At 42.2% G+C, this 72,089-nt stretch overlaps 1 protein-coding gene across 4 annotated transcripts; it reads right to left on the bottom strand.

Moving 5' to 3' along the window:
- Positions 1-26,632: 26,632 nt before the first annotated feature.
- gcgra (glucagon receptor a) lies at positions 26,633-68,060 on the bottom strand. Of its 4 annotated transcripts, none has more exons than XM_083977814.1 (14): positions 67,742-68,060; positions 39,557-39,686; positions 39,049-39,145; positions 37,511-37,618; positions 37,267-37,373; positions 36,441-36,535; positions 35,824-36,013; positions 34,507-34,666; positions 34,366-34,426; positions 33,264-33,333; positions 31,654-31,742; positions 31,415-31,559; positions 29,856-29,897; positions 26,633-29,754 (listed from the first exon to the last, which is right to left on the bottom strand). In XM_083977814.1, the coding sequence occupies exons 2-14, from the start codon at positions 39,608-39,610 to the stop codon at positions 29,347-29,349; spliced, it is 1,626 nt and encodes a 541-aa protein (XP_083833940.1). In that variant the 5' UTR covers positions 39,611-39,686; positions 67,742-68,060; the 3' UTR covers positions 26,633-29,346. The 4 variants fall into 4 exon arrangements, with proteins under 4 accessions (XP_083833940.1, XP_083833943.1, XP_083833941.1 ...); XM_083977817.1 differs by having other exon boundaries at positions 37,270-37,373; XM_083977815.1 differs by lacking the exon at positions 67,742-68,060 and adding an exon at positions 40,164-40,197.
- Between the last annotated feature and the right edge of the window lie 4,029 nt (positions 68,061-72,089).

The raw sequence follows: 72,089 nt of genomic DNA, 5'->3' as shown, positions 1-72,089 counted from the left end.
GGACATTACTATTATAAATCAATATTCACTGCTCCCTCTTCAAACATAGCTTAATGCAGCATGTTCAAACTGATTTTACCAGAAAAAATTAGTTTTCAGCATCAGTGATGAGATGTCTGATCAGGGTTTCCCGCAGCGCTTTCCTGTTAAGGCGGCCGCCTTAACAACAAAGAGCTGCCGCCTAAACTAACGTCTTAAAAAAATAAAAATGTAGCGATATTCACAGCACACACACACGACGGTGACATTAACGCGCGTCGCCACGTCTGCTCATAGCGCAGCAACAATGCAGCAGCGTCAGGCCGTCACTGAAACGCTCCGTGGAACCGAGACATGACACGGCGCGCCCGGTGTAAAAGTTCTCAGAATCAGCCCCGGTGAGTCGCGAGCGTCATATGTCTTGGTAGAGCACGGCCGCTGCAGCGACCCTCCGACGGTCCCATCGCTGCGTGTCAATCCCCCTCTCACTTTCTCTCCGCGCCCCCATCTCTCTCCAGCTGCCCTTTCAAAATAAATGCATAAAAAGCCAGAGAAAAAAACAAAGTAGGGGAAACACTGCTTTGTTTTCTCTGTCTTTTTATGGTTTAGTAATTCTTTCATTGGTGTAGTAGCAGCGTTCAGTTACCACTAGCGTAGTTGTGACCTGTTGTGATCATAGATGGCATGGCATATGTTTTTTATGTAAGTCCCTTCGAAAAGTCCCATGACCAGCCAAACTCCTAAAAAAAGCGTGATTTATAGTTCATAACATGGTACTTTTGGCATATGGCACCAGGGCCGTTGCTAGGAATCCTGGGCCCCCTGAAAGTATACTAAAGTGGGCCCCTGCCCCCTGACTTTTCCACTTTTACGTATCTATTATCATTTCTTATTTAGCCTACTTTGTTTTGATGCTAATGCAGCATGAGTATCAGTCAGGGTCTTATGCAGAATAATTCAGTCATACAAAGATTAGACTACTGGGGTTTTTGTGGGCCCTACTGGGCGCTGGGCCCCTATAATGATCATCACCTTTCTCCCCTATACAACGGCCCTGTATGGCACTACAGGACCAGTTAAATATAAAACACAATTTTATACAATATACTGTATATAAGTAGGGGGTCCCCGCTCCATCTCTCCATCAGTTTGGGGGTCCTTGGCCTGGAAAACGTTGAAGACCCCTGCTCTACACACCACAGAGAAGCGCACATGCATAACAGCAGCGCGCATGGTGAAAGCGAAACTTAATACGGCGCACCCCCCCCCCCCCCCCCCCAACAGGACAGACACCACCTTAACTAACACATTTTCTGGGGGAAACACTGCTGATCATTTGATTACATGTTTTCACATATTAGTTACTTACTGTTGGCATAATGTTAGCATATAGCTTTCAAACCATTTTCCAAAGCATGCAGTTTTGGAGACTAATAAATATGTTTCTTCTCTTCACTCGATGCAAGTGTGAAAAAAAAACGTTCACAGACGAATGGAAGTAGATGCATACATTGTCAAAACGCTGGCCTCAGTATCTTTTGAGAACAGCAACCAAAAACTGCAAAAGGTGACGAAATGTACATTTTTTTTCACAACGTTCAATTCCCTAATGCTTGTGTTATGGGTTTTATTTTCTGGCAGCTCAGCTCATGGACTGGAAAGAAACAAATCCCTGCAGGAGCATAAGCTTTTCAATAGATTTGAATGCAATGCTTGAAAGACTGTGTTCAAATCAGTTCCCCTATAGTCAGCATTTCAACAATAATAGTGTAAAGTAAAAACAAAATTCAAATAAATAAATGATGGATTATCCATGAAAAGCACCGGCTTAGTGAAGACGCACTGTCATCAATCTAAAACCCAACAATGTGCTTTGGAAAATATGTCAGTAATGTTAAGTATATGCACCATTTGCAATAAATGAGCTATAACGTGGTTAAATCTTGAATGTGCAGGATTAGGAGCTATTTACCCAGCTCCTCGTCAACATAATTAATTGCGACCTCCAAACAAATATTCTGTGAAGAATCCAACTTTAAGACACAAGTTCAAAACATGATATATTTCTACAAAAAGCAGGGCACTAATGCACCACATGCAGGCTGCAGACTGTTTCTGTATTGTTTAGCCACAATACAATGCAAATAATATGCATAAGGAAAGTTTTTGCAAAGGGCAAAATGTGAAAAATGATTATATTTTACTGGTAATAAATAACATTTGCTTAACAATGAAAATATGGTGTTTAGCAAACTAAATGGTTTCCATTTGCTTAACATTGGCCTTTAGTTGTATGTTTATGTTATTAAATTGCTTTCTGAAGCTGCAACAATTTGTTGGTTCAAGTTCACTTTTTCTGTTTATTCGTTCCTCTGTGTTAATAGTCAAAACACAAAACATTTTAAGGAATCTTAGACGGATGAGATCGTTCCTGTGTTTTTCCTCTCTATTTGCAGAAACATTATGTCGGTTTTAATGGAGCATGAAACCACAGACGACCAAAACAGATTTCTGTAACATTTCAGACAGACACAATACAGAAAGCATTAAATCTGAACGGTGTTTTATGTTCATGGTAACATGTCTCTGGCTCTCTAAACAGGCTAATGCATCTTTGTGAGACAAGCAATGAGTTAAATGAAAACAAACACAGCAGTGTCCCCCTTCACTTAAACCTTATTTGTTGTAAACCTGCCTGCCATTTAGTCCAAATAGATCTCTAAAATAAAGTCACATTTGCTAGTCGCTGCTTGCCTCCTAACTCAGTTTTATGTTTTGCATGAATGTGCCTGGGGACAGTTCTTTATCCATTAACACATAGGAACAGTCAAATATTGTTTTGTGGCCACATTATAATACAATTGCTTTGATTTCCTTTCCTTGTATGTTCTTCCCCTGTGGCCAGATTGACTTGATTTAAAATAAACAGTAGATTCACCTTTTAAATGCATATTTCAGATAATTGAAATAGCACCTGACATTATAGCTAAAACGTTCTTTTGGACACAAGCTGGAGCGGAGACTTGCTCATGTCTTTAAGCTTGTCATTACAAACCTAATATGTCTCCTCTATTAAACAGCGGAAGGACAGAGTTAGTTGGATATTGTTTTGCTCACACCTTGGCCTCTGAATAAGGAACAATCCGGAGAGAGGCGGATGCTGGTCATTATCAGGGCCGGGTGCTACCAACCGGGGACTGAACATGTTCTGGTTAACGTGTGACAGGTCAATAGGTCCCAGCTTTCTGTATTTGGAATAACACACTGAGCTGCAAAAGGTCACAAAGAGGGCAAGGCTAATTTTAGTATAGCATTATTCTGCATCCATTAAAGAGTTTACTTTGTTTTCATACAGCACTGAAACACAGTGTTGGTTTATATAGACTATATTGTAGCCTACTCTTTTACTCTTGTAATCTTGTGTTTTTGGGAGGAAAGATAAGAGTACTACTTACGTTATCATACATTTATCCGGTCTGGTAACTTTTCAATTTACATTAAAAAAGTATGCTAACCTCATGGGATAGATTTTACATGTTTTTCATTCAAGATTTTACTTACCGTAAATTACAAAAGTATTTGGATTAATTCAGAATTGAATATCAAATACGAAAATATTAGTTGTGCACCAGAGTGAACCCTGACAGTCTTATATTTTATCTATCGTTTTGATTGTTATTATTGATGCCAGCCTGGGTAAGCAGGACTTAGATATTGTGTAATCCAAGAGCAGCTATGTTTATCGAATGTAATCTTAAAAGCTTACTTTAGGTCTGTTATAAAACATCTTAATCTAAAAAGGTCTATAATCGTTGTGAGGTATAAAGTAACAGATTGCACAGTACCCAATATTTCCCTTTATAAGTCAAATCAAATCACCTTATTGTCATTATGCAGTTTAGGAAACAAAAGCAGCACAATGAAATATACTTGTGTGACCTCTATAAAAAAGAGCAGCCTCCGAACATACACACACACACACCAATAAGAGCCCTACTATCATCATCATCATCTACATCAACATTTCATCTCATACACTCACGTACAATAAATAATAATAAGCTTCTATGTTTGAGGTTAAATATTTCACACAAAACATTTTGCTCTTGTTGCAGCTGCTGGACTGACTGTATCTCCACCTCAAACAGCAACAACAATAAAATGCTTCATGCTGATTACAGTTCTTACTTGTATGCTTTAATGCATAGGTCTGCGCAATATCAGTAAAATGTCCAATGCGCAATGACATTGTTCAGTATTGCAATGACGATATGACTTGCGATAAATAAGAAAATATTCAGGTGTGCATTAACCATACAGTTCCTGTGTCTTGTCTTGTCTTGTCCTAAAAACGACTCAATAAGCTGTAGTATATATGTCGAGATTAAGGCATGCAAGAACAAATATGCCCATCACTGCTGCGTGACCGTGTTTCAGGCGCAGTACCTGACGGACCCAAGGGAAGTCTGCGTTGTTTTAACGTTACATTATGTCTAGGGGCGTAGCTCAGGTTACAGGTATGAGGTGTATGAGAGTGAAGGCATGGCGCCTGTCAATAAAACGCACTCATCGCATTTCAGGCAACCTTTTGCGATGTGTTTATCGTGCATGTTGACATCGCGATGACGATTAAAATAAGATTCATTGGGCAACCCTATGCAGCATCTTTACTTATAATTGAGTATTTCTACATTGTTGTCAGTTCTTTCCTCTATTCTGGTGCACTCACTCAAGAGGTGTTCTCCTCTTTTACACTAATATAAACTGCCACCACTTATGGTAACCTTAAGTGTAATAAACTTAAGATGTGTTTTATGCATTTGAATATGTTGCAATTGGACTGATTTATCACTGTGTTTGGTTTTCAATTCAGCACCAGTGCGTCATGTTGGATGTTGATGGTTTAAGTAATGAGCTGCACTTTGTGTTGCGTTGCATCCAGATGAGGCCAAAAAAGGTGATGGAATGTGGTGTCCTCTGTGTGTGTGTGTGTGTGTGTGTGTGTGTGCATGTTTCCCACCGTGGGCTCTTGATGGCAGTCATCGAGATACAGGAGCGGGCGGCTGGAAGAGAGTACCATACATGATTGCCTTTGCTGCTGTACATCAGCTACTCTAATCACAGGGGTTATTTGCATTTATGCCCAGAGGTTCTCGGATGAAAAACTCTCGAGGGGGGGGGGGGGGATGAAACAGGTAAATGATTCCCACAAATGAATGAGCAAACAGGAATACTGCCGGTGCTTATCAGGTGCAGCCAGGAGAACATGATTAGTACTGACTCATAGACTAACACGATGCAGACATGAACACTGAAGACCCGGATGCGATCGCACCATGGTTCCCTCCGCTCGCAGCATCTACCACGGCTTCAGAGCCTCCAGTGAAATCGCGGCCTCGTCATCACATAAATGGGCCCATTAATCCCACTCGGCAGAGGACAACAAGCCTCTTAAATCTCTAATTGATTAATTATCACCACTGAGATTCACTCTCAGAAAAGACATTCATAGGGCGATGAGTGAAAATGTCAAAAACACGAACAAGAGCCTGTTTGTGTGTGTGTGTATGTAATTGTGTACGAGTGGCTTTTATGACTCAGTTGCCTGCCTGAGGTCGTTAATACTTTGCTCCCTGATCTCCCTGGCATAGCAAGAATAAATCTATCTGCAGAGGGTTTATGTGGAGGGGTGGCAGGATGTTAACAGTTGGCAACCTTTTTTTTTTTTTTTTTTTTTACAGCTGCAAGCACTGGATGCTGATCCCCAGCGGGCATCGCACAACAGTTTATGTGGTTTTAGTAAGCACAATCACAGGCATGAGCTCTCACCTTTCACTGCATCTACTGTATGTAGCACAGACATCTGCAAATGTGGCAATGGATCATGAAAACACAATCAACTGTGCTGCTTCACATTCTGGATGACCTTTTCAGGATCATTTTCGCTTCGCATCCTTTTTGTTCTCACAGTCATTTCCGTTCAGCATTGTTTTTCATCGATCACATGATGGAATGAATGTGAAAATTTCAGAATTACAATATTAAAGACAATTCGACAGAGGCTTGAAGGTACGATTTGTAATCTGTCTCTGCCACTGAATGTGGTTTATTTCCGGGCGAGGGAGTCTGTGCCAGACAGACTGGACGCCGCAATGACTCACAATCGCAAAAGCAGTATAATGAGACAAGAGAGGGCCGGGTTAACTTGTTAGCATGCTAACTTCAGTCCAAGGAAGATAGTAGAATAATTGAAGAAAAGCTTTCCACTACTCATTGTGAATAAGGGAATGAGGTCTGATGCTGAAATTACAATGTTTTTTTAGACTGATGAGGTGGCTAATGCTAACAGTAATTGTGTAGCAAAAGCAAAATCTTATAGCACCTTTAAAAACAAAAAAACATCTTGAGTAACATGCTTATTTGCATTCTTACAGAAACAACTCTTATATATGGGTGGTAATTGAAGATACTACCAACAAATGGCTTAGCTTTGCATAATGATGAAAAGGACAGCGATGCTGATTTTCCCATCAAACATTTTGGACACAATTTATAAATGTACATCAGAATATTTATTTAACCAGGGCGATCCATCACTGCATCTGCAAGTAATCGGAATATATATGTTGTTGATTTCGGATCCGCTCGCCAAAATATCTTCTATGCTTCAGTTAATCCAAGGCAAAATCTGCACAAAAGTCTGCAGGGCAAACCCAACTTTGCTTTTTTCATCCCATGCATGTAAATGCTATTAAAAGTGCACTTCTGTATGATAATCCTCAGCAAAATAATACATGCTCACGAAACACTTAAGTGAAAGCCACTTTTCAATCACGTAGCTTGGATGAACAGGAAAAGGCTATCAATCTCTATTAATCATTCCACCGCCCTCACTGCCCTGCTGCTGTTTTCATCAGCGGCTTTTGTGTGCCAATGTTGTTTCTAATGGGCACCGGACAGAGCACCTCACGCTGTCGACCACTGCCAGGCAAAAAGAGATTAATTACATCTTCGCAACACCTTTCTCCCCTCTGCATTCCTAGAAGACCAGTTAACATTCATGGTGTCGAATCAAAACACTCTGAAAACATGCATAATCAAACAAAGCCTTCAGCTGACAGAGCAATCATCTCGTCAGAGGTAATGCGTGAGCCACGGCACGACCGGCACTATAACACTGGAGCACGCAAGGGAAAGCAGCCCAGAGAAAATAGCGCTGGAGCGTCCTTTTAAGTCATAACGTAGGAAGGGGTTCTTGAGGGTCTGAAGTGAGGGTGGGATAAGGATTGCATAAAATAGATGCCAGTTGACCTTTGCATAATGAAATGCAGATGAGGACGCCTCTTTCCACTATTGGTAGAAAAAACAAAAAGGTCACTTAAAAATGGTATTCTAAAGTTTGCAACTTAACATTTCTGAGGCATGTTGTTACTGTAATAGTAATTTACAATAAATGCCTTAGTCTAATTATTTACTTTTGTACAAAATTAGAATAACTGAATGGTGAAAGTGTTGATGTGATACATTTTTAATAGAGAATCATGACAGAGACTGGAAGCAGGTCATTTTGTGCCTCTAATGAGACTGCTGCAATTAAAGAGCTCATAGGTTAAAAGCACAGCAGGTAATTACGATCCCATTTAGGTATTTTTGTCAGGTGACATCTAGTGGTTGCGGTAATCATGATAAGAGTGAAGGGAAAAGTACGCTAACGTATAAATAATTGGGGTGGATTGGTCAACAAAACACCGGGGACTGCCATGTAAAATCAGCTGTACTGTATATTGACACCAGCGCAGCATCTAATCCATTTTTAAGTGTGTGAAGAAATGTGAAGAGGCACAAACCTCCAGCTACTGCTCCAGCAAATCTACCGAAACACCTCTTTTATAATTGTTGCACACTTGTTTTGGTCCTGCTGATTGCTGTGTGGGCTCTGTGAAGAAGGGCAGCCTCGTGGCTTCGGGCGCCTCTGTCCACACTGATGATGTAACATAAATTAGGAAGAGCCCTGTTACAACTGTGCCTAATTTAACCTGACTCACAGCCGACCATGGGGGGGTCAGCGCTTTAAGGTTAATTTGTTAGACCTGAACACGAGAGACATCCGCTCTGTGGGTTTTTAACTCTGTGCTCCTGCTTCATGGTAGGACTATGAAATAATGTGCTAGTGCACGTCCAGAGACCCCATCACCTGGAAATTGTGTTTATATAAAGCTAATTACTAAAAAAAACTAAAGCTAAGGCAAACAAGTTTTGTAGGATGGTAGATAAGTGCTGTTTCCAAAGTCAATTAGTAAATTGTTTAAAATAAAATGATCTCAATACTGATCTAAATATGATTTTTGCTATAATGGAGAAGCACTTCTGCAGAGGCCTCAAATACACAGACAATATGTTGTCTGTTCAGAAGTTCAGTTCAGTTTCATTTCACAGCACAGCGATGCCACAGGATGTAAAGTACCAGAGTTTATAACAGTTCTTTTGACAGCAACCATGTAGGGAAGCAGACTGAGGAAAAAACTGCACGGCAACTGACAAAAAGTACAGATTGTAGAAATCCATGTGATGCTCTGACAAGGTTCATTGTTCAGGTGATGACTACTAATCTGGCCGAAATATTCATACAGCGAGTTTGTGAGTTAAATTAAATTTCACCAGTCAACCGAAGTGCTGAAAGGCCGAACACCTAATTACCCGACAGACATGAAATTTCAGTTCTTATTAAAAAAGTTTGATGATCCTTGAGTGTCATATTCTGAGCACCCATCACCACTGTGATAATGATTTTAATAATAAGAGGCCCACTATCATGAGTAATATTAATCTCAGAAAAAAAGAGCAATCCCTATCTGTAGCTGTGTATGGGCATGTTTTTGATGCTTAAAGTGCATGTTTGTGTTCAGGACAGATGAATGCATGTACTTAAACATGCATAAATGCACAAGGATACACAGAAACAGTTGTTATTCGTGGTCAGGAGGGCTCACAGGGCCAGTCAGCGACAGATGTTAAACCAGTGGATTGGCAGAGTCAGACCTCAACCCCTGACAGGAGCTGTTTGCACTATATCCTCTTCTCTCCTCAGTGGACATGTTTAATCAGCTGCTGGACATTATCCTGCTCTCCCTTTCCCCCTCCACACTTCTTGGACTGCTCACCTGATTCCACTCAAATGGCACTGAGGTGTACACCGTTTCCTGTGCCAGCGGTGAATTATTGCAACCTGCCTTCCAAAGATAACTCCCTGCCTTCTTTCTCTCCCTTCGCCGACTTCCCATCACCACAGTCCTCCCGCGTGCCTCACAAAACTCTGAGCCGGAGAGAGTCAAACTGTCACGCCTGTGAAGTATTTTGACGTCAGTTTCATGTTCAGCTGGATATATAGGAACCACAGAGTCTGAGGAAATGGCTGTTTTGTCAGGATGAAGGTTCTTGGGAACTGACACTGTCAAACAGATTAGGACCAGCAGTGACAGTCAGAAAAGATACAGAGACTCGGACAGAAATAGAAACTTGGACAATCTCATATAGGCTCTCTATTCATGTCATGTGACATTCTTTCTATACCACTTTGGTCTTGATGCATATATAGTTCTATCCCATAAACAAAATAAAATATACTTTTAGTTTTAGCTTGTCCTCTAGAACTCTGTCTCCTAGATAAATGAGACTCTAGAGACAATGCCCTTTGTACAATCTTTTGTTTCTCTGCTTCAGTTATTTTGCTGATCAGCACAGGCACATAGTACATTTGGGGCTTTTTGGGGGGGAAAAAAGAAATCATTGTAGTAGAACCGGAGGCTGGCACTCTAAACCCTGCTGTGAACGAAAGTGAAGTTTCACAGAGAGAACAACAGGGAGGGCTGATGGTGCAAAAGCTGAGGATTAATCTCAGTACAACACGACTGCGGAGGAGTAAAGAGAAAAAAAAGACATTTAGGGTAATACTGTGGATCTCTTCTATCTGTCCTTTGCAGAATGTGAAAGAAATGTTACTCCCTTCACTCACTGCAAGGTTCGTCTGACATTTGAACATCACAATGAGCCATTTCAGGACAGACTCTACTTAGCTGTAGAACTCTTTATTGCAATTGAAATAATTTGCCATCTGTTTGCCACGCTTGATGGATATATTTTGTAATTTTTAATAACCCAATAAAGCAGGAAGTCAGATCTCAGTGCGAGAAGGTGGACGAGGCCATATTTAGTACAGTACAAACAGCTGTCATCTCTTATAGTATAACGTTTAGCACATGCAAGATGGTTTCATCCTCGAGGGAACGAAAAAATAATGACAGAAAAATGTGCAAAGAGAGTTGCTACCATAGTGTGAATACTATATATATATATATATATATATATATATATATATATATATATATATATATATATATATATATATATATATATATATATATATATATATATATATTGGCCCCTTACTATAATATTAAGTAAATTCTGTCATCATGCTACCCACCCTGACACCACATACCCACACACCAAAGACACCAAAATCTACCCCCCTCACTGTTTCTAAGCACTCATTTGCTTATAATTCAATAATTCTCATTGCAATTAAGTCTCCTAATGCTTTAGTCTTTCCTGCAATATTAAAATGCTATAATCATTTTTTAAATAAATGAGACTTGTTAATGGTTTACATGCACGATCTCTGATGATGGTATCCACCCACTGATAAGCTATAAGTCTAATTACTCCACACTGTGTTAATGGTACATTTGGGCTCATTGAGCATATTCAACAGCAGCAAGACTCCCTGAGGCCATTTGAAGAGTAATTATGTCAAACTTTAATACAGCTGAACTCTGACTCAGATACACTGCATTTACTCTTCTCTGAATGGCCCTTATCAGTTACAGTAGGGTTTCTCAACGGGGGCGGTACCGCCCCCTGGGGGGCGTTCTGAACTTTGTGGGGGGCGCTGGGAGCGTGAGGGCTGAGATGGGGGCGCTCAGGCAAAAATGGGGGGCGCCGCAACTTGGCTCCTACAAAGTTCATTTGAGCTCTACTTTTTCAACTTTAATGGTTTCCCAACCTTTTAAGTGCAAATAACCGACATAAATAATCTACTTTTCAACTGATTTAACCCGCAAATATAACACTCACAATGCGGGAAATTCCCGCACACGTTTCAAACCAACCATAGTGCGCACTACAGGAGCGCTGTGTCAGACGGTCTGACTTAAATGACACACACACACGTCTTTGTATAGTTTACCCAGAGGCTACTGAATGAAGTTGGATGGATTTTTTATACCAAGTACAGCCAAACAGGCTGAAGAAAGAGGAATAGCAGAGCTCCTCTGACAGCTCGTCCCTGCGAGGAGCAGGTGACCCGAGCCGTCTTTTTTTTTTTTTTTTGCGGCGCCGTCTTTACAGGTGAAGCACACGCACATGTCCGCCCTACTTTACCCGACAGGGTTTTCCTGCCGATCTAAGGTGATTTTTGGCCGCCACCTTAATAGTTACAGGGCGCATGTTGGGTCTTTAGATATAGCGTCTTGCACAAACACCCCGTTTGAAGAGGGAAACCCGTAAATTACCAGCGGCGTCATGTCAATAGAAACCGAGGGGGCAGGTGCCCCCTCAGATTTGAGGGATGATTTTTTTTTTTTTTTTTTTTTTTAACTTACTTTACCTTACTTGTTATTTTACCATCTAGCTATGATCAGTGGTTACAAATAATGTCATAGCCCATCTCAAAAATACATAATTGTCTTTTTCCAAAAATCACAACCCCCCTCCTTTCTGATGGATGTGGTCTCTTCCGCCCTGACGGGCACACACACGCACCTTGCCTGCATCAGTCCGTGCTTGGGGTAAAAAAAAAAAAAAAGTCTGTGCTTGGGGAGGGGAGATACCTTCAATGGAAATGTGAGAGCAGTGTAACATTAAACTAGGGATTTCAAATGTTTAATCAAAAAGGAACTATGGAAGTCAGTTGCTTTTCCGCTGTTTTGCTAGCAGTCCCTGGCCATGTGCATCTGTTTACGATGAAGCTGAAAAATCAATACATGGCCATGTGCATTTGTTTACAATGAAGCCACAAAAAATCTATTAATGGAGTGGTGAAATAAGTTTTTTGAAATACATCCACTTTATTGTTCCACATTGTTAGCCAAGATAATGTTTCTGAAATTCAGTTTACCAACATTTCGGTCCCCAGTTAGTGCCCAAAATAAGTGATTTGAGGGCATTCTCAAAAATTTTGCGCGCACAATAGGACATCCTAGCACCAAATCAACAATCTTTTTATTTTTTTATTTTTTTTAACCGCAACATAGGGTTCACGTCATGATATTGTTTGTATTTTGAGTATTAAAACTTCCATAGTCCACAGTTTTCTTTGTTTGATATGTCAAGAGACTTTTGGTTAAGTAACCATGGACAGCTCCGTCATCATTACCATCATTACAGGCCGCTTTGTTCTAGAGAACTGTAAAAAATAAATAATTTAGGTCAAATGCTGGAAATTTGAAGTCCGCTTTTTGAAAATTTTCAAATCCCTTGTGAAAACACACCTTCGTCATGAGGACAAACTGTTTTGGTGCTTGAAATATGTTTACCAGACTCTTAGCTTCACAGTGAAATATGAATAAAGTAACAGATAAGTGTAGAAAACAAGTTTAAAGCGAAATTTTGTAACATTGTTTCTTTTTTTTGGGGGGGGGGGGGGGGGTCAGAGGATCATGGTATGGTCAGGGGGGCGTTGGTACAAAAAAGGTTGAGAAACACTGAGTTACAGTATGCTGCTGAAGATGATACAACATCTCTGCTCTAATACTGAAAGTCCTCAGCTGCTCAAACAGCTGTTGAGCTCAGGCCGCCTTAGTTCTTGTTGCTTCACCTGTCAAACTTTCTGTTATTGCACGGGACACACATGCAGTGTACAGTGACATCTGTGGCAGATGGAAGGGAAATCCATGGAAACACGGATTCCTCCCTTTAAAGACAGAAACATACGAAATCAAGCTTTTTATTGTCGGCTAGCAACCACTGATTTCAGTAGAGATCATTAATAAGAAAAATAACAAAAACAATTTAACATATTTGCCAGGCTGTAAAATATAGTTATCACTTGAAGAGACTACAGTGCTGTTAAAGTTGTTCATGGTTAAGGTCAGGTCACAGTGCTTGATTAGGATCTGTTTATATCTGTTTATACAGGGAAATAGTTCACAGAGATTTGGCACACAGGACATAAAGTTTTTCACAAACATTTCACTGAAACCAGGAAACCTTAAAGTGCTTTTGTTACCTAAATGTAACAACAGACTGCACTAACCCAAACAGAAAGCCAAACCCTGCTCTCTGGAATCAAGACATGTACTTCATATGTCCTCCATCAATCCTAGGCACCTACTTGTGAATCTAGTGTGGGACATAAATGGAGTGTTTGATTTGGCCAAGAAAAACGTTGCCTAAAGTGAGTGGGAGAAGGTTTTTTTTTATTTATTGCGAAAGTTGCAATTGATTTTTAGAAGACAGGCTTGACTGAAAACTGCATTTGTATGCATCTGATGACTACATATGATAATGTAAAAAAAAAAAACAACAACATAGAGGCAGTCTTGCTGATTCACGTGAAACATGGTTGCTGAGCAGTAACTGAGCAGCAATCACAATTTGGGGTGTAGTGAACAGACCTTTTATATGTTGCTTTGTCCTAAAGGAGACTGAGCAGAATGAGAGTGATCCAGACATTATTTGGTTAGTCTCCCCATCCAGGCACTTGACTTTGTTTTCATAAAACGGTTCATAGAGTTTTCCTCGTACGCTGGTCTTTCTGTTTACTCCCCACTTTACGTTAAGGATATTTAAGTGCAAGTTGTGTGCAAAGCAAATGGCTGTGGGTTGTTATGCAGCGTTCTTTTTAGGCTGGAGGGTTTAAGGAGCTATGCATCTGAGATGTGACGCTCCTTCTATTGTGGTTAAATTAAATCTGCAAGGCAAACTAGCTTTTGTTCTCCTGAGGCAAACTAGCTCATAGTCAAAGTGATAATGTGTGCAGCTTTGTGCACGAAAGAGAGAGAGAGAACGAGAGAGAGTAGAATCCAAGTATTATCTGCGCATCTCTTGGGATGCTCCATCACCTCTGAACAGTGCATATTGGAAACACTTAACCTCAGGGCACAGCATTAATGCCGTACATCCATACAGGGCTGGAGTTACGCTGCGATAACCAAGTGAGTGAAGTCATAAATAGTGGCCTGATTCTGTCTACAATCAAGTGGCCTGACTGCATCATATCTGAGCTTTTCCATTACGGTGGTCCTGGTTCCCATGGCCCTGAAGACTGCCGAGTGATGAAAGCCTCCGTCACAGCGGGGACCTCTTCAGCGCTAACAGAAACTGCAGTTGCTGAGCATTCAATCAAAGTCTACACAACGGAAGCAGCTATGCAACCTGCTGAGATTTATTTATCCCGTAGGCTTTTAATGTGATTTCAACCTGCACATTAGTTATTTGTTGGACAGGTAGCAGCTTTGTGATGGAGACACTAAAAACTACAACTTTTTCTTTGCTGCTGCAAGCAGTTGAAGCAACTGTTTTATTTATGGCCGCATAGCTGAACATGTTCTGATTTAATGTGACTATTAGTGAGATAATAAGTGCAATGCAGCCTCATACTTGTTCTTTGGGGATTGCGGGAAATGAAGGAAATGTTGCAGCTGCTGAAGACATAAACTAAACTAATGTTCAAGTGACTAAGCTGTATTTTCACATCATCAGTGAATGTTTTTAAGGTCTAAGACTAACTGCTCTGATTCACTCTGGCCAGCTCTGCCTTCCCAGCTAAAATCAGACAGTTACTGATTAGGGAAAACGCTCTTGTGAAACCACTGTGCATGCTCTACCTGCGCAGCACCACATGCACAAAGTTAGTGAACAGCTGGTGAAGGAGCTTTTAGGAGTCTGACAGTTCCCTCTGGAGTTATCGGGAGAAAAACACAGAATTTGAAAGAGAATGAATACTGGATTTAACTTTAGGGCTGCAACCAAAGATTTTTTTTTCATCGTCAGTTACTACTTCTCTGGTCTGTAAAATGTGCTAAAAATTCAGAAGAATTTTTCTTTTAAAAATCAATTTAATTATTAATGACTGATCAGTTAGCATATTTATTTCCCTGTTGATCAACTAGTCAGTTGAGCAATTAATTAAATAAACAATTATTTGAGACCCCGAGGAGGCTCATGGGAAATGTAGTGTGAAAACACGTCGCTTTCTGAAACTCCTCATAGTCCCTTTAATCAGTTCAGCTCTGCTTATAATCACCATAGACTCCAAGGAATTGCAAATGTTGCTCTTGGGTGAAAATATGTTTTCGTTCACAGTGTAATGCATTGAGGTCAAAGGGGCATTAGCAGGTTTGACCAGTGGGAACAATAAGAGTGACATCATATAAAAGTGTACATGATCTCTAGAGTGGCCAGAAGTAATAAACAGTCTCCAGGTGGACAGCAGCAAAGGAACATTCATCAGGAAAGTTTCACAGTAAATGGGTTATCCTTGTATTGAGTTCATTTGCTGAGTCCGGAAAGCAAGCAAAGAAAACACAACACATTGATTAAATGAAAAGACATGTTGGTTCATGAAATGTTCTTGACAAAAACTATGGTGCCGCATGTTCCAGTAAATACTGTATTTGCTGATGTATGATGGGTTAATGGTATGGTGTGAAGTAACAAATGAGAAACTGTCAGTGGAGATGTAGTGCGCTTTGCTCGGTCTTTGCCAAGGTGGCTAACTGCTGCCTGTTGAGGATTGATGAACTCCTCCTAAAGCCATCACAACAACTCCTCCAAGAGTACACCAGCGCTGTGAGGGCTGCACCAACTAAATAAATGGATGTGTGGTTAGAAAGGATGTTGTAATCAACAAGGTCCTTGCGTAAGAGAAGACTCGATGTCCATTTTACTCCTGGGTCAAAAACCACAACGTGCCTCCAACAACAGACAGTGCTCCACTTTGCTTTTTTCCATTAGACATAGTCGTTGTCTGCCATTTGCAGTCTGGCTGCGAGAATGCCGACTTTGCTTCACTCGAAGACCCAGCTTGTTTTTCTTTTCTCGCTTGGGCACATACAGAGATGGAGATCAGTGATGGGGCAAACATTACTTTAGCGTGAATGCAGGTCAGTAACAAGAGAAGCAGTGCCTGGGATATGCAGCAAAAGATGTATAAATGGAGCTTCACTAAGCTTTACACATAATGCTTACCTCTGCATACAAGTACAGTTACATCCTCAGTACAGTGCTCTTAGCATTAAAGACTCCACTGGTAATACGAGGCAAGCTTTCTGAGAACACCCTTAAAACATTATGTGTACTTTGGGATCCATTATTCTACTTAGAGTCATGAAAGCAGCATCAGTTTATTATCTACGTACATTAGTTGCTTCTGGCTTATCCAGAGTTTCACTTTTTTTAGTCATTGTTAGCGTCAAGGCTTTATGGAGGCCTATGCCTATGACGTCTGTCAGTTTAGAAACATCCCAACAGCTATGGGATGGATTGGTGTTAAATTTCAGGCTGGTATCTTGATCCCCAGAGGATACATCCTAATGACTTTGTTTATCCCCAACATTACCCCTACAGTAGCATCATGACATTGATATTTTTGGTTTTGAGTGAAGTGCCTCTACAGCTGCTTGATGGATTGACGTGACATTCTTGCCCCAAGCTATACAGTAGATGCTTACTCATTTAAAAAATGTGTTATTGTTACATAAGCAAAGTAGGATGAAGAAAGATATACTATTTACTGTACATTGTCGCTTGAATATAACGAGAAATTCTACCCAAAGCCATTCGACAGAGAGTTTACATCAAGATTTGAGGACGTGAAAAGGTACAGACTACTTGTTCCCTTTTTCTTGATCATGATGCTAGACATACAGTATTTCTCTTCTTATTGGTCAGATTATTACAGGCAGCAAACTGCAGATCAGCCACAGCCGGTCGGAGGATGTGGCTTGGTGGTGAGGGGGCAATAGCTTCTTGGTTTTGGGGTCTTATATTAGATGGATTACACAGAGAGTGGAATGGACGGCTTAAGAGATTTTTTCCCGTTTCCATAGAGTAAGATCATAACATTGAAACTTTATCATCATAGAGGACATTCTGAGGAAATAAATACAACTTGTTGAGACCAACAAACAGATTCTGTGCAAGAAGTTTTTGATTGTTGGTTGAGTTTTAAGAGTCTAGCATTAGGATGGACTTCTTTCTCACCTCATCTATGACTGTCACTCAAGAGGGCAGAAGATAAGTCCTGTTAGACCAGACACTAATGAAATGCCTGATTAAAAACACAACATCCGTGGACAAGCACTCTGTAGTGCAGCTCAGTCAGGCTATCACTGGCTGCAATACTCCCCTGCCCTAGTGGAACAACCGGCACTGGGGATTTAGCGCTGTTGTGGGCTCTGGTACACGGTGAGGATTAATGAGCAGACATGAATTCACAGCATGCAGGCGTCTGTCTTTTTCTTGAGACCACCTGCTTGGTGGTTGAGAGGGCAGTCCAGATCCAACAGGTAATATTAACTTATTAGCTTGTTTGTCTACATCTCCTGTCAGGGGGATTTGGTGTTACATTGTGCATCAGTATTAACTCACTGGGCTGCTCAAAGCCAAGGGAATAGCTTTAATCTGCTGGCAGCCTCTCTTCACTGAGCCTGTTCCCCTCACTGTGAAACTGCAGCTGGTCGCACAACATGGTGACGCGAGCGAACCCAAAGCGCAATGTTCAAGTCTGTACTGAAGGCCTGACTGAAATGACACATGATGACATGACACGCTCTTTCTAAGTCTTTAGTAAGACCATAAAGCTGGTCATAAAACCTTAAGCAGGAAGTTACATTTGGTGCTTCCACTTGGTGGATCCACGGATGTGACACTGTAATAAGGAGGTCATAGTCTGGTCACACACTCCCTTTAAGAGGGTCATACAGATGTCGCCTTCTGGTCAAGAGGTTTATTGATTTCAGTCAGCAGGAAAATCCACTCCAGACAAGGCGTTGCTTTTTTCTATTTTGGTGATTCATTATAATGATTTGCCCGTACATCCAATACAGAGCTTTTCATGATGTAACCAGGATAATTAAGAGCATGGACTGTTTAACTGTAATCATTTTTCATCTTCATCATACCTATCAATTATAATGTCATTTGTTTAGTGCAATTTTACAACAAGAATATTATTGTTACTCTAGAGGCTGAATGGAAGAGAGTCCCTAAGTACTAATTACTGTTGCCCGGTGTGACCCGGCCTCTGTCTCGACTCATTAAGTGGGCGTACAGATCACCTCCGCAAACGTCTTCTCCTTTTGCCTGCGAATCAACATTTGCAATAAAAGCATTTGTTGTCCAACATCGATCAGCTCTAACTCCAAAAAACACCTGTTCCACTTCGGTCTACATTGTTCACTGTGCCCGGAAGATAGACTTAAGTTTTGAAAATGGACCCATTGAAACCACACACCCCTATAGCGGTCTGGCAGTATGGCGGTGAATTGCACGGTTCCCACCATGCAGAACTTCAAAAGGTGCAGGACGGAGTCAAGGAACTGGTGTTGTTGCAGTGTGGTGCTGACACAGAAGCATTAACTTCGCTTAACACCGTGTCCTAACTGGATGCGACGCGAGCGAGCGACAGCTGCTAAATTAATGGTTTCCTATTGTAATGTCCTAACTGGCCGCGAGCGACGCAGCGCGATGCGGCGCGACGCGATGCGCCGTTTAGAGCCCGACGCCCCGTTTCTATTTCTGTCGCTCGCGTCGCGTTCAGCGTCGGAAATTAGCGGCGGCCACGGGCCATTTGGCCCTCAATTTGACCAAGAATGCCCCCAAAATCATGATAGTTTTTTTAGGACCAAATATATTTATATCTGTACGTTATCATACTTTTTTCACTTAATTTTCATTAATTTACCATCGCGTCTCATTATTCTCCTGATGTCGGCTTAATGTAATGTAAACGAGATTGCGCTGATACGCGAGAGTGTGTGAATGTGACAGCGGGGCAGTGTTGCAGCTGCCGTGCTGTGATGGACCTGATCAGACTGGTGGTGGTCCACAGTGAATCAGTCCCAGATCCTCCACCGTCACCAGATCCCCCAAAAGCCCCCGCAAATAATAGCCTACATCGACAAGAAGTTAAGTGGCAAATTGCATCTTCTCGTCGGCTTATTTGCGTTTTTTTTTTAAATCTTATAACGTCTCTGCAACATGCGGCTCTCAGTGCTTGTCGGTGTTGTGTAGTTAGAGCTGTGTCTCCCTCCTGTTTCCCAGGTAGGAGGGAGGGACAATAGCCCACGCAGGGCTGGGTGATAAAACTATCTATAAATTGTGAAATAACTTTTCTTCGATAGAAATATGAGACGTGGTCAATAGGTTTCATTCATCCATGTTTTGGCAGACAATACAAATAACCAATGATATTGAGATTTCCACCGCGCCGAACCAATCATGTGGCTGGAATAGAGCCAGTCAACAGTAACATGTGCATTTGTTTGGGTTGCTGCAGACGTGCACATCAGCAGACACCGCCGGTAAAAAAAAAAAAGAGAGAGATAGAGAGATGTGAAAAAAAAAAGTGAAGGAGAACTTGGACAAGTGACTGAAAAGACGCGTGGTGCGCAATGGGGACACCAGACAGTTGGAGCGGACCGCGGTCACGGTGCGGCCGCTCTGCTGCTCACCTCAGTGTGTGCGACACATAAAGGCCTCTTCATTCATCTTGGGCGGGGGGCGGTCCGTCTTATAATGTTACAGAAAACCCTGCATTATGTTTTTTGCTACTCGTGTTCCTACACTATAGAGACAACTTGCTGTTGGCTCTATATTTCAAGAAACTTGTTTTCTGTTTAAAAGGCACAATTCACCTATCTTTTAACCGGGTAGTTACGTCTCCAGTCTGTCGAGCGGACGGGCGCACAGCTGATGTGCTTCCATTCCAACAGACGCACGGATTCAGTGTGGACGCAGAGCGTCAGATGTGACGCGATTGTCGGACGCTCGCTCGCGTCGCATCCAGTTAGGACACGGTGTAACAGGGCAGGAGTAACAACTTAGATCATAGGTAATGTGATTTGCTTTCTCAGTACACTGGACAGCGTCTCCTGTAAACCAGGATAAACATTTTCACCTCAGCACCTCACTCTGTCCACGCTCTGATCATCTGACCTTCATGGGAATAACTTAGACATAGAGCATACAACCAAGCTCTCATTCACTATCATTGCTGGTGAATGAAAGAACATCACAGTGACCTGTTTGCCTGCAGCCGTATTTGGGCTCATTATGAGTACAAATGGTCAGGACAGTGAGCTGTAAATGGACACGAGCAGGTCAAAGGGAGCTTAAGAAAATCTCAGAAAAAGGTTGAGTGTCTTTGAAGGGCCAGCAGTTAATTTGGTGAGGTGGTACGTGACTCTCTAAGAAACTCAGTCCGGATTATGGCTACTGTTAGTTGCCAGAGAAACCATGAAAAACAGCAACATGAGTTTGGCTCCTCAAACATTTTGGGAGGTTTGCCATTGGCCATAATTGCTAACTTCCTTGCCGAAAGGTTTTGTAATTCAGCCTGAAACACATTATTGTAACTACCAAGAGATCTGTCCTATTGAAATGCGATGAAAGCTTGGGGGCATATTTGTTATTCTTTATAGAGTGTTTTGTCCAAATCAAATGCAGAAAATCCGCATGCAGTCAGTGGAATTAAATAAAATGTCAACTGAGTTTAAATCTCATCAGGCTTGTGGCTTGTTCCCAATTGTCCAACCAGACTTAATAGCTCAGTGGGAAAAACAAATGAGTATATTGGATAATATTTGTGTCCTTAATTGGACAAAAAGATGGGATGCCGCGGTACTCCACAGTATTTCGTCAGTGTAGAGATGTGAGCAGTTAACCCAAAAAAAAAATCTCTTTTCACATCCCGAGGTTTGGCTTTTCTCCGTCCTCACCTTACAGCCCTCCGCTGACGCATGGGCAAAACTGTCTCCTCGCTGCTGCTTGAGTTGTTGGTTTGACTCTGATGAGACGCAGCAGATGTGAAGTGGTTTGCTGACAAAGACGTTAGAGGACAAAGTTCATTTGGAGTTATGCAGAGTTAGAGAGGGAATCATGCACAGCCGGTCCTCGCAGGATCTGGAAGATTTATTGTCATATCTGTGTCGTGGACACGGTTTTCAGCGGCGCGTTAACACAACATGAAGCTCCTCCTTACTAACAATGACTATAATATGTGATCTAGTATTATCCACATAAACATCTGTGTGGGCAGTGTCTGATTAATTTTCCTCAAACTCTTATGACCGCTGTTATTAATTTGTCTTGTCCATTCAAGTGAGTAAATCAGTGACTGAAAAAAAAATTAACAGCAATTACTCATGTGTCATCCTCTCTCTGCGCTCCATTGTGTTTGACAGCCACAAAATGTTTAAACAAAGTTAGCACGTCATTTATCAAACTACGGGATAACAAACTGTTCAAACTGTGTGCGCACTTTTAACACAATGGAAGTGGATTAGTGTCTTTTAAATAATAGCAGGATGAAAGCAATTGAAGGACCCATTTATAGCATGTGTAAAATTGCCTTTCTATCATTGTTGGGGCTTTTTTTGAGGCTATTACTAGGCCACTTACATCCTAATTTGAGTAAATTATCATGAGTGCTGTCTTTCTAATCTCCTCCTGAAATTGCAAGCAAGCAGAGTGAGGAAAAAGATGTCTTTCACTGTTAAATTGACATGACAGCTTGAATTAAGTATAAAAGTTTGGAGTCTGTGCTGCTGATTGATTCCAACTTTGTAAACTCAATGCAGTAGCTTCCCAAAATGTTCAGTTCGGTTGATGCCGTAGGATATTTTAGCGATAGCCTTTTTGAGCCACACTGCTGAGCACTGACTGGTAACATGCAGCGAGAGAGAGAGCCCTTCCTTTAATCCTCCTCTGGGAGAAGCTTTTGGTTATTGGGGCAGTGAATTTACCTTGAACCATGTCAGTCACTCTGCCTCAGTGCTTCCGCTCTAACCACCGCACGGTCTGAGATACTGGATTTATTCAACTTATTCTGTGTTTGATGGCTCTAATCTGATTGCACGTTCAGTTGATCTAATTTGGCGCGCTCGTGACCGGACCGTGCAGGGGTGTTGACAGACTATTAGGTTGTGGTGAGGAAAGGGGGTTGCGGGTGGGGTCTCTCTCGGATCAGGCGGTCCTTTTGGTGTGTGTGTGTGTGTGTGTGTGTGTGAGAGAGTGAGAGTCTTCTTCATATTACACGGGGATGTAGTTGATGTAGCTTCGGTAGATTGGGTTGCCTCAACCCAGAGTGTGTGTACCCAGGGGACTCTGCTCTGCTTGAGAGAGGCGATAACGCGACTTCTCAAACACAGCTAATGAGCTCTAACAACCTGACTGATGATGACGCTCATGCATTAACCAAACCCATGAATCCTGCCTCTCTTTGCTCTCCTCTCCTGCGGAAATTGAGTAAACAATGTTAATTTAGCTGAGCGCCGTGCCACGCTTGAAACATGAAGCGAACGTCTTTGTGCTGTACCTGCAGGGCTGAGACAAAAAACGATATGACAAGCATTTGAAGTTGTGAATTGTTTTGCTTGCAGGGAGAATTTGACTTTAGTCCTCTGCTTATAAGGTTTCTGACATTCATTTTATTAATTGATGTTTACATTCCAGTTAAAAGAGGCAATTAATTTGCTACTACCAAAACCTATTTAGTTTCAGAATAATTTGTACTTGCTTCATTGATTTGTTTGTGCATTGCAGTGTGCAGGTCTGAATTTTAACCTGCATGCACCAAAATCCTCTCAGTCGTGCTCCAAGGATAAAGTAAATTCTGTGATGTATAACCGTGGATAAGGTGAACTGGTCAATACAAGAACAAATTCATTTTTTTCCAATTATTGCTTATTTTCTTTATTTGTAGGAGTTGCTCCTGCGATCTGCAGCGCCCACGCTCACTCACTCACTCACTCACTCACTCACTCACTCACTCACTCACTCACATAGTGCTGGTGGAGTGATGTGATTAATGGGAGCTGCCTGGTCTGGGGGGATTTATACGACAATAAAATAGACTGGTAATTGATGCCTCTGTAATGTTTAGAGTGATCAATAAGAAAACCAAGTTAGCAAAGAGCCGTTAAGATAAGCTTCTAACATACTTAGTGGTTTTCAGTGAGTGTTTCCAGACTGCAGAGGCGAGGAGACATTCTTTTACTTTCTTTGCCATGCGACTTGCCGTCTTTTGCTCTTGGACACAGACAGAAAAAGAATGACACGGAAACAATAGAGGACAACCGAGAGAGAGGAGGAAGACTTGAATGTGCCAGTAGCATAAAAGACTTTGTTTCCATGTTAGCGGCAGTGATGATATCTGATATTTTCTTACATCTGTGCTCTGGGCAATGTCAGATGTGCCGAAGTGAGGCTTGTTTTGAAAAGCTTGCCTATTTCAATCAGTGTATTCAGGGACTTTGCAGCTCTGGAGCAACAAGAAGCTGCAACTTAAAATTCTTGACATCAAGAACTTTATGGCAGCCTTGATGATACATTTATTAATATAGCTTTATATATTATGTTTATGATATTTGTCATTTATGTCCTTGGAGGTCTTTCTTAATGCTGATTTTATCCCTCGTGATGTTGCATATGGCCCAGAGCCCATGTCCCAGTTCACTCGCAGTGTTTTAAGACATGTAGAAATTCAGTAGCTTGGCGTCTTGGTGGAATAAGGGGGATGTTAAATATTTATTCACAAATGCATGTTGTCTTAGCACAGAGGTTCACCAGTTGTGCCATGCCGAGGATCTTGGGAGGTAACGATAGCATGAGAGCCACCTAGGCGCCTTAAAATCCCCCGTCAACGAGCCGAGGGTGGAGAGTAACTCATCGGCTTTAAGGCCCAGTCGCACACGATCTCTGTGTTCACATCAGGATGCAAAACCCCAGTTCACAGGCCTGAGGCTGAAAACATAAACACCACATCTATTGACCTTTCCCCTCCTGTATATTTACTCCTCGTGCATTATGGAGCACAGAGATGCTGTTTTCACCACTTCCCATCTTCCTATACCCGAAGGACATTAAATGGTTCCATGTTTAAATAGGCCCTTATGACGCAGTTAAACAACATGGCTGTGCATGATTAGCAAACAATATGTTACTAATTGAACATGAATAGAAACTCTTCCTCTCTGGTAGCATACAGTAAATGGATGTTTCTATCTTTGCTCCATACAGTGCTTTTATTTTGGTGTTGATGTGCAGAGAAATGTCACATTTCATCTCATGCCTTTGTTACATTAATCACACTCAGCTTAAGAGTCAGTCTGACTAAGCTGTTAACACAAGTGAATGGCAAGTAAACAGCCTTTTGAAAATTATTATCTTTAACAGGCTGTGGTGTCTCACCGGGGTCACAGTGTGGTCATCTTAACATAACAGGTTTTAAATCTTTGTCAACCTGTGATGAAAATGCAAATATTTCGAAAAGCCAAATTTCAAAGTGGTGCGAACGATGCAGCCCTGAGTTCTAGTATAATAAATACCGAGTAAGGCTGGAGCCAGCAGCTGCTCGTAGGGCTCCACAGCTCGGGAAAAGCCAGACCTTTAATGGCTCTGCGGTTGGACTGGGAAAGAAATTCTGCAGTTGGATTTATCCGTCGGGACCAGGTCTCATGATTTACACTAATGGAGCTGGTAAGTGACGGAGCTGCTAAAATCTTTACGAACTTTATGAGTCCACCTGCCGTGTCAGGATTTGAACCGGTTGTTTCCCCATGGCCCGTCTGCCTGTGTTGTGGGCTGTGGTACATTTATGTGGTTATGCAGTGGTGAAACTCTTAAAATGTCAATGCAGCAAAGAATTGTGGGACAGCGTTATCTCCTGTCCTTACATAAAGAAAGACCAAGTGTTTAAAATGATAAGATAGGAGGTATTGAACTTCCTTTCCTTATCATTTAGAGAATTTGAACTCGTGCCAAGATTGTCACTTAGATGTTTCAAGGTTATGAAGTAGGAAACCTTCCTAAGGAAATCAGACTTTTCAGCTGCTGCTCTGGTTTTATCTCTTTTTTATTTGACACCTTGACACCATCGTTTCTTCTGCCTGGCAGGTTGCTGTCACCTGAGCACTGTGTTGTGTTAAAGTCTGTTCACCATCCTTTTGTGATCGCCTTAACTTTAACCTAAACCTAACCACAGGTGCTGATACAACAAACAGGATAGTTCTCTGCACTACCTAGAGCATGAGCTGTTGCTGTGAGTTTATAAATGTGGGACTCACATGGATTAACATGCACCCTGGATACTAAAACCACCAAAAAACTCTTAAATCAATTTTGCAGGACTTTTAAAGCTAAACTAATGGCATTTAACAGTCTCCATGCATTAATCTTTAACAGGTCAGACTAGTTTAACATTCATGGCAGCACTTGTACAGTCTCTTACATATATTTGGTTGTATGTATCACGTCACATCCTGAACCCAGGTTTCATTTTCTGTTGTATTTGTTCTTCACTTCCTGTTTTATGTTGACATATCTAACCTTTCTTCTTCTTCCAAATGTACACTTCCTGCCATCAGAGCTTTCCCACCCCTGTCATTGTCCACCCCGCCCCTATTGTCCTGCACCTGTGTCTCATTGACTTTCCCTTCCAGAGTATTTAGTCTGCTGTTCTCTGTCCTCTGAGACCGTTCATCTGCTGTTTTGTTGCCTGTATCAGAGGCTCCAGTATATCTCTGTGTTCAGCCTCAGGGTGTGTACGACCATTTTCTCATGTCTACATCTTTATGTTTACATTTTGTCTTTCAGTTTAAACCCCTAACATACCGCAGAGGGCAAATTTGTCCAGTTGTGTGATTTGGGAGCAGTGAAAAAATACCTTAAATGTAATGACTTTTCTTAAAGTTATCCAAAATACACAAAATGTCTTTTTTGTTATTCTCCCAATTTTCTCCTCAGTGAAATATACTGTATTTAAATCATTGTGGCTGTTATGTTTTCATGTCTTAGGTAAAACAGGAAATTATATTAGTAGATATTGATGGGGTGGTGTAAAAACAAAAACACTCATCCTGCTCTCTGAAACATTGGTTAAGGATTAATTACAGAATGGCTATTCATATAGATTTGTATATATATTGGCTATATAAATCTAGTTATTTTATAGATTTGTAGGGTCTTGGGTCATATTTGACAGTATGAAAGCCTTTCAGACAGTGAGAAATGTTCAGACGCAGAAATTTCTAATCTATCATCAGAGAGGTATGTATGGGGGAGGAGGGTCTAAAAGCTATTCAACCGACAAGCAGTCAGGTATACAGGTACTTTTAAAAGGTACAGGGAAGTTGAACCTGAGTGGCTTTCAAAAGTCAGCGCGAGCTGTTCTATCTCGTGGGTTTGGGCCACAATAGTGAGTGCAAGCAGCACCTGACCCCAGGATAGAATCAATATTCACCTCACTCATAGGCCGACTTGGCATTCAGCCGACAAACCAGCCGCTGCAGCCTACATCCTCAAGAAGCCACGAAAACAAGACTTTCAACACTATGAATGTCCACTAATACAAAAAAAACACAGAAAGTTAAAATAGTCTTTCACATACATTGTAATTTATTCTTTCACTATTTGGACAAAGTCTGATGAGCGGACACAATATATGATGAACTGTATACACCTGAACACAGTCAGTTTTTTACTGATTGGCTCCTCACAGCAAATATACTTTACATAACCACCTTTTAAGAGAAAGAAAAGGAACATACTGATATGGGCCTTTTTAAAGAATACATTCAGACAAGAACCACTTTGGTCCAGAAAGGGGGAGTGACCCAAACTGCTGGTTTCAAAAAAACATATATGGTTATGGTCACAGCTTAATATACATGTATTACTTTGAAATAAAAATCAACAATATACTTATATACTCTACTGAACTCATACTATTTTAGTCAAGGTGTACAACATTCGTCTGTTGCCGTGTCAGTATCAAACCATTTCTCCTGCTCAAGAAAAACACTGCAGGTTCAGCGCCACGGTGTGCGTCATGCCCCAGCTCAATTCCGAGTACTGGATATCTACCGACCTCCTCTATTACAATCCTCAGCAGATATTGGTGGAAAAATAGCCTCATTCCGCAATTTTGTTTCCCAGACTCAACACCACCACCTGGTTGAAGTGTAAATGCACAGAGCCATTATCTGAATGACAAACACGTCGCCGTTGTGCTTCAATTCAACTCTACAAAACGACACGAGAGACCGACTTCCATGATAATACACAGAGCCGTGTCTTCTTTATGCCTTATATAGGCACGACTTCTGGGAATACGATACTCTACATGCTAGAGTGGGACTCACTCATATCGACCTATGACCTCTGTGCTCTGTGTGAAGCCAGTTGCACTGGTTTATATCAACCAACTGCTCCAATGGCTGCAGCCAGTGATTCATCCTATAACACATCCACAAATCTTGAGTACTAAAACTATACACATTCATACATACCTGAAAATACTCTCTCTCTCTCCCTCTCTCACACACACACACATATATATACAGACAGACGTGCATGAAATATATTGGTAGCAATCAGATAAATCACCTGTTTAAACACATATGTACACACAGTATTAAGAAATTATAAATTAACATTGTGCAAATAGTCATAGGTACAAAGTCAAGTTGAGTTAGTTCTGGTAAAATGTTTAGCAACTTAAAGGTTAACAGTTAAAAAAAAAAGCTTCCCTTTAAAAAAAAAATAAAAAAATAATGCAATGTATTCAGAAGCAAATGTACCGCTGTTAATTTAGCTGTCTTTGTCACTAGTATGCATACCAGAGAGGATTTGTTCTACCTTTTTAGAGCGCAGCGTTTTGTTCAGTGTCCGCGCCCCCGCCACGGACACAGAGTAAGGCTGAGTACTGAAAACACTGTCTGTAGAGTAACTGGGCGCATGCAGTCATCCGCACAGTCCGTCTTACATTTATAGCACTTGCGCCGATGTGATGGCACCGTACACAACTTACAGCTCAAGTTCACTAAATCCGCGCAATCTTGCATGCATGTATATTTAGCATTGCAAAAAAAAAAAAAAAAATCCTTGTGCCAGAGGTGACATGCTATTTAGAGTCACAGTGCTGGATTCATACTGTATGCATGCGTGCCTTTACAGGCCATGTCTATAAGCTGTGTATTTTTATCCTTTATTTGAGTGCACAGTTCTTCGCCCCCCCTATCGCCTTTCATCACAAGGGTCGAGTAGGCTACTGTGTATAAGTTCATATGGTACACCAAGGGGTGTGAGTCAGACAATGTCTTGACGGCGGAAAAAGGGGGAAGAAAAGGGTTTTAATGGCAACTGTTCCCCTTGAAAACACATCTGGCACATTTACACAGTCGTAACTATAGCACTCAGTCAGCAGTATCCAAGGTTTGGACCTATATAAAAAAGTTTATTTTATTGTAAAACACCAAAGTATGTCAAGCAATGGTAATTTTTTAGCTTATCTATAATTCATCCTATGCCATCTCTTGACCTCCTTTAAGGTCTGTGTGTGTGTGTGCATGTGTGTGTGTGTGTAAGCCAGGAATGACCCTGGTTAGAGCAGCTGCCAGTTTCCCATGGGCCCTGGATGGGGCCGTGTGAACAACACTGTGGTCACCTTTCTGTATGAGGTACAGCCAACAGAATGTTTTATCTTTTTTTTCTCTGTACATTTACATCAAAGTCAGTATAGACAAAAAAACCACATAATCAGAGCAAAGCGAAAAAAGAAAAAAGGCGATCTCCTCTTCCCTGTTCCCTACCCTGTTCCTGCTCCATGCGTCACTTGTTTGGTCTTTTCTCTCTTGTGTATGCAGTTCAATGTCCAGTTTGTCTTTAACCTCCAGTACCACAAAACACACATTTGATACAAAGCACAAATTAAAGCAGGGGCTCAAGCAAGGACCCTGTGTTTTTTGTTGTTGATGTTGTTGTATTGTTGCCGATGTTAAGCTCTTGAGGTTTTTTCATATTAATGTACATGGCTTTTCTGCCTTGAGATGCTGTTGTCGCATTGTCCAACATGCAGCAGTTTCTTACACTGTCTGACAAAAACATCCATTCACAAAGCTCACAGCACGTTACACCCCCTCATGGATGTCTGCCATATTGGTCTCCAATCTCAGGCTGTGGAGAGGGCTGAGCGCCGCTCGGTCTCCCAGTGACACCAATCTCTGAGCAAAGAGACGACACATGACTCCATCAAGCTCCAGCTCTTCACAGCCACCCAGGCCAGGTATGTCAGAGCCAGGAGAGAGCTCAAAGCTCTCCAGCTTTCGTCACCAAGTTCTCGTTCCCTGTGTCTTTCGCCGACTCGTTCTCCCTCTGCGCCTCGTAACACTGCACCTTGTCCGTGAGGTTGATGTCCTCCACCAGGGTGCAATTGCTGACGGTTCCCTCGTGCAGCGGGGAGGCGCACTGGCCCGCCTCCTTACTGTGGACGACACCGTTATGGCAGCCGGTCACCAGCATGTGCCTCTCCTCTGGGCTGCAGACCGGGGCGGAGGTTTTAGCGATGTCCGGGAGGTGAGACAGTCGAGTGGAGACGTGGTTGAGCAGGCTGCCTGTCTTGGTGTTGGGGGTATTGCTGTAGGTGTGGCGGTATTCCTCCTCGATGTTCCTGCCTAGCTTCCAGCGCTTCCACACCTTTAGGATCTCAGACTGCACCTGAAGCAACGATGGAGACAAAAGTGGAGGTTATTAATGTGAGAAAGGAAGATACGTCAGTGTATGGATGAAAATATTTTGTACAAAATGAGGAGACTCACTTCTTTGTTGACAAAGCAGTACAAGATGGCCACCAAGAGACCCTGTGGGCACAAACACTGAGTCAATCTTCAGCATAAAAGCAACACTATTGATATAACATTTTGATGTTTCATTGACTTGTATCAGGGAGAATGGCTCCTCAGCGCCCCCTCCTGGCCTAGTATTGCATCTTTTAACTCTGGCGAGTACACATTTCGCTTTCCGCCCACACATCATACACCAAGATCAACACCTCTCACGTCGCTAAAAGAAGCTAGTTGGCTTACAATTACCAGTGTTTTCGTCAGGGCAGAGACCAAAGAAGAGTTGTAGGAGGAAGAGAAGAGAGAGTAGCCGAGTAAGGCACAAGATACTGTAATGGTCAAGCTTAGACCAGCTTTTACTCACTGGCAAGAGCTCAAAGAAAGGACAGGACCCAAGAACGACGCCAAACTCACCATCTTGTTTCTAGACTAATCTAAGTAAGTTTTTTGTCTTACTTAGGCTTTGTTGTCTTTGCTTCAGCTCATTAGCAAATGCATGTGTACCTCTGTGTGTGAGTGGGGCAATTTGCAACTTGCATTTACGACAGTAATGTGCTGTAAAATGAAACTGCATGTGCCACTGTAGGGAGACCTCCCAGAGCAAAAAAACCCCAAAACAATTCTTCCACATTAGGGCTTTAAATAATGACAAAATCCAAATGGCTGAAGCCATGAAGACATGACTAAGTGGCCTCAGGCGCTCCATGTGCTCACATCAACACATCCACATTTCCACATTTTTGTGGATGAGCAAAACTGACTGCAACAGCTCATTTAAGAGTGTCTTCTGTTTTAGACTCCCACAGCATCCCCTCTCTCTCTCTCCCTCCACAGTATCTCTCTCTCTTGCTCTCTCCCTGTTGGTTGGCTGTAATCTTGACACATGTCATCTGTGTCTACAAAAGGTCACCGTGGTTATTATCCTACAGTGGTACCCAGCCAGGTAGTTGCATAGCCAGCACAGTGTGTTCATGTAATGCATCCTGACACACAAGTAAATACAGCAGTTCTCAGTGGTCTGGGGGGGAGGGAGCGCGACATCCGAACAGATCGCTGAACAAGCTGATCTGGTTCGACACTTAGTCAGTTAGCAGCAGATGAAAGAATTTCGTGGTATGTTGTAAATTTGGCTCAACACGATTTTTGGGACTTGGATTTGATTAGGAGATAGTTACACATCTGTAATGTATGCTTCTTCCTTTTAATCTTATTAAGTTGAGATTTAAGAAGAGAGAGGAGTTTGTAGAAGATTTATCCCATTTCAGCATGTCTGTCCCATTTATCTCCTCCATCTCTCCTCCCAATAAATAGTATGCCTCTGTTTTCTAATTTGTCTCAGTACGGGGACAAGTGTTGGGATTTATTGGGCCATAAGATACCACATCTATGTCTCTGATTCACTACCAGTTGCAAAGATGCAAGATATTCTCCCCAACAAGAGCCATGATGCTGAGTGTGTTTTGATAAACGGTGTGTTTGTCAGCGAAAGCAATAGCTGATAACTTCTGCTAAAGTTCCTCTTGTAATAGTCTGACCTGGAAGGAGGAGAAGAAGAGGTCTATGAAGAGCTTGGTGAGGCGCAGGCCAATGGTGGTTTTAGTGGATTCATCTGTCACAAAGATAAAGACCACCTGATGGATGCCCAGCAGAGGAATCAGGGTTAAGGTCGATTTTGCCAACCTGAGTGAGAGAGAAAGCACAGGATGAAAGGAGAGAAAGGAATAAAACATAGCAGCACAGTAAATAGAAAACATGTTTTCATGTGGGAACTGACCTGAACTTGTAATCCGTGTATCTCATTTGATGCGCTTGAAGTTTTGACACAAGAATTTCAATAATATGGATAAAAATGAGGAAGTTGATCTGTGAAAGACAGAGGCAACAGAGTTAAAAACACATTTGGATTAGAGGTAAAACAGATGTTAAAGGATCAGTTAAGGTAAAACATACTTTCAAATTTAATTACAGATATGTGTTTTCATACAGAAAGAATCAGCTTATCGTAATAAGGTTCAGAGAGACACTCTGAGATTTGGGCTGCTTCCCTGCTACAGTGGAGACGTAGGGAAATGTTATTAGTGCCTCTCAAAGCAGAGAGAAATGACACCACAAGATATCACTTCCAGATACACACAGTCAGAAAAATGAAAGTGAAATCTGAACTAGGAAATGGCAGCAATCTCAGATATGAATATCACAGTCCCTCTGCAGATAAAACCAAAAGTATCTGGAATAGTACCACTACCTGTAAGTAAAATACATACAGTACATGTACATGTACAAATATATCTAGTGGTTTGGGTGAGCGGACTCAACATTATTGTTCACAGCAAGACTATTTTTGTTATCAGAGCAGCTGGCATTTCAAGGAGCAGTGGGTGTCCTCCTGATGAAAATCATTCATGATGTGACCTTTTTACAACTAAGTCGTTACGGGTAATTTGCAGGTGTTTGGAAGTATAGGAGGGGAAGCTGAGCTTAATTTGTACATGCAATTATTATCCAGGTTTTATTTTGAATTATGTGATTATACTGCATCTACGTACAGTGCATTGCATTGGTGCATGACTTGCTTTGTGTAATGAAGGATTTGTAGTTTGAGGACATTTTCTTCAGTCAAGTTGCTTAATAAATAGGTAATACAATAAAACATAATATTTATTATTCATTATGTACAAGGTTGACAGCAATAATAGTGACGCTTTATTAGGAGTGAGTGGAGTATGCAGTCGATTTAATGTCTTGTATACAGTATATTTATACATATATATATATATATATGTGTGTGTGTTAGTGTTACTATTTCATGTGTGTATACTTTGATCTTCAAGGGAAATTACTAATGGAATTTCTGCAAGTTGCAGTAATCATTTCAGCAATGACAGCGACACACACACACACACACACACACACACACACACAAAGAGGGAAGCAGTGAAATGGGAACCAGCCCTCCCGACCCTGCGACAACTCAAACACAGGAATTCCTGTGAGATACAGGCCACTTAGCAGAACGATTAATGCATGGAAAATGCCTGCATGTCTGTGTAACCAGCCTGACACAAGGGCCATGACAAATTGGACTTATATAAAAGCTCGGGAGTGACCTTTGCAGAGCACACCTACAATAAAATGCCCGGGTCACAGTACGGATAGAGGCCATCCAAAAACCTTTGACTCTTAGCGTGTTTCCCAGATGGTAACGTGGACAGACAACGTTTCACACTTCATGAATAAAAGGGGTGTGTTCAATATTGCATTGGTAAATGACTATTTGGATGAGAAACATCATCACATACACTGAATGATGTGAAAGGAGAAGAGTAGTGGACAGAAAAGACAGGAAACTGAGAAACAAAATGAGAGGTAGGAAGGGGAAATTACCACCACTGCCAGCAGTATCGGCGAACGGATGATCCACCAGTAATTCATGTTTGTGTTTTGCGTCCAGCACCTGTGGACGAAAAGCACTTAATGAAATACATTTCCTGCACTTTACATGAAACACTTGAAACCTCGCCTTTTGTCGCCCTGTTTTGCAAACTCTTGGTAAAATAAAAAGCTCTGTCCAGCTGATGAGCAGGATGGTGTGGGGAGAGGGCGAGGGTTGGGGTTGGGGGTTAGCGCCACTGTGGGTTTCTACGCCCAGTGTAGTCAGTCGGTTTAGAAAGCGTGGCCTCAAAATCCACATGTGTTTTCTGTTTAGATCCCCAATATGTGGTTAGTTTATCCAAATGACGGCTGTTTGGAAATTTGCTCCGCCGTCTGGGGCAGCGACCGAGACCATCACAGAGGCAGCAGCCGGGCTGCCGAGGTGGTCGGCCGGCTAACCTGTGTCGTCATCGTCGTTAATGTAGACATAGTCTAGTTTTGTTGTAGTGGGTATACTGGAATATTTCAGTATCACACAGACTACACCACTGAATGAGACCAACATTTATCTCCTAAAAGAATTTAACCAGCCGGCGGTAAACCTCTAAAAACCTGCGGGTAAATTAATGGGCTTGTTTTCTCCCCCGGGATGATGACGCAGGTTAACCGGAATACAAGTTACAAATTAGAAATTTGTATTTGTGGATAGGAAAACATGTGTGCAAACCAAGGAATATTTGTAGATCACCCTCTGTGCATTCACAGGTATTAATGAGACAAATATAAGCCCATATGAACACTGTAATGAAATATGAATATGACACGACTGCTGCTCTGACATGTTTCCCATGTGCCGTGTCCTGCAGAACATAAAACGTGTCTGTGTGTGAAAAGTTTAATTGCAGCCAACTCTTGGTGTAGTAATTACATGTTAAATTGACCGTGCGCTGCCGAGTATCAACATTCATATGTTTTGCAGAAGGACCATCTGCCAACCTTTTTTTCTTTTTGGTATGTGGTGCTGTTTTCACTGAGAAGTCAGCACGTATTAGCGAAAATATAAAATGTTTAACAGATTCTCAACAGAGAGAGGGAGAGCTCTGTGGAAACTTACTCTTGATTTTCATACAGGTGTTTGGCAGCAACCCAGGGCAGAAGGAATATTAATGGAGTACCTGTGAAGAAATGAGAGCAGTGGTCAGTTTGCACACCGCTGTTCAGCACACAATGAACACTCTCCCACACTCAAGCTCACCCCAACCAATGCACAGGTAGATCTTGAAGTAGTTCCTCTCCGTGAACACGGTGATCACCAGGAGGTTGTGGAGGTAGATGCCCTCCACCAGCAGCCAGTAGCTGTTGGCCATGATGCTGTACTGCATCATCACCGAGGCGATGCGGCAGCTGACCATCGTCTGCAAGAGAAACAGGGAGAGTTTCTTTTGCAAATGTTAAAACGCGGCATGGCGTGGATGTCAAACATCATTTAACTCTGAGTGATGTGAATGGTGAAGTCGGTGCTGTGGCAGATGGGAGCTCCTTCTGCCGCCGGGAGTCAGGCTTTGTGCCTTCAGCGACCAGATTGTACAACTGTAGCAATTTTAACCCCAGCTTCAGCCAGCTGTGCCCCCCCACCCCTCTCCTACCCAACACAAACATACAAACAAAAACACATCAATCTACACAGTAGATCCTCCTCGCTTTAAAGGGATAGTTCACCCAAAATTCAAATTTCACTCATTATCTACTCACCCTCATGTCGACTAAGGGCTGGGAGAATTTTCAGAGTCCTCCGTGCCTTCTTGGAGTTACGGGGGGCTCCGCGCAGCAGTATTTGTCCATATAATGGTTGTGAATGGGGCTCACTTTTCTTCGTCCAGAAAGACACACCAAAAAACATCCAAATACCTCCATAGTGCTCGTCTGTAATGTCCCTCTTGTATTGAAGCCCCGACATGAGAAATTGTTCCGAAAAAAATTAAATAAGTCTATATTTTAAGCTTGTTTGTAGCGGAAGCTCCCAGTGTCTCAGTTCACTGCTCTTCCTGTGTCAGTGCAAATCTCGCGTGAACAATTTCTCATGTTGGGGCTTCAATACAAGAGGGACATTACAGACGAGCAGTATGGATGTTTTTTGGTGTGTCTTATTGGACGAAGAAAAGTGAGCCCCATTCACAACCATCATATGGACAAATACTGCTGTGCGGACGCCCCCGTAACTCCGAGAAGGCACGGAGGACTCTGAAACTTCCCAGCCCTTAGTCGACATGAGGGTGAGTAGATAATGAGTGAAATTTGAATTTTAGGTGAACTATCCCCTTTAATGGATGATTAGCCCCTACTGTACATTTATCTTTAGAGTTGTAGTGAGCTGTTATGAAACTCATAATTATGGCAGCGCAAACTTCAGCATTGAAAAACAAGTCACACTACCTTCCCCTTGGCAAAAATACAGTTGCATAACCTTCCATCATTTTTGACAACACCTCCGCCACAAATAAGTAATGTACCACCCCCATAACGATCACAGTGGCTGCTACAGCTTGTTAAGATGCAGATCCCTCACACTGACCCCATTGCTGACCAGCATCTCCACTGGAGGCATTGATGCCTGAGGGAATCCTTGCTCCTGGTCTCCACTGAGGTCCTGTGATGTGATGTTGGACACCAGCAGGGCGTCCTTGATGAGGATCGACAGCGCTCGCAGGATGAAGGAGGCAAAGAGATTCATGTGGATGTTGTTCCTCATGCAGTGGAGTTTCCTAACGAACAAGAAACAACAGTGTCTCTAGAGGATTTTTTTTTTTTATTTTAGTTTGAGTTTAAAATATAGCAATTTTTAGGCAACCATCCAGAGAAACTAAATCCTGGAAGGTTTGGTGGGGGCTTCTGTCGCCCCAAAGTTACATAAGTCCTAATGGCTTGTTTTTAGGCTCAGTTTCTCTGTGTGCATGCATTCTGTGGACTGAGCTTCTTTCTAAGTATTAATATAGAGCTTCAACCTGCGTTATGGAAAATTGCTTCATGGAAATTTTACTTTATAATGGATGGGACCTTCAAACACGACTGTATTACCACTTCTGCTCAGACATTATTTCCACTTCATGCTGTGTTTGATGCAGAATCTACTGTAGCAGGCGGCTGGAATATTATTTCCCTGAAATGAATGTAAATGAAAATCACTGTTACCTGAAGAATATGAGGATGCCAAGCGCCAACACCAAAGCCACCAGTGATAAGGAGTAGCCCACTGTGTACATGATCCGAATATGGCCGTAGTACTGCTGCAAATGAAAACACATGTGAACACGCTGACATTTTTTTCAGTTTATTTTTATATTCGAGTAGTGAAGTGTGTTTCTGTTTCATTTCTAATAGAGGCATCAAGTCAATTATTTATATTTAAACAAGAAAATATTAATTAACCCTCCTGTTGTCCTCCTGGGTCAAGAAAGAAGGAAGGAAGAAGGGAAGGAAGGAAGAAAAGAAAGAAGGAAGGAAGACAAAGGGAAAGAAGGAAGGAAGGAAGGAAGGATGAAGGGAAAGATGGTAGGAAAGAGGAAGGGAGGATGAAGGGAAGGAAGGAAGGAAGGAAAGAAAGAAGGAAAAAAGGACGAAGGGAAAGAAGGAAGGATGAAGGTAAAGGTACTTTATTTGTCACATATACAGCTAGTACAGTGAAATTCTTTCTCTGCATTTAACCCATCCCTGAGGAGCAGTGGGCAGCCGCGGTGCAGCGCCCGGGGACCAACTCCAGATTATGAGCCAGTGCTCATAGCCAAGGGAGGGAAGGGGAAAATGATGGAAAGAAAGATGGAAGGAGGGAACAGATCAGGTCAATTGGATCAAAAGGAAGGAAGAAGAAATTAGGACAAAGGGAAGGAAGGAAAGAAGGAAAGGAAAAAGGATTGTGGAAAGAAGGAAGGATGGAGGAAGGAAACAGATGACAACAGGAGGGTTAATTCTGTTTGTTTCAGTGTCTGTTGCCTGTAGAAAGAACCTGAGAGATCACTACTACCTGAGTTGGATCATTAGAGTCGCACTCGCTGGTGTTCTTTGTGTTCTTTGTGGTCACCCACTGGCCGTTGGCATCACATTCCTGATAAACCAAGCCGTGTTGAACTACACACACACACAAACACATACACAGTCTGTGATTTACTGCGCAGTCCGGTCATCACGGACAGCTGTCTTCATCTGCAGGATATTGTCAGTTGCTATGCATCAACATGACTGATGTGAAGTCTGTATTGATTTACCCTTATGATGCCACGGCAGATACCATGGACATGACACACTGACAGTGGTGTTGGGGAGTCCATCAGGCCAACAGGCGTAATTGTCAAAAGTCCTGTTGCACACGATGCCTGGAGATAAAAAACAAAAAAAAACAAAAAGATGGAATAAGGCAGGGATTATCTTGTCATAGCCCTTACACACTTTTCCTTGCTGTCTATGTCCTGTAGTGGTCTAAGTCATTGACCACAACATCGTGTCTTTGAAGTGATGGCTTCTGGTGGCTATTACAGCATCTACACACATCATCACAGTCTTTCATCTTGTCTTCACCACAACACACCTTTCATCTTCGCCACAGAGGATGTGAACAACGCTGCTTTGTGGTGTATAGACGGCTGGATGTTCAGGTATATAATGTGCACTGTCCCGTCGCCCCCTGCACCTGCTAATTCGCTGTCACACTCGTGCGTGCGGTGACACGAAGGGCAAGAGAGTGCTGCAGAGTGGGAGAGTGGAGTGGTGTGATTTTGTGCGCAAATTTGGGAAGCGGCTTTTTGGAACGACATACGTACATTCTCCCGATCTATCCCGTGAGCGCTAACAGCGAGTAATGCAGCTGAAGGGCAGCGTTCGACATGTAGTTAAACGCCGTGGATTGGAGTTGGTGTGAGCCGAGAGCAGAGAGCACATGTGGTGCAGCAAATCAGAAACTTGGAGCAGCTGCAGGCCGAGTGATTATGTCACAAAGTAACCGGGAGACGTTGGTTTATGTGGTTGCGCTAAGTTGTTTTAGTTTGTTTGCAGTGTAGTGTGCTGTTGTTTATTTGGTCATTCAGTAGTGTTTTTCTCCTGAATCTCTGGAGGACCTCCCCTGTATGAACGCTGGAGGACAATCACCTCATGCAGTGATTGCTTGGACTGAGTAGAAGTGAGTTGGCCCAGGAGGAAAAAAGCACAGGAAGGAACAGATGTGTAACGATGCTGCTGATCAAGGCGAAACCCGTTGGCTGAGTGAGTAAAACAATTGATGACAGTGTTTTACCTTTTCCCTCTCTCTGAGGTAAAACCAGTGCCAGCATGTTGTTGGAGTAAAGCAGCTTGTTGCAGTGCGTGAAGTAGGCAGCAGCGTTTTGGAGCTGGGTGAGAGAGCAAAAAAATCTACATCCCAGACCCCCTCCTACCCCGTCCTCTCTTAGACATCATCCATGGAAATGGAGGTGAGAAGCGATGGCCCAGAGACTGTTTAAATGGGATGTATAGAGTCTATACTTGGGCATCCGAGATAAGAGAGCACCTGTGACAATTATACAATGGTTTGAGCAGGGAGCGGAAATGGCTTCGCTTCAATAGTCTGGTGATAGTGCGACCTATCCATTCCCTATTGTACTGTATATAAGAGCTGCAACCACACTATAAAATGGAAGGTAAAGAAGTTTCCTTTGTGAATGTATATCTGTTAAAAAAAATCTTTTATATTTATTTCCTGCTTCTCTGGATAAAAAATACACTGTAATTTGTTACTATAGATGCCAGTGTAGCTCCACTGTGTTTGGCTCACCGGTGCTTGGCGGGTCTCGGCTGTTGTTGCGCTCGCACTCCTCCATGTACAGCATCCAACTCTCCTTCAGCTTGTCCAGGGTAGCACCGGAGGACACCTGAGGAAACAAACGGAGCATGTATGAGGTCAGTTAGAACAGGAAGGTCCATTATTTGTGGAGTTATTGACACACCACAGAGACTAAAACTGGGGCGCAGCGACTGAACTGGCATTCATCTGTTTCACTTCACTTCTTATATACAGTAGCTGTAAACAAGTCTTCCTCACACTGGGAATATCATCTGTCAAGATGACACTGTGTCTTGCTCTAATGTGTTGTCAGTATGGGAGGTCCTGTGCCACTTTATACACAGTCTGACGCATTGTAAACTAAAAGGTACAGACAGTTTGTTTAGGCGTCCACAGAACAACACTGTGAGACTTGAGAGGACACAGCCTCCACCACAATACCATAAGGGCCAGTGTGTGTGTATGTGTGTGTGTGGGTGTGTGTGTCCTCTGGACCCACCTGGATGCTGCAGGAGACAAAAAGTATGGCCAAAAGAAGGAACGGCCGTGACATCCCTTATTCCTGGTGTTGTTGCTGGGAGGGGATACTGCAGGACGGGGGAAGAGTTTATCTACGCTTGCCACACTGCCTGGATGACACAGAGACACACAATCCGTCAAAGCTCAATGCAAACATACGACTTATTGCCTCAGCTTGGTTGGGCAACGTGAGAGGCCGGGTCGCATCTGTCACGCGACAGTTACGCCGAGAGCTGAAGAGGCATGCAGAGGTAAAATAAAAAAAGAAATGTCAATGACACCAAGGCTCATTTAAAGTAACAGCCCGGTTCAATTTACATCACAGGCCACTCCATCACACCAGGCATGACCACGGTTAACAAGACGTACAGCTGAGCGATGCAAGCGGGGCCAAGAACCACACCGTCCGGAACATCAAGCGTGAGGCCCAAAAAACCTCCAGGAAACTGTTTATCCCATCAGTGAGAGACAGCTGCGACTCGGCCTCTCTCTCTGACTCACAGTTGGCCGCCGTCCACCTCCATCTTTAAGCCCGTCACCGTTCGGCTGAGAGCCGGGGTCCAGTGTGTGTGCCAGAGGTCACTCACCTGTGCATCGATCAACGCAGCAAGCTCCAGCGAGAGATTCGGTCGAAGCCGGAGAACGGAACGAAATCTGAAACGTTTCTGCAAAAAACACCTTGACCATGGAAACATTTTTGGCTAAAACGTTTCAAATTCCATTCTGTTCTAGTCTCGTGGCGGGGAAGGACGGGCTCGTGTCGATGTGTTTGGGATTTCTTTTGTTTACTGGGTGTCGGGGGGGGGGGGGGGGGGGGGGGGGGGCGTGGAGGCACGGTGTTTGCTCAAGCGATAAGGGCACAGTGTGTCATGACAGATGTGTGGAGTTGAGAACGCCCCATTTCAAATCAAAGACGCTTCTTGTTTTTGCCTGCACTTTTGACCGAACATGTCAACACGCTTAAAAAAAAAGCTTGGGGTGAAATTGCCACCAGGAGGTTCCAGTCATAACCTTAATGTCCATCCTATATATTACAAAGTCTCTCTACTGGAAGTCAGACTTCAGATAATATCTACACCAAAGAGCCCTAGCTTCTAAATGGCCTGCTCAGCGTAATGACCACAGGATGCAGTTAGCATTAGCTGTAGTACAGACTGACTGATTGCCCCAGGCGCCTGAGGGATCACAGATACCGTTGTCTGGCCTGACATCGGGTCAGGTCTGGTCCCGCTGAGATCACAGCTCTGACTTCTCTGGCCTTAACAGCATCAGACATGTTGAATGTTGGAGAGCCCAACTCTTTCTGCACGGTCTCATGGCAACACAGGAGGCTTAAAACAAACAAATAATGTCAGCTTTGATTTGAGAAGTCCAACATCCATCACGGCTCATTAGGGAAGGTGAATGCATGCCAATTTATATCGTCAATGTCAATCTGACTTTGCCGTTACTGGCAGAAAACTGCAGCTCAACTATGTCAACACTGCGTTCTTCTACACCAAACAAGTTCTTACCGGAGAGCGTGATCAGGCACCATCCTGCGAGGGCATGGCGTTTAAACCTGTGTCCGGGCTCAGTACAGAGGCTGACATACATGTGGGTGAGCACATGCTCTGGCTTACGGCGTGAAAGTGTTACACCAGTGTGTGACGGTTTTCCAAGGGTTTCCCTCCCTCCCTCTCTCTTTCTCTCCCTCGTTTCCTAACACACTTTCTGCAACTTAGCACCAAGTAGGAGCAATGATTAACCAGACCCAGAGCTTGGTGGAGTCCTGCTGGGGGACAGCCAGAGAGCAGCAGGGAAAGGTCAAGGCACTGTGAGAGAGAGAAACAGACCAAGGAGGGAAGAAAAGGTTTATCCACCCTTTCTGGCCCCTGACCCCATTTATTTTTATTTTTTATCCCTAGCCACTAGTAACACCAGTCGTCTTATTTCTGAAGTTGTCATACAGATCTACTGTACCAATGACACTCAACTCAGATTGAATTTGAAGTATTTCAATTTCATCATCATTACTTAATACCAATAATTTGTTGTGGGTTAAAGTGAAGCCTGTCGACCAGACTCTTTCCCTCTCCTACTCAAATTTTTTGGTTATCTCCAGCAGTCTGACATCACATCTGTGGCAGCTCTCTGCGGTAATTCATGTCGCATCTGCATATTTTTGGCTGTAACATCACTAACTGCCCCGAAGCTGACTACAAAATGAAGCTCTTCCCTAAAATGAACATTCACTCCTCAAAAAGGAATGCAAGGTCAGAACAAGGGTGGAAAATTAAAGATACACCCTGAGGATTTATGTTCGTACATGTTTCCATCCTACTTTGTTTGTCACGTACAATATGTCTGCTTGGATGCGCTTTTTGATGCCGGACGATGGGAATCACAACGGCCATTTGGTGGGAGCTAGAGTGGAACTAATGGGCTCGGAGGTGTGAGGCTAATTAGCCTCGTATAGTCCGCCGTTGTGATACCCTGCCAGAGCTACACCTCTGGGCTCCCACTTAGCCGTGGATCCAGACCAATCAAGGTCCTTGGAAACACATGTTGCTTAACCCTGTGAGCGCTGTTCCTGGAAATAACCCAGAGCTTTTATCGCTATTGTTGCACATCTGATTTAAGAGGTGGAACGACAGCTGGGAGTCGCTCAGGCAGAGCCGGCGGGACTTCGTTGGTTGTTTGAGTCTGTTCCCCTTTAGCATTTTTTCATCCTGAAACAAGTTAGTTTGCCAAAATGTTTCACTCCTGCCTGGGGTTTTGTCCAATGTGTGAAAGATAACGTAATGCTTTTTTTTCTCTTTTTTTTTTCAAGGTAGCACAATAATGTTTTAGCTTTTCTTTAGACCTATTTATTCATGGATGATTGGCCAAATATTAAACTAAATAGGTGTAATTTTAATGGAAATAAAAAATAGCCATGGCCCTGTTTGATTGAAAGGACAGACAACTATTTGTTTAAATAATGTCCGGTCATTTTATCTGTATTTCTGACGGGGGGAATAAATGAAAATCACAAATGAATGACGCAAATTCCCTGAATATCCAATATGAGAAAAACAACAAAAAGAAAAAAACAAAACAAAGGCGCTCTGTGTTCAAGTGCATGCTGGATGGCTCAATACAATGGCAACTAACAATTACTGTTTGTTGGAGAGTACTTACCTTTCATTGGATTATATTGTCTAACAAATAAAATTACAAAAGGAGCGTATGCGTGCATGAATGTGGGGCAGAGGGGAGCAACAAGGATTAAAAACAAACCTCTTGGAAAGCACAATAACTGTCCAGTTCAGAAAGTGCCCCCGAGCAACAATTTATCATACAACTTTCCGAATGAGAGCTAGAAAAAAGTAAAGGCAAGGAGAAAAAAACATCTCCACCATCGTCCATCTTCTTTGTCATTTATGAGGCTGAAGTGCATCTACGAAATACCAAAGTGACATTCACTGATCTGGCTCCATTTCTGAACAGACACATCAGTCGGAGGGATGATCATTAAAGCAAAAGAGACGCAGCGCAAACGTCTTGTCAGGCTTCCACTCTGTGTAACCTTCTTATTCTTCCCATGCTCTGGTCAAAGCCAAGGCCCAGCACGCCATGCTCATACCTTAGGGCTGCACATGTAACGCTGAGCCCAGCATTGCTTTATGAGAGCGTCACTATCTGATAATGGGGTGAAGCAGAGTTCAGAGGAGACGGAGCATCGTGTCTTAACGTGCCCTGTGACTCGTCTGCTGGAAGACATCGGGCACATCGCTTCAATCTGTGCATCGCGCTCTCTGCATCTTCTCTTATAGACTCCAACAAGACTGTGTGAATGCTCGATCGACTTCTCGACTTTGACTCGGAAACTGCTGGGTTGAGTGTTTTCCATGCAGTTAGCTGAGTGAGGGATAATATTCTGTTTAGCAAACTCGCCCAGGTCTTTACTCAGTCTGCTGGCTCAGTGTGATACTCCTGCAACCATTAACATACTATAGATTATATCTTAATGGATTAATTCTCCGCTGGAGATTCACTCAATGGCGTTTCAGCCATTACCTTCTGACGTAGTGTTTTATCTGATCGCCATTACCTGTCTACTTTTGTTTCAGTGAGTGATTTTCCCCCAGAGGATGAGCCTCTAATTGTACTGTAGACTCCCTTAGAGCTGTTTCTGTGCTATCTTCACAACAGAGAAATTCTAACCACACAATCAACAGACAGTCAGTTTGATCAATGTGATCGTTTCACATCACTGTGACTCAACAGGAAATGAAATGTAGCAAAAACTTCCTGTTGATGCCCCACTCTACTTAAAGGTTTATCGGTTTGTAGTAAATAAAAACAGGCAGAGGAATAAAATGTTACCAAAAAACAAGAATATGGAGTAGCGTCTGTGTTCTCTCCGTGAGCTCTTTGTAGCTGCACGTCCTTCAGCTGTAAAGGTAGCACTCACACAAATCAAAGAGGAAGCTTTCCATCAGCTGCTCAGAGAGCGTTATTGTGAATGTGTGTTTGCACTGAGAGCAGCTGCCCTCTGTAAGATGAGAACACAGAGTGCAGTGTGGTGATAATCAATAACAATAGCTTTAATTAATGGTAAGACTTAAAGGGATAGTTCACCCTAGAATGATATTTCGCTCATTATCTACTCACCCTCATGTTGACTAAGGGCTGGAAGAATTATCAGAGTCCACCGTCCCTTCTCTGAGTTACAGGGGGTCTCGGCGTAGCAGTGCATTTCAATGCAACGGTTGCAAAGGGACACCGGAGCTCTTCGTAAAAAAACACACACAAAAAAACATCCAAATACCTCCATGATGCTCGTATGTAATGTCCGTCTTGTGCTGAAGCCCCAAATTGCATAATTGTCCCGAAAAAAATTAAATAAGTCTATATTTTAAGCTTGTTTGTAGCTTGAAGCTTCTCGAAGCTCCTCTTCCTGGTCCGTCCAAATATCGCGTGATTCGCAGTAACCGCACTGACGCCGGCGCAAATCACGCGAGATTTGGACGGACCAGGAAGAGGAGCTTCGAGAAGCTTCCGCTACAAACAAGCTTAAAATATAGACTTATTTAATTTTTTTCGGGACAATTACGCAATTTGGGGCTTCAGCACAAGACGGACATTACATACGAGCATCATGGAGGTATTTGGATGTTTTTTTGTGTGTGTTTTTTTACGAAGAGCTCCGGTGTCCCTTTGCAACCGTTGCATTGAAATGCACTGCTACGCCGAGACCCCCTGTAACTCAGAGAAGGGACGGTGGACTCTGATAATTCTTCCAGCCCTTAGTCAACATGAGGGTGAGTAGATAATGAGCGAAATATCATTCTAGGGTGAACTATCCCTTTAAGCAATAGGTCTCTGCTCCTATTGAGCGATAATGACTGGGTCCATCCATGCTAACTTCAGCCAATCTGCAAGACACCAAAACTATGTTTGTAGCTTTGCCCTGTGGGAAATGTTTGATTTTCTTTGTCATTATTCATCTTCATTCTCCTTAATTTGCGACCGCTATTTACTTTTCTTTCTGCAGTTTTTCCAAGTGTGACAAATTGAGGAGAAAGAAAAGAATAAGCTGTGATTTAGAGTAACTGCTGCCAAGACCTGAAGTTTCCTATTGATGTTTTTGATTACTGAAAAGTACTTTGCTCTCCAAGTGCATTAGCTGCTCTGTAGCAAAAAGAAATACATCACTGCACAACACAAATAAACAATAAAACAGGCTCATAGATAACTGACGAAGCTCAAACCTTTTAAGGTTTGATTTCCCTTAACTGACTGATAAATCCAGTGACGGGGAAGACAGAGAAATCGTCGAGCCCCAGTCTCAAACAGTCTTGCTTACTTCTTACACCACCACATGAACAACAAAATCCTCTACTAATCTAGGTAATCCAGAAGCTGCCTCTAAAAGCTAGTATTCCCCTGTTAAATATACATTCTTCACTAATTACCAGCCAATCAATCATCCCCATCTGTTGCCTCATTTGGTCATTCTCAGTGGGATCCGGTTGCCAGGTGGTCATGGTCACGGTGCTACACTGGTAATTACGGTCATCGATTAAGTTTATGCACATAAACGACTTGGTCAGCTTTAGTAAAAAAAAAAAAAAGATTGTGATTAATTAAGCGCTTCCTCAACATTTGACAATCGTTTTGATGTGTTGAGGGCATCAATTCACCGGCCAGTTTCACTGAAAACACTACAACATGTGAGCCATCATTATTACTGTGGCCACTAGATGTCACCTAAAAAACAAACGTAACTATCAGTCAAACCTGATGTGCGAACAACCTATACGTTTGTTTGTTATAGGAGGACGGTCTCGGTCTGTTGCGTTTGTTCAGGGATATGACTTGCACAGGTAAGCTAATTGTCCCTTTGCCGAATAGTGTTTGTAAAATGAATCAAGTCTGAGTTTTTACTTTTCCGTCTCCTCTTACATTTCAGCCTTTCTATGTTGTGGTGAATATGTTAATTTAATGAACAAGTGCCCTTTTTCTTTTACTAGCGGGCTAAAATATTCCACAACTGGGCTTAAGCTGCTCTCACATGCATGCATTTTCGAGATGTGTGCCAAAAGTCAACAGGACATGTGTGCTTCACTGAATATGCAAGTCAAATAAGTCAGGAGGAACCACTGTACAACATTTTGTTGAAGGATCAACGCAACACTTCATGCTATATTATGCAAATGTTTAATGAATGCGCTTTGTTTGCATAGAAATTAGTGGTTGTAGAAGAATAGTCACACCTCCTTCAGTTATTTCACTGGCCAGGATATAATTAAATGTCTCCACCGTCTAAAAACAGTGAATCACTAAGTGTTAACACACAGTAGATGTGTTTGATTATTCACCACCTGTCTCCTCTCCAGTTTCCTGAGATGTTTTCTCTGCAGGGAGGAAAAACATTAAGTATTTACAACCTCCAGTCATTATGTTGAAGGATTTTGCGCTGGCTATAACGTTGTTTTACATGAATACAGACATGATGGAGTGTGCAGAGTAAGAAGCTCAGACACATGTGAAAAACCGAGGTTCAGATTTCAGCAGCTGTGCGATGCAGCAGGTAACCTTTGAGCTGTTCAAAATGTTTGTGGGAAGAGCAGCTCAGATTGTAAAGATGCACACGCGCAGAGTAGCTGAATGCTTTGTGTATCTGTGTATCACGCGTTTTGGTAAACATCCTATTCAGAGGTCACATCTGATGAATGTGGGAGGGAAACAATGAAAAAGAGTTGTATAACATTTGTGATGTACCTGTGTTGTATGGGGCTTACACACGAGCATGTGTGTGGGAAGAGTCGAGCACCAGCTGGATGCTATTTCATGGACTCTTTCATGAGGTGTGTTGGACCTGCTGTGAGACAACAACAGGCTTCAGGGAGCTTTTAATTACAAGTTACCATGTTCACCTTCCCACATTGTTTCTGCTGCATGTCTAGTTTAGTTAAAACTGTTTTTTTTTTGTTGTCCAATGTAAAGATTTACATTTAGGGATCATTACTGCAGGGATGAGTCCTAACTGGATTATTTTAATTACAGACAACAAACCCTGCCAGGCCAATAAGATATTCACTTACTGTAAATATGTCATTGTTGGTGTATTCAGTGTTTCAGCTGAAATGCCAGACTTGGTTTGCGGTAGTTTCGATGCAGTGAAGCATCACAAATACACCACAGAGCACTGAAACCTCAGTATGTATTTACAGATTATTTGTGTCATGTCATTTCTTTATAATGCTACCAGGTTGTTATTGTCTGTTCTTTAATTCCCAATCACTAGAGCAAAAGTCGCAAAAATCTACTAAAATCTACTGAATAATGTTGCAAAGTCATAAAAATATTCAATACAAACAATTAATTCAACTTCTTCTTTCTGTTGAGCCACCTATCAGGACAGATGGCTGGGCTTTATGCTCTACAACAAGCATTTCTCTGTTTGCTGTACAATTGTATTTTCACCCCCTCTTTTTCATAGCCGACTGTGTATTTTGACAACTGAACCTGAGTGCACCTTTGAGAACATGTTGTTAACAATAATGCGTCTTGTGGTGCAATTTTGGTGTCAAGGATTACTGTTATTTTCTTTGTACAGAAAAATGCATGTGGGCTTTCAATTGTATCATGTTGTTTTGTTTCACGAGTTTAACACCCAATTTGAGCCAATTGGAAAATGCTTTAGAAAACCTACCATTGATGACACACTTTGCACCTTATAGAATACATGCAATAATTCCCTATCAGGTCATTTATCCCTCCCCTCTATTTTGGTATTCACACAAGAATCCTGCTAATCCAACACCTAGGATGAAAAGAACACGCTTTGTGGTTCAACCAGCACTGTGCTCTTCATCACAAAACTGTTAAAGTTTCCATTTCCTCAAAGCACACTGCTGCTAAACAAGAGGATTATATTGGATCATGAGCCAATCACACGTCGGGATAACAGGAGGGCGCCTACTGTGCCGCACCTTTTCTTTCTTTTTTTTTTTACAACAAAATAAACACGGATTAGTTGCACTGAGATTGCGAACCCGACATTGAGACAGCAGTTTCATGACAACAGTGATGCCAGATGCAGCAAAGAGCAGAAGCACCATCCTGTAGATACTGTCCCTGGTCTCAGCCTGGCTGTATGCACTTCAGTCAAGAACACACTTATACTGTATCTCTGCTCATGTACTTGTGATATTCACTGATCACTGGAACAGAGACGCAGGAACAAAGTCCTTGAGAAAATATCAGCATCGCTTGTACAGTTTGTAGCGCTGTGTCACACTCGTTGCCTCTGTGGTAACAAAACAGCTCCAAGTACAGATCCCACTAATTTGCATCTCAGCAGCCATGAAACTGGCCTGAGCAAGGGCTGCAACCGCTGGCAACACTGGTTACACATGTGGAAACACTGTGAGTATAAGCCAGAATAATAAGCCAAGAATCTGAACCTGGTTTTTATACTAGTATTTTTACTTTATGTGCATTTATTTGTAAGTTTTGCTATTGCTATATTGCTAGAGTTAGTTTGATCAGCTGTTTACTAAACAGTAGAAATGCAATATTTACCCCCTAGTCTAGAAGAAATGTTGTGAGTTCAGTGCTAAGCTTCGAGAGCAGCATCCAGAGGTGGAAAATAACACTAATGTTAACTTTTGTTTTGCTTCAGAGCCTGTCATTTCTTTTCTTTTGTTTAAGGTAGCATGCTAACCAGCTAGCGCCATCTCAGCTTTCCAAACACCAATTCACAGTCATGGAAAATGTTTAACATTTGGCTATCTGGCATTGGTTGGCAAAACATAAAAACAGCTTCAATATTTGCTCAAAGTGATTTCCAACATTCACATAAGTGATATAAAGCATGTCAATACTTTTTCCGCCTTTGCCATCCAACAAGTAAGCAACTGTATCATTTCAATAATGCTGCAACCACTTGAATAAAAAAAAAGAGGACAAATATAAGCTGAACCAATTCAGCTCCCAACAACTCCATTCAAGTGATGCTAAAGCAATTCAGCAGGGGCGAAAATGCAAACCAGTGAGCTGTGACTGTATTTCTACAAAAAGCATTTCAAGCATTTCAAGAGTTATCTCTTTGGAGGCAAAAGTACTGCTGTGTCACGGTAATAAATCTCCGTGTGACGTTTGTACCAATTTGCCCGAGATCTGGTATAAACAGAGTGAGCGGAGAATGAAGCGAACGCAGCGATTTCACCCGTCCACACTTGCAAGTTAGCATGTCGAGTCAAACACACTGATTCAGCTGTCTGCGAATAGAAAACAGCTCTGACTGTGACATTTACTAAAAGCAATAAACGGTGCCAAAACACAGTATGGGAAGGCTGCACGGCCTGTGGTGTCAACAGCCTTTCATGTGGCTCGATGGAAGCCAAAAACTGGTGACTGTGCTCCAGCAGTGGTGATTCATTACGGTAAAAGTTGGGAATTGGAATAAAAGGAGGAGGAACATCTCATTCCCGTTAAATGTGACTATCAGGGGTTTTTTCTTGTGATGCTGTGACACTGCACAACTTCACTTGTCCCCGATAAGGCCTGGAGTTCAGGGACATGAGTCGCTGTTTGACAAACAAACACTGTTATCAGACCACATGATAACTTCAAAGAGCCACAGTCAACACTTTTAAGAGACATGAGGAAACTGGACGGCGAGATTGGCGACCACTCATTCTTGTACTAATGAGATCTCTGCTGATAAACCAAGTGTCTGTGTACTGTGCGATCTGCTGCAGAGATTGCGAGAAGTACAATAAACAGATATAAGGAAATGAGCAATGAAGCTCCATGGCAAAACAAACGATAGAAGGAACACAGATAAAGAGATAAGGCGAGAGGAGAGGGACATGTCAAAGGGACAGGCTGCGTCTTGCCTTCAGTGTTTCGATAAAACTTAGTGAGAGGTGTTTGTAACGTGTTTAACATACACACATAGGTGCAGCCGAGCAGTTCATCCAGACCTCTCCTGCAAAGCCCTCTGCGATGTTTAATGTTTATGAGGTGACTCCAAATAGACCTGCTGAATTATGAAAGCGACGAGGTGATTCCTCTCACCACGTCTCCTCTGTGTTGTATCCACATGGCTCCATTGTGCGTTCAGCTCTTATGGATGCTGGCAGGCGATGTTTATGCCTAGTAATCCCCTCCCTGATCTCCTCTACACTGTTCTGTCACTCCGCCATCAGCCTGGAATTTATCAAACACTTGGAGCTTTGTCATACACATTGGCAAAAAAAAAAAAAGCCGCACTGCACAGTAGACCCCATACATAGTTAAGCACAATCTTTTAAAACCTTATTTAGGCAGGCAGTTGAACCCTGCAAAGAGGAAGAAAAAATACATCATTTACAAGGTGAGGAGGTCACGCTGTATAAGCTCATTTGCTGCTAGAGATAGATACACAGACTTGAATTAACCCTGGACTTGGATGTGTATGACATTTGGACCTGCAATGCTGCTCAGCATTCATGACTGACAGCAGCATCAGATCAGGTGGAGATCAGGGTCAACACAGCTGAAACAGTCTTCTGCATTTTCATTTTCAAACTCAAACTAGTTGCTGCTCTCGCCTCCACCAACCCTCGAGTCATCACCACCACATCTCCTCCTGTGCAGCAGAGAAGCAACATCATACTGTACTTAAGATGATGATCCCTACAGGGGCGATGGTCAGTACATAAAAGCACTTATGAGCTTGATATTGGTTGAATCTGCTGCTGTAACGGCGACTACAAGCCTGGTATTGTCTTCATGTTTTTTATCATTATCTATCTGATATCCCGAAGAGACTGAGACCGCACAGTTCATTTATCCCACACACGAGTGCTGCCTGTGTAACCTCAGTGTGATGTTTACTTGATTTCTTTCTCTATAGAGTAGCTCTATGTCAGGCGGATGTCACGGAGCACGCAGGTCACTTTAAGATCTATTATTTAGCCTTTGTGTGCAGGCTATTAACATTTAATGGGTGGCTTGTTATATACTCAAGTAGTTGTCGGCAATTTTTATGTATTTCTCCAGCTGGAGGTTATTGTAGTAAATGTGGCTGTGATGATAAAAATAGTTGGAATGGAAGAATTTATAATTTTTTAACAAATAATTCTTACATTATAGTGTGTTAAAATCATTAAGTGTTTTTATATTGAGTGTGACTCAGAATTAACACATGCTGAGAGCTATTAACATTACCATAAGTGGTGAAATGTAGATGTTAACCAGAAGCAATTACGTTTTATTGTGGCTTTGTTGTGTGACATTTTTTTGGTTTTGTATTAACAGAATGAATCCTTTGTTAGCTCAGGTGTTTTCTGTGGGATTTGTTCTTCTTAAGAATAAAAAGATAAAATAAAATAACAGCAGTGTTATCTTTTAATTCCCAGGAAAAGGTTGTGAAATCTTTTCATTTTGCTGGCTGGTTGCTTCCTAACCTCCAGGCTGCAGCAAAGATTTTTGAGATATTAGTGTAGTGTGTGTGTGTGTGCGTGTGTTATCCCAGGCGAAAAAAGCGGAATATCATGAGCTGAAAGTATTTGTACTGTATTAACGTTGGATAAGAAACTGAGCCAGTACTTGACACTGTGCAACATAAAGTAAATAGAAGTGATTTGTCTGCTCCCACTGCTCCTGCCCCTGTGTTATTTCATCTCACTCCATTACCCCTCCTTAGCATCTGTATCATCCTTAATCTAAATGAACTCAATTCCTTACAACCACTTGGCACCGAAAGCAAAGGGACTTATCTGCCACTCCATCTTCTCAGTTATATACACATTATGCCCTGCCACTCTCTCTCTTGCTCACCTCTCAACCACCACACAAACACATACTGTACTTGCGGCTGAATGGTAGTGGATGCTCTGAGTCTAAGCCATCATTGTGTAAACTTTGCCTTGAGTGCTGCTGTCTGAAGCTCCAAAAATAATTCCACCAATCGGTGTCTCGTTTGTTTTTTCACACGTAGCCAAGATGCTCCAGTTGCTTGTTAGCAAAACAAGAGAGCAAAAGGGTGTACAGTATCAATGTCTAATCTTAAAAGAGCACAGAGCACAGTGTGATATAGGCAGCTGTTCTATGTTAATGCTTTTATTCTGCTATAAGCTGCAGAGAAATGGCCAAACAGGCCTTGAGTGTCGTTTATTCTCCCATGAAGAGCTATGGGTTCACTTGTTGCAACTGACCCCACTTATAGGGGAATTAACCACGCAAACAGCCCGGGTCGCAGGAACAGATGTAATCTGTGAGCATGAATCAGTGTGAGATACAGTAACAAAGCAGGAGCAGAGAGCCGATCCATGAACGTGGACTGTGCGTCGTCAGAACGCTCCTGGCCTGGTTTGTTTTCAGTTATTTAATTAGGCAGGCGAGACGCATTGGCTTATTGTTTCCCATGTCTGTGAGATGCGAGATGCGATTTACAGACTGTAAAATAACACATCCTGCCTCTCGTCACCGAGGCGGACTGACATGCACTGTGCAGCATCATCATCTTCAGGCATTCATGAGAACAAAAGAAGGGATATTAACATGTCACACAACAGTGAGCAGCAGAGTGAGCAAGGGAGGAAGAGCAAGAGATGTAAAATAGGTCATGACAGTTGAGAGTAGATGCAGAGCCCACAGTCTATACGTTTTATCTGGGAGCTCCTGTGCTGCCACTGTACTGTATGTTAAAGTAATGTCACTGTATAGTATGGACCAGTGCTGCACCTAACAATTATTACATCAATTAATCCCAAACCAAGTGCATTACAGAATCTGTAGTGATGTCCTCGAGGCTTGTTTTAACAAACCATGGCTTCAGGGGAGATTACATTGACCTACATTCATTTCCTGGGGACTTTCTCTAATCTTAACCACAACACACCTAAACCTATGGAATTACTTTTGTATCAAATCAATCCAAACAAAACCTCTTAAATGTTAAACTAAAAATGTTCACAAAATGTATAACAAATTACAAATATATTGTAATTGTATATACAGTTCGATTTGCTTCATTTTGCTCTTGCTGTTGCGCTGCCACCTCTCTCTCCTTTGCGCTCCCTGAGCTTTTGTTTGCAGTTCTGACACAAACCTCTCAGCTGGGCAGGCCTTTTCAGGGGTGTGTTGTTCCCATTGGCTTATGGGTTTTTGATTGACAGCTCAGTGCTCAGGAACTTGGTCAAAATAATTAATTAAGTTATACACTTTGCTTTTGAGATTACAGTTTTTTGGTTCAGTGAGTTTTTTTCTCTCTTAAATTAAGTTTTATTCTTTCTCAAGCTCTTACTTCTGTTTGACATTGAAGAGGTTTTGGTTTGGATTGATTTGATACAAAAGTAATTCCATATAAACCCAAGTCTAACCTTAATCTAACCTCAGCCTTACTTTAACCTCATTGTAAGAGTTATAAAAACTGCTTTTTCACAATTGTCCCTAAATGATAATAGGTCCCCATAATGTGAGTGTGTAAACAGATTAAAGTCTGCACAGAAACTATGTGTACGTTGGCTCTGATGTCATTTGAATCTGCACATGTGCATGATTAATCGGTGCACCACCCATCTTAACCACTATTTAGAAACCTTCCCAGTTTATTTCATGGTGAGACACGGTGATATCCTAACACGTTACATTGAATCAAGCTGATTTTAAATGAGCAAATATTTGCTCAAAGTGAAAGGTGTCCAGTTTTGGTGGAATGAAAACAGCAGCAGGTTTTTCCAGCCTGGAGACAGTTTGTCATTTTAAATCCATTCAAGCTGAAACTGTGAATGGCTCTGCTACTTCACTTGAAGACAAACAATTTAAAATCTCATAGAAACTTTGGCTGCAGCTCAAAATAAATCATTACTAGTCCAGCAGTCCCAACTGAATCTCACTCATGCCTGACAAAATATGAGGCTTGAAATGTCTTCTCCCATTTTAGAGAAAGTAATTAATATTTTCCTCGTACAAAATATATTATTTCATGCACCTGCAACAAATCTTCTGTTAATCACAATGTTAATATTTATGACCCACCTGATCCCCAGATTAACTGCTGTTCCCAGGAATATAACTGCAATCCATGCATATAGTATAATACAGCTGTGGCACAGCTGTAGTCATTTTCACCCACAAAAGCACGCCTGTTAGAAACGTTCAGGTGGATGTGTAATGCAGGTAATGTAATCAGCAAACAGAGACTAATTAGGCAGAAAACAGATGAGTACACAAGTAAATGCACGCACACTTGCACACTTACACACGTGTTTTTGCATTTCTACTCTTATGAAGACCCCTCAGTGACTACGCCCACTCCCTGCTAAGCATGAACTGAACCAAACTAATCCCACATTGTAACAAGAAGAACTAGGAGGAAGAATATCAGAGGGATTTAAAGGGAATAACTTAAGGCAACATTCTGTCTACTTTACAACTTCTCGAAAGAAAAGCTACTCTTTGTAGTGATGATAACCTGACACAAAGAGATTGAATGAGCGTTTGAGTTTGTCTTCCACTTGTTCCCATATTTGCAGATGAGATAAAGCCCGAGAGGGAGCCGCTGGGCGGATGTTGTACGAGGTTGTTCTGAGCGTTGGAAAGACCCTCAGCAGTTGAACACGGTTCCATAGAGAGCACGAATAATACTCCATAGCAGCCGTGTGTAAGCACGTAATGAATATTTGATATGTTTAGTTTCTGACAACGCGGCTCAGCGGAGGGTCGGGAGCACGGAAAATGGCAGCTCTTTAAGGCGGGAGGAGATGAGGTTCGACAGGAAAGAGCTGCACAGCCAAGGTGACAGCATGAATCACCACTCAGGAAAGATGAAGCCGACGGGACAATCGGCTACAGACAGGTGGGTGGGTGGGACTGACATTACTCAGGCCTCAGAAGGACTGAGGTCTCAGATTTGATATCCAACAGAAAGTCCTGCTGCTATAAAATGAGTTATCTGTGTAGTATAAGAGATTAATGACTGTACGTGAATCTTTTTTGGTCTAGATGGTTTTCTCTCTATCCATATTTGGTTTTGAGTAAAATTTTCTTTGACCTTGATGAAAACGTGTCATTACCTCATCCTGCAGACAAAATACCTGCAGCTTTGCATATGTGCCGATTTGGAAACAAACACTGTAAACGCCTGCTACGCATTAGCTTGTTAGCTTGTGTAAAATTATGATTTTGATTGAGATCTAACTTTAAATTATTTATCAGAAATTAATTCATCAGAAACTATCTGGGGTGTTGTAAAAGCTGCTAAAAAAGTTGATCTGTCTTCATCTCGCTGTTCCTTTTGCCAGAAGATCCACACCAATCACATGTTGAACCCTCATGTTACACTTGAGGACTTGAGGAAATGAACAAAGAAGGTGCAGGAAAACGACACTACAACTGCTCCTCGTTTGCTGTGTTCTGCTGTATATCTGCAGATGGACAAGCTGTTTCCTGTTTACACCGCCTCACGCGTGCTCGTTGCACTTGAATGCGTCACGTGTGCGTTTTCAGGTGTGTTGGTCTGGACGGAGCTCGGTTTTGTATTAAGCAAAAAAAAGTTGCAGTCACCTAAACTTAAACTCAACCTCATGGGTGTTTCCCTGTGTTCTTATGCCAGCAGGGAGTGTGTGTGTGTATGTGTGTGTGTGAATGTGTGTTAAATGTGGATGGAGGTCAATGTCTCCCACTGTGTACACAGTATGAGTGGAGGCCTGTGTCCCATGCCCCCCTCCCCTCCGCGGGGTCAAAAACACACTGACATCAGCCGTCGGTGACGCAAGAGGACATGTTGTTTTTCGTCTGCCTACGACAATCACCGCCACTGAAAACCTAAGAGAAAGGTGTAGCCCAGACGAGAAACGCTCCAATGGAAGATATTAGTCTGACACCGTCTGTAACTCATTTCAGTCCAGGGCCAAACAGTAAACGGTTCACCTGTCACAGCACCAGCATATGGAGCACAGATTTTGACATCCATATTAAGACTTTGTGAATACACCAATTTTGAATGTGTCATATACATAATATTGATATTTTTTATTTTATCGACTACTTCATTGGTGTGCAATTTTGACATTTTAAGGCAGACATAAACACAAAAGTTTTTTGGACCAATTTGCATGCCGTAGTAGCGGTGCAGAAGTACTGCAACCACCGGAGGATATATGGGAGCTGGAGGTTTTAATAAACGTGTTAACCTTTTTAAAACCATACAAGGCTGAAATTCTGGCAGAATTATGAGTGTGGATTGTTGAATGTTTTCCACATTAAGTACTTTTTACTCACTCAGGGTCTCATTAACAGCAGCGTGTGAATGTTATTCTATATTTAATGTGATATAATGTGCTCTTTTCTTCTTACACGAGTGAAACAATGCTCCTTCTTCCAGATGTACCATACTTCTACATCTTTTATATTCTCATGTCTATAAAGCTAAGTTCTCCAGTCCTCACACGCACGTTATTGTGAGTATTCCTCTCGGTGAAGACACGTTGCACCACGTCTCCCCATGGTGGGAAAACAGCCTCCACTCCTGTGGATACTGTGTGTTGCATTCATCATGCATCAACTGCGCTCACTCTACAGTTACAGGGAAAATATACAGCATCTTGTATCAAAATTCACATGTGTTCCTCCCGCCACTACGGACAGCTCACATCTACTTGAAAAGTCATTTTTCCAAAGCCGGATGAGGAGTAAGCCAAGACTCCTTCTGTGGTTTCATCATTTTTCGTGGAATTTGGGCTCATTTTTCTGGTTGAGGTCTACAGGCCAAGCGATGATCTGAAGCTCTGTTGGATGCAACAACTATAACAAATACTCACAACCCTTTTCATGAGCACTAATTAATAGTGAAGGTTTCACATATTTCTTTGATGTGGCCTTTTCTGTGTGTGAGAGCTTTATTTTTGTGGGGTTTGCATTATGAATCTAATCCCAGGATTTGCTAATCCTAGGCTTTAATATACTAATATCTAGGGCTGTCCCGATTAATCGACTTAATCGATTAGGTCGGTTATGTAAATACGTCGACACGTACAACATACCGTCGATTACGCAATTTACGTAAACACACACAGCAGACGTTAACGTTCACAAACAGAAGTGGATGCTCGTTAACTGATTAATAACCATTAACTGATAAGATTATAGTGCTCTATTGAATGTACTGTATGTGACTAGGCTCCTGTGTGAGAAGACGATCAACGATGTGCTTTTTTTTTCTTCCTCTTCTTGCCGTTATAAAACACACATGCTGCTACAGCTGTGCAGCGCCAGATCTACTGAGTTCAGCTCAGCTGTCGGTGCTCAGATGGAGGTTAGATCTTCACATGTTGAACTCCTTTTGTACAAAGTGCAGCTAAACACCAGGCTAAGAGACATTACAGCAGAGCTCCTCTGACAGCTCGGTCAGCTACAGGTGACCGTACCTGTAGCAGGTGAACCGGCTGGAGAGCACAGCAACATGCTTTTTTTTTTTTTTTGCATGAGTCCGTCATGGGGACTGCACTGCATTACTGGCACATGCTGTCAGTCCTCCAGTGTAACTTTTTGCTGCGAAGTCTGCATGTGTCGACACACCCGATGAGTTGACGTCGATAGGGCTGGGCGATATGAGAAAAAATCCTATCACGATAATCTTTTTCATATCAGTCGATATCGATATATATTACGATATGACTCAAGTCACTATTTTTGTCAAGCCTAAATGTTCCATTATACACACAAGTGAGATTTGAAGATATCAGAAGGTTATTTTTTATTTAAATATTTATTTTCTGATAAAAAAAAACTGAACATGCAGATGTAATGATGAACATATAATAAAAGCAATGAGTAGTTTCAGATAAATAAAACTGGTATATATATTTATACAACAGTAATTTGATTGGACAGGAGACATTCCATGAGTGCTGATATACAGTATAACAGTCTGGGACTTTTACAGACATTATCACTCCACTGTTCAGGGCAGGCGTTCTTTAACATTACATCAGACAGGAGTTAGGTCAGAGCCACACTCTTCATACAGGAGCTGCTCCATCTCTCTGCTGCTGCTACAGTTATAAACGGACGTGCAAATTAAAACCCGGACCTGACGTGGTCCGTCTAATTAGCGATCATTCTCAGCATAAACCCGGCTGAAAAAGAAAAAGGAAGAGTAACCGCCGCTGTTAGCGCTTGCTTCGCCAGTGGCCAGTGTTTAGGTCGGCACAGTTGAGGTGCGTCTGTCAGTGTGAACACAACATCAGCAGCAGCAGAGCGGCCACACCGTGACTGCGCTCCCTTTGATGTGTGACGGCGAGCCGCTCCGACTGCCTGGTGTCTCCGTGGTTAAAGTTTAGCGTTGTTTACAGTACTGTATCTCGGGGTTAATGTAAACATGACGTACCACGCGTCCTTTCACAGTCACTCGTCCAAGTTCTCCTTCATTTTTTCTTTCGAGGCAACACTCATCCTCTCTCTTCCCCCCCCCCCCCCCCCCCCCGCATGTCCCGCTGCTGACGCGCAGGGCTGTAGCAGCCCAAACATTACCACATGTTGTTGTGTTGTCTTGAATGTCCTCCTGTGCTGTGTCAACCTAACCTGCTGGTTCAGCCATTGGTCCAGTGCGGCGCAACTCTCGTTTTAATTGGCTGTTTGTGTTTTCTGTCAAAAACATGAATGAATGAAAACTATCGACTTTCTATCGACCACGTTTCATATTGCTATTGAGTAAAGTTATATCGTGATATATATCGTTATCGTTTTATCGCCCAGCCCTAGTTGACGACATAAGAAGCTCAGCAGGAACGTTGCAGAGACCTTTGGGGGGGGCAGGTGCTCAAATAGATAAATATACTGTACAGTATATAGAGGGAGAAAATTACAGTTGGAATTTAGTAGACCTAAGACACATACAAAAACATACAGAAACAAGAAGCCTGGCATACTTTCTCCCCTCGAGCAGCACACTGTGTGGCTAGTTGGCGGCTATGACTTGGAGATGTGTCACAGTCACACACACACACACACAGAATGTTTACTTCGTCAGATCATCTTATCATACACCTGATAATGTGCATGAATGCCACTGCATGTGCATGAATACCGATGGTGTACCACAGTGTTTTTGTAAATTAATAATCGTCAACCAAAAGACAATCGCTAGATTAGTTGAAAAGTTAATCGTTTGACTAATCGAAAAAATTGTAGATTAATCAGGAGAAAAATAATCATTTAGGACATCTCTGATATCTGATCTGATCCTGGGGTTATTATCTTAATTTAATCCTTATGTTAAAACCACTGTAATCTGAAAGCAATGCACTTCATCTGCTACTATGATTTTTTTAAATGTTTTATGATTGATATTATCAATAACTATTTGTTTTTTATTTCTATGAGTCCTTAAAGAACCTTAACCTTATCAAAAAAGTGTGTTAAAATAAAGTTTATTGTTGCTGGATGAAGAATAAGAGATTAGTAAAGAATAGAGAGAGAATAGTAAACATAATCAGAACAACAACTCTTCCCTTTAAAAAAATGAGCGGTGGACCAGAATTTACAGATCATTAAAAGTTGTCAAGTGGACGGCATGCGACCCAGAGGCCATGGCAAAGGCATGGTTGCAATATAGTTTTCCAGTTGAGCAGTCGTCGAGATACAACAACTGTTGTTTGTGCTGTGTACTGTGATAATAGGCTGTGTTGGGGAGCAAAGGGAGCTATACTTGACCTTTGACCCACACACGTTGCGAGGGAGGAGGGGGTATTTTTAGTGCCTCACCAGTGTGGATGCGAACAAACAGAAAATGGCTCAATACTGTTACCTCCTCCAGGGTTTACAAAGCAGTTCAGAGAAAAGCAAAACCTTGTTGTGTTCTTTTATCCTTTCAAATCCTTCACCGCACCTCTGCTTGTATTGATTCTCCCGTGATAAATCTTTTTGCTCCAGTCTCCACCTTGCGTGGAAATGTCTCCGCGCACACTAAAGAGGAATTTACCTCCCACAGGACTGGCAGGTTAACTCCCCCTCAGCTGAGTGAGTTGTAGGCTTAGCATGAGGACAACTGCCATCTCTCTAAACTGTCAAATCCGATCCACAACTTGACCAGCAGTGACCCCCCAGAAGACTTGTGCTCACGTGGCCCCTGCTCAGACAGCACTTGGGTGTGTAGGTTGATCATTAGAGAATAATCATATAAGCCACATTAACGTCTGATTGTGTGATTCATCTAAGGCCAAGACAGCACAAGCGATGTGTCTCCATCATCGCAACTCACGGACTTCTCTCAGGCCAGCATGACTTATCGGAGACCTTGGATAATTCCAGCCATGACCTCCTGAGTATAGAAAGCTGCATATCTCCGTCCATCCCACAACACATCATCTCTGATTGAATTTAATAGGCTGGCTGGCTTTCTAGTTATTTACCAGAGCCCCTAAGACCTAAGGTTAAGTATGAACATATGCGATGGAGCTCTAAATTATAATCTGTCTAGATCAGATATCAAAAGGACTGGTGGTTCTACTCTCCCACTCCTAAACTTTCAAGTTTAACATTAACCTCAAAAATACAGTTTCGGTTTCTTTGTAATTCAAGCTAAATATATCATAATCAAAAGACAAAAAAAAAAAACACATGCCACAATCGCTGCTGTTACAAAGGTTCCATAAATTATACAATGAGATTTCCATGTCTTTGTGTGATTATATGCAGTGTTGGGAAAGTCACTTTAAATTAGTAACTTAGTTACAGTTACTAGTTACTTCTTTTAAAAGTAACTCAGTTACATTAATTTACTCGTTACTTTCAAGGTAACTAGTTACTAGGGAAAGTAACTTTATTTTATTATTTATTTATTTATTTATTTTATTCAATGAAATTATTAACTTTACCGATTATCCATCCGATAATCTGTCCTGCTGCGTGCACACAACTTCTTTCAGCGGTGAATGTATATAAAAGTAAATTATATAGGCTATAGTTTAATATATAATGAGCTCCTGACGCTCGGCTCAACAGGTGAGCAGCGTATTCCCTCAGCTGAACAACTGTAGGCGGAGACGCTCAGAGACAAAGTCAACAGCAGCGGATCAGCGCGATCTCTCCCAACGTACAAACGCTCCATTCTGATCCAGCTCCACTGGACTTTCAAAGTAAAGGTGACACCAACTGAAAATGAGTTAAATAGTGAAACAGATGCGCTTTTATAGCCGATTTTAGGATGAAACTCTGAATATAACCGGTCGGGACCAGGTTATGAGCTAAGCATAAGTTACCATGGTGATCTAGCCGAGTTAAAAGAGAGCCACCTTTGTAGTACAGGAGAGCCTGGCTTTAGACTCAACATACCTCGCTAACCCACTAAACTGGCTTCGCAACACCCCTCTGGACTGTCGTCGACTGCCGCCATTGTTGTTTTCATTCATTTACTTGCACGTCGCTGCGTCACATCCACTTCACGTCCACCACGGAAACTAGTCCTGAGTTGTGCACGTGAAGTAACGAGTAACGAGCCTGTTTAAATCGCAGTAATGATAAACGCATTACTGATTTTGACAAAGTAATTAGTTACAGTGCTTGTTACCGCAAACGTAACGTAGTTACTGTAACGCATTACTTAATAGCACGTTAGTCCCAACACTGATTATATGTCAGGGGTAAGTTCTGTGATATTATTAAAGATCCGAGTCCACAAAAGAAGCTGAGCCCTCAAATGAGTTGTGATAGCTAGTTTAACTTTGTGATGTCACAACAAATCACACCCCCCTCTCCACCTCATCTCATTCATAACATTTAAAATAAAACATTTCAGTGTAAAAGTCAGCAACACAGACTCCGGAGTGTAAAATGTCACTGACGCCTTAAGGTTTCTCTCTCTCTCTCTCTCTCTGAGGTTGGATGTGTAGACGTCTGAACTATTTTTGTGCGCATGCAACATATTGTTGTGATTTATTTGATTTAATGGAAAATTTCTTCTGAAACCTGTTCTCCACAACGAGTAAACAGGATGAGCCATTGCCAGTGACACAGGCATTATCAGCCAACAGGCATCGATTTAAAATAATGGATGAAATAATCTCTCTGCCTTCCTTACAGTACCAACAGCGTCTCCAACAGTCAGACTTTCGCTCTTCGGACCTCATGCACATGCAGTATCCCCTTGTGGATCCTACTGGGTGAAGACAGGAAGGATGCAATTTAAGTGTTTCAGTTTCTGGCTGATACCCAGAGGGAATGTGGTGACGCTTCGTGCTGTGAGGCTGAAATAGCGAAGCTCTTGGTGAACTAAGAATGAAACGATGCATCGGGTCTCTGCAGAGAACTGCATCTCTGGTTTTGCTTTATTTACCATATTCTAATAGGTTTCTTATGTTCACTGTGTGTGTGAAAGTGGAAAAAGGAGTGACGCAATGTTTTCTGGCTGTGGAGGACACACTAACAAAAGCACAAATATCTATATTTAAAATCTATGTATCTATATATAAAACAAATTATTTTTAAAAGGACACGTTTAAGCTCCTTTATGTTGACCTCAGCCGATCCCTTTCAAGCCACGCTGCTGCATAAACAATTCAGCCTGTCCACCTCGCGGAGGGCTCTTTTTGCATGTCAGATTGATTAATCTCACCGTTTTCCCGCTGCAGAGCAGGCAACATCAAAACATTGTCTGGATTTATTCTCGGGGGCAGGAAGGTAAGATTGTTGGCGGCCGCCCAGACCACAGTGATGATGGAATGTGCTGCACTTCATATCTGATTCTGGTTCTGGTACTGAGCGGAGGAGGAGGACACGTAGGAAAAGGCAACAGACGCTACACAGAGACCCCAGAGCCACATCAGGACACAGATGGGCAGAGAAAGGGGGAAGACGTTAAAGTGCGCACGAGGAAAGGAAAGCACTGCGGCCTGTGTGGAGAAAAAATCATAGGGCAGCCACAACAAACGACAAAACAAAACGAAGCGACGATAATATGTTTTGCCATTTTCATCGTGCGTGAACATCCTTTTAAAAAAAATCACTCACTTAGCCAAACTCTGTGCTGTATCTTTACCAGCAGTTTTTCTGTTGCTATAGCAAGTTCACCTATTTATTGCTTTGAAGAAGAGGAAGAAGAAAAAAAAAGCAACAAACGCGTAATTAGATTTTCCTCCAGAGGTAAAGAGCTTGTTTCAAGGAGGTTAAAGAGGTCGTTAAAGGAGCTGACAGTTGTTCTGCTACTGGCACGTTGTCGGGGTGTACTTGAGGAGATTTAATAAACACTCAACTTATCCGTTTAACCCAGCACATGCCTGAAAGTTGGAGAGCAATATCACCCATCACACGGTGGCTCAAAGCCACATAGGAGTCGATGTCTATTCAATAAGCAGTCGATGTTTCCTGCCGCGGACAGGAAAGGGATCGGTTCTGATCCTTCCCGTTCAAGTTGTGCATTTAAAACACTGAGCATCTACACGATATGTTTGAAGTCATTTTTAAACTTTTTTTTATAAATTGGATTTATTTGTCTCTTTGATATCCTCATGGTCAGTTTCTTTATTTTAGAACATTTCACTTGAGTTATATAAAACCCTTCTCTCACCTTCTCTGCAATGCAGGAAGAAAAAAGGCCCCAGTGTATTTCTGGAGCATGATGATGTTCACATTGCTGAATTGTTATTCATAAAACAAATGGAAATAATTTGTATCATTGTATCAATGCTCCAACTGCCCGAGGGGGGGAAACTAGATGTGTTTACTTGCCTGTGTGTCTCCCTCAGCTCCTAATTGCATTTTTATTTAGAAGTAACCCAAACTGAACTAAGTGGGGATACATCGCAAGGTCTGTTTATTTGTTATTATTATTATTATTATACACCCAAGAGATGCCTGATTCTGATTGAAAGATTATTTGATCACCTGAGATTTTTTTGTTTTCATCCATGCAAGCTTGAGTTTGTGCGTCTGTGTGTGTAGGTGTTATGAGTTGGATGGCACACAGCGCTAAGTGGAGCCCAGCGGCGTTATCCAGACAGACCCTTATCGCCGCTCTGTTACAATCCAGAGTGACAGCTCTTTGTAGTGGATGCTATTCTTAGCTCCCCCCCTGGATCCGTCGTGTAGGGGGTTGGTGGGGAGGGGAGGCGAGGGGGGGGGTCACTTGAACCGGTGCTGGCAGTGCTGGCAGCTCACAGGACGTGGAGACGTCGGCTACGTGGTCACTTGATGGGTGCTGACACCTACACTCCCCCGCCCCCACCCTCACACCTGTCCACTTGCGCCACCACAGACCCGTCGTCCAGCTGAGGATCTTCTGGTCACTTCTCTCTCTCTTTAGTTCTGTCTCTTTTGTTTACATATTCTCTGTTCGTCTGTCTGTCTCTCTGCACTTCAGGCTGATGTGTCCCTGCACTAAAGCCAAAGATTGAAACGGAGGGCAGCACAGCAAACCATATACGCAACGCTCCCTACCTCCCACGCTCTCGCACTCATCTTGGTAGAAGGCTGATATGGTACATGGCTGATATTCAGGAAACCACAAGAAGCAGCTGTGCATGAGGCTGTCCTGCCTCTTCCTTTCTCAGGCATCAAATGTTTCTTCTGTTTACCTCTCCTCAATTACCTATCGCGACATATCATCATGGGCCAACCAAATGCATCTTCGAATGGTTCGTGAGAACATTTTTATCTTTGATGCATGATATGCAGACAGCAGTGTGCACTGAGATACAGATAAGTGTTCAGGGTGAGTGGTTAATGGCTGCAGATACTTTACCTTTTGTCTCCTCTATAGTTACACAGTTTTGCCTGTATTTTTTAAAAATGTATACAGTTATTTTCATTAGTAGTAGTAGTTTATGTTGTCTGTTCATAATTACTTGGTTCCAATTAACACAAAGGGATTTATCTGCAGGAATAAGTTCTGGTTATTTATTTATTTTTTCCGATTGTTGCTTTTTTTTCTGCGTTAAATCCCACAAAACATAAATAAAAAGGTCAAAGCAATTGGTATTAGGCTCAACACAATGCATCTGACAACTGTGAAGACATACGGCACACTTGAGTCCAGAGGAGTCAATTGATCTCTGTCACATGCCCTCCCCCGTCTCTGATTTATTCAGAACTGAGCGTCTTCACCATCATTTCCCCATGCAGCCGCAGTTACCACAGACAGAGAGCCGAGTGTTTGCAGGCAGCATGGCTCCTCTCAGTTTCCAACACTCGACTCAGCAAGTTACAGATCAAAGATGCACAGGGCGAAACAAACATCTTGTGGATGAGGAAAACCCCAAAAGTGCTTTGCAGACAGAGCTGTGATATACGTGTGTATGACTTGGATCAGACTGCAGCTTGAACATAAGCACAAGGACACCAACGTCTCATTATTATTATTAGAGGAAGAAAGAAAGGGTCAGAAAGGATAAGTGGATAATTTTTGTTTTGGGAGAGCAGAAGAGGATCTTTTTTCCCCCTCTTCATGCTAAATTAATTTCCTTTGCAACACAGTTACATAATAAAGACAATGCTCACTTCATAAAGCAGCACTTGGTTTAATTTTTCATACACTCTCTCCTAGTCCTGAATTACATGTCTTCAAGGCTGACTGACTAATAAAGACAGATGATCTGACCTGTCATCTGGGCTGACATGCATATAAGTCAGCTGTGACCATCTGTTATTACTCAACTCTGTGACTTAGTGCTGACACCTAGGCAAAGCGTGATTCTGTAACACGCCATAACTCAGAGTGGGTAGCGGTTTACAGCATAATATAACATCAAAGGAGACCATTTAAAAAGAATGGTATGTTTTTGCAAAACTATAAGAATAAGCCCTGGTTTCTGACCACATAAGTACACTCAAAGCCTCAAAGGGAGAATAGCAGCTGAGATGAAGCTGATGCTGTTTGGATCAAGCCACGAAATTATACTTACAAAGAGAGAAGAAGGAGAGAGGTGTAATCCGTCCATTGTCACATGAGTTCTTATAATCTAATCCTCATCCAACAATGACAAAGCCAATGAAACAGCAGGGGGAAGCCCATGTTTGACAGAACTCAGGATCACGGAGCTGAACAGACTCATATGGCGCAAAGTAAAGTACAGACATACAGTACTGGGGTGGGAGGGGAGGAGGTGGGGGTGAAAGGATCAGAAAGCACTCACCGCTTTCAGATCTCACCCCTTGAGGGACGATCACAGTCTCAGTCATTTGAGCCGGCGAGCCTTTTCCATTCATGCCGCATGCATATGAGGGTCAAATGTAACCTGTTAACGCACCCAACCCCCCCCTGACCCTTTGCTTATCGTTCAGCATCTTCCTGCCACATACATAATGGAAGTGGCGGCTGTGAAGACACTGAAGGCGGCTGATTGTGGCAGCACTTAGAAAGCAGAGGGGCCGACTTCATGCATAAAGAAACTGCACTAATGTGTATTTTGCATGCATTGAAGCACCTGTGTCGCTCGCTAATGTTTGCAGATTGCCACCAAAGACAACACGCAGTACAGCCAGGCATCGCTCATTCATGGAGTGTACCTGTAGGGCGCACAGGGTGCATCTCTTACATCCCTGCAACAGATGTGCCACGGTAATAATGAATATGTTTGTTCAGTTATGTGTGAGAGGTGTTTACCTAACAATAGGCACATTCATTAGCCACGGCGTGCAGCGGAATACAAGACTAGACACTCGGGGGACGGAGGGTCCGCCTGTTGTTCTCTCACTTACATGAAACTGCCCAGGTGGGTCTAATTAGGATCACAATCACTCCTGGACCATCAGCTCCCCGAACAATTAAATCCTCATGTATATATATGCACGCAGACAATCGCTATTGATTCTGCCTGGTACATGATTATACACAGTTTTTCTGATATACAGCATTTACAGGATCAAATTAAAATTAAAAGCATTTTTAATTTTTATCATGATAATTATATTACATTATATTATACTAAGCCTATATTATATTATATTATATTATATTGCACATGGAGGTATTGTGTCCTCTCCAGTTATAGCCTGTTTCATTTTTGCTCCTAATTAAGCAACAGCATTCTTATGTCTTAATTAGGCTGCACAGAGTAAAATGTGGGTCTAGCATTCTGTATTGCATACTGTAGCCTTCATTCATAACTAATCTAATAATCCAAACAATCTAAGCAGTGGTGCAGAAATGATTTACTCTTGATTTGATTGCTGAGACAAACAAACAGTAAAACTATGAAGAAGAAGAAAAATAATCTGTGATATTTAAAAAGAAAAAACAGCACATGCATTCACATCCAATTCACTTAAAACCACGCGTGTGGGTTGTTTGACAGCACCGGGCAGCAAACCAAAGGCAAGATCCCAGGATGATTTACTAAGATAACACGGCTTTGGAGCAGGAGCGATAAGTGACACTGGCTGTTGCTGGAATCCCCGCAAACATTTCCAGAGAATCCAACTATGTCTCAACATGCAGGACCGAGCGAAACCCCACGATGGTCGGTAGGCTGCGTGTGTCTGTGGTCCACAATGAGTTCGTATAAATCGTGTAAAGTCCAATAAATGTCACTTTGCACAAAAACAAATATATCATATAACTAGAAAGTCATTTTTCTCGATGTGTGTGCATCTGTGAAGATTTAAACTCTTGCTGACAAATTGTGTTTTTTTTTTTATACGGGCTCATCTGAGGCACATGTGGACAAATCATTAAAGTAGATAAAATAAATAAAAAGCAAATTACCGTTGACAGCCCGGGATTCTGCTGATTTCCTCCAGTCACCACTTCACTGCTGCTCATCTTCTGAGCAGCATCTGGCAGCCAGTATCTCCTCTCAGCTCTCAGCTCAAGTAGCTCCGCTGTAATCCAACTTTCAAAATAAATTACCGCCTGTTCAGCTGCGGAAACAAGTCCTCTGTCTGTCCCGCTGCACGCAACTTCACTGCGTCTCACAGTAAACGCTCTTATTAAAAATAAAAAAAAACGTCAAAAAATAAAGTAGGTAGGGTTTTACGTTATTATCTGTGTGTGTGAGTGTTGTTGGCACTAGTGGCTGAGTGAGCGCGAGCCGCACCGCTGCTTTGCGCTCCTTGTACCCGCGTGACGTAACACGGGCAGAAGAGGTGTGTGTGTGTGTGTGTGTGTGTGTATATATATATATATATATGTGTGTGTGTGTGTGTGTGTGTGTGTGCCACTTCAGAAATGGACAACTTGCTAAACATCATGATTTGTTGAATGTAGCCATTGATTTATGATGTGAATTGTTAAATGGATAAATATCCATTTAACAATTCACATCATAAATCAATGGCATAAACATTTAATGTTTAATGTGCAACACTCATTAAAGGGAAAGTCCAACATTTTTTTCCGCAACATGTGTTTTCTATTTGTGAGCTAACTTGAGAGGATCAATACCACTGTCCTGTGTGCAGGGTAAATAAGCTGCCACCAGCAGCGGGCTAAAGCCGTGATGGTAGACTTCCCTCTCCAGAACAGGTTTCTGCAATCAGAGGACATGAATACGGGCACTTGTCCCGTCTCTTAGCAGGAGAAACATGCGGGTGACCTTCTGGCAGCAAGAGGGGAGAATTTAGTTTGTTGTATTTGGACAAGGAAAAGTCTAAAAATAACCATGCAAGTCCGTACATATAGCACACGAAGCATCCAAACATGTGGGTGGTTATCATCTCACTCAAGAAGGCAAGTCAGTGCTTTTCTCAAAATCTCACACTGGTCCTTAAGAAATGAATGATTCATGAACAGTGTGTGTGTGTGTGAGAGAGAGACAGAGATGTGAGACTTCCTCAACTTGTTATTTGTCTTCCTAATAACTTGAATAATGATCCTATAGGGAATGATAATGTTTGTATATGTGACTTCATTATTTGTCTCTTTAATTAAACTTTTCTCAAACGCTTTAATATTGTGTGTGGGTGTGTGTGGTTGGGCGTGTGTGTGTGTGTGGGTGTGTGTGTTCGTCCCTGAGAGACTGAGGTCTCCAAACTATACTCCAATTTCATAAATAGTTTATTGGCTGAGTGAACTCTGTCCTGCTGCTGTGTCTGAGATGTGGCCTCAGTTGTCATATTTCACAAAGCCGCGAGCTGCTGTGCGTCTTCACCCTCGGCAAAGCCATTTCAATTTAAACACTGAGCAGAACTAATGCTTTTATTAAAAATGTTTGGGGGCAGGAGCAGTCCTTTACTGCAAATGAGGGGTTGAATTCTGTGTGATGGCCTCTGATATGCCGAGCTGCTATAACCAATGCCTTCCCCACTGATATTCATCCCTGACTGAATCTGATTTTATGTTCAGTGCGGGGGGGATTTATGACGTGGCAAATGTGTATTTCGCTGTTGTGCAAGGTCAGATGGATGCGATCACAAAGGATTAGACTGAGCAAGCTACTGAAAATGCATCGAATACTGTCAACGTTTTCCAAATTAATGGGGAAATCGTTTTCACACAGTACAGCCTCGCAGTATATTCACAGTCTGGGGAGATTTCTTGGACGCTTAACCAACTAATCAATCACCTCGCTTCGCAGTGAACTGGACCGCATATACCCCACTGTGAATAAAATCCCTCCTTACAATGCCTGAAATGAGAAGCAGGTACACAGCCGACACAAATATCATTGAGTGAACACACTGATACTTCTTGCAAAACACACACATATTTTTTTTAGCTTGAACTTTGCCCATAAACAAGGTTCAAGGCCCATGTGCATGTGTCAATAAGCTGTGAAGCTGAAGCAACGATCTGCTGGACACAACTCTGCCTCAAATATAATGTTGTATAACACAGTATTCTGACATCTGTGCTATAAATTAATACTTGCTGTGTAAAAGAAATGTGTTTTTATATAATTTATTCTCTAATCTGATCAGGTTTATTTACATCCTATAGAACCTTTTTGTTTTTTGTCTGCAGCACCTTAGGCTGCATCTGTCCATGAAGGTTAAGTGTTGCTTTTGACCTATTAACCCTATTCACATTTGTCAAATATTTTTTCTTTTTTACTGATAAAAATAGCAATAAATTACCAACAGCAGGTCAAATTTCTCCACCCCCACATTTCTGCAGCTGTTGTCAAAGATGCCTTTTTTTTTTTTTTTTTTGAACAGGGCAAAAGGTAGCAAGCTGCAGATTCTGTGACTTTTTTTTCCCTCTGGATGTGAACGATGAGATTTACGAGAATGAAGCCTGACTGAGCTGTGACGCTCAAAGTGCCTGGAGCTGTTAGGGGGCCGCAGAGTCACACCAAAAACAGTGACGAAGGCCTGCACCAGACACGCGTCACTGTCTCTGTGGTGCAATGTTTTTTTTTCAATCAGGTGGAAATAATGAAAAATAAAGTCAGGAGCTGGATGTACATTTCCCCCTGCCCCCGGAGACATTATATCATAAACAACCGCATCTGAATTAGCCGACTGGAACATTTATGAGCCTCTGTTTGGCCCTAAATAACATCAGCTTCTTGCTTAACTACTGTTTGATCATAGCACCATCTGCATCTCTTTTTTTTTTTCTTGAGGCACTTCGTAAGCTATAAAAAAAAGAAGAGAAATGTTTGGTAATTGAACAACGGCAACAAAAAGACGTATTTCCTTTTCTTTAAAACAGAGCCGGGGGGCACAGAATGGAAAACACATTAAGTCTTTTCACATATGCAGGAGTGTTGTGGCTGAAAATAGCAAAAGCCAAGTTATATTACCAAAAGACATGGGTGTGTGTGTTGGATGTGTGTGTGTGTGTGTGTGTAGGGGGGGGTGACAGTAGAGAGCAGTCCCCAGATAACCCAACAGAGGGAGCCACTGACAACTTAATTAATATCAATGAAGAGACACAGACCCATTATAAAATGATATAATATTCAGATGCAAAAAATATGTTGCGATTTCCTTCACTAGTGTTTTCCTCTTAATCCACTCGGCCTGTCTTTCCCTCTGCTCTCCACATTTTCTGTGTCCACTATGTGGTCACATTACAGCACATACAGTAAATCTGCCAGCAACTGCATGCAAGGTAAATATTTGAGAGGGAGATAAGCCTCGCTGCAAAAGGCAATGTAAACATTATATGTATAGCTCAACAAATTAAACCACTGAGATAATTATAATGACTCCTGGTTTGAGAACATGGCCAAGTTACAAAAACAGACTCTACAGCCTGGACAACAGAGCAGCGCTTTGGTTTCATGTGGCGCCAACAACTGTTGATGTGTAACACACACCTCATGTGCTATCTAATCGCATAAAGGCAAAAATAAATCCTGTGTTGTCAAGGTATTTGTTTACATTAGAATAAATAGATTATGCAGATTTAACCAGATGGGGACACACTGCTGCTGCAGAGATAAACCTCTACTGTACACACACACTCTCTCTATACCACCATAAAAAAAGTCAGAGCAGTGTTGTGAACGCTCAGTGCTGAAGTGAAAAAGGTCTGCACCAGCAGGTTGGCAGTGGCAGCAGACAGGTGAGAGTGCGAGGCGTTGTGTGTTTGGGTCAGCCTCCAGGCCCTCGGAGACCAGCTTGTTTTCAGAGTGTGGTCACGCTCTTTGAGTCTGGCCATTCAACTGGCATTTGGCTGGGTCGTGTATACCAGACAATGAGATCAGTGCACTGTGACATACAAAACATTCTTTCATTGTTTTAATCCCCCCTCCTCCCCGTCGATTGGATGCTTCTGATGTTGACAGCTTGTTTTTGTTCTTGATATATAGCAATTGGTCTGAAACTAGTGGCTTTACATTCCAGCTCATTACTGTATAAGTGGTAGACATGGGTCATATGAGGCAACCGTAAATACCATCCTATAAATGTTTCACGCTTCAGCTCCTTGTTATTCACCACAATCCCTTCCATTCAAGTAGTTTGGGGTTTTAATAGAGGATGCATCAATTAGGTCTTTGTCAGGGTCTCACCACGAAGCCTCAAGTCACTGAAGTGAGACAATTTGAACAACGCTCCACTTAAAACTTTTTTTTTTTTTTTTTTTTTTACATAAATTTGCATTTTCTGTTTTTTTATGTCTCTTTTTTGTCAGTAGATCAATTAATACTGACCTCTAATTTTGA

This window comes from Trachurus trachurus (genome assembly GCF_905171665.1).
Source record: "Trachurus trachurus genome assembly, chromosome: 8".
NCBI classification, from domain to species: Eukaryota; Metazoa; Chordata; class Actinopteri; order Carangiformes; family Carangidae; genus Trachurus; species Trachurus trachurus.
The sequence above is the reverse complement of the archived record's forward strand: the minus strand, read 5'-3'. Positions and strand labels throughout refer to the sequence as shown.

Coding starts and splice junctions, on each gene's coding strand:
- gcgra (XM_083977814.1), bottom strand. CDS start 39,610: ATGTCACGGCCGTTCCTTCTTTTGGCCATACTTTTTGTCTCCTGCAGC. Junction 29,898..31,414: donor TCTTCTTCTCCTCCTTCCAG/GTCAGACTATTA, acceptor TTGTGCCCACAG/GGTCTCTTGGTGGCCATCTT. Junction 29,755..29,855: donor ACTGCTTTGTCAACAAAGAA/GTGAGTCTCCTC, acceptor TCGTTGCTTCAG/GTGCAGTCTGAGATCCTAAA.